The sequence below is a fragment of the Rhipicephalus sanguineus genome, chromosome 3 (assembly GCF_013339695.2).
Source record: "Rhipicephalus sanguineus isolate Rsan-2018 chromosome 3, BIME_Rsan_1.4, whole genome shotgun sequence".
NCBI lineage: Eukaryota > Metazoa > Arthropoda > Arachnida > Ixodida > Ixodidae > Rhipicephalus > Rhipicephalus sanguineus.
This window is the reverse complement of record NC_051178.1, coordinates 177,465,169-177,537,257: the sequence shown is the minus strand read 5'-3', so window position 1 is coordinate 177,537,257 and position 72,089 is coordinate 177,465,169. Positions and strand designations below refer to the sequence as shown.

At 44.2% G+C, this 72,089-nt stretch overlaps 2 protein-coding genes across 3 annotated transcripts in view; both read right to left on the bottom strand.

Moving 5' to 3' along the window:
• Nucleotides 1-15,569: 15,569 nt before the first annotated feature.
• Nucleotides 15,570-56,242, bottom strand: LOC119387729 (DNA-directed RNA polymerase I subunit RPA2-like). The gene is made up of 26 exons (XM_037655212.2): nucleotides 56,045-56,242; nucleotides 55,775-55,852; nucleotides 55,637-55,696; nucleotides 52,521-52,595; nucleotides 50,877-50,996; nucleotides 48,889-48,954; nucleotides 48,293-48,367; nucleotides 45,651-45,749; nucleotides 44,005-44,177; nucleotides 42,129-42,275; nucleotides 37,800-37,853; nucleotides 35,736-35,853; nucleotides 35,548-35,635; nucleotides 34,408-34,650; nucleotides 34,266-34,339; nucleotides 33,533-33,736; nucleotides 33,028-33,225; nucleotides 31,315-31,422; nucleotides 29,975-30,151; nucleotides 27,513-27,751; nucleotides 27,149-27,290; nucleotides 23,017-23,173; nucleotides 17,760-17,885; nucleotides 16,722-16,849; nucleotides 16,314-16,478; nucleotides 15,570-15,770 (listed from the first exon to the last, which is right to left on the bottom strand). The coding sequence occupies exons 1-26, from the start codon at nucleotides 56,132-56,134 to the stop codon at nucleotides 15,573-15,575; spliced, it is 3,402 nt and encodes a 1,133-aa protein (XP_037511140.1). The 5' UTR covers nucleotides 56,135-56,242; the 3' UTR covers nucleotides 15,570-15,572.
• Nucleotides 56,243-59,698: 3,456 nt separating this feature from the next.
• LOC119387728 (ankyrin repeat and zinc finger domain-containing protein 1) overlaps nucleotides 59,699-72,089 on the bottom strand; it is a 63,090-nt gene continuing 50,699 nt past the window's right edge. For both annotated transcript variants that reach the window (XM_037655210.2, XM_049413621.1), the window contains exons 12-17: nucleotides 70,673-71,168; nucleotides 69,532-69,643; nucleotides 67,967-68,065; nucleotides 66,767-66,847; nucleotides 63,972-64,042; nucleotides 59,699-60,006 (exon numbers count right to left, since the gene is read on the bottom strand). In XM_037655210.2, the coding sequence (XP_037511138.1) occupies nucleotides 59,883-60,006; nucleotides 63,972-64,042; nucleotides 66,767-66,847; nucleotides 67,967-68,065; nucleotides 69,532-69,643; nucleotides 70,673-71,168 (983 nt within the window). In that variant the 3' untranslated portion in view covers nucleotides 59,699-59,882. The remainder of the gene's footprint in view (nucleotides 60,007-63,971; nucleotides 64,043-66,766; nucleotides 66,848-67,966; nucleotides 68,066-69,531; nucleotides 69,644-70,672; nucleotides 71,169-72,089) is intronic.

The following is a 72,089-nucleotide window of genomic DNA, read 5'->3' as shown; positions in this document are numbered from 1 at the left end:
TGGGTAACTACTCTACGTTGACCTGTGCATAGGAACGTAGCGTCTTAGTAGTAGTGAAGTTAGCAGCACTTGCAGCAACCATGAATCTGAAGGCACTGAAAAAACCGCTTTTGCTAGAGTTAGCTAAAAGTCTGGGTTTGGATGTTCGAGAACAAATGAGAAAGCCAGAGATTATCGAGGCTATTGAGAACCTTGAGGCAGACGACGACGAGCTCTCAGAGTGTCTAGAGCTAATTGAGGAAAAAAGAAAAGAGAGGCGCGAGGCTGAAGAAAGAAATGAGAGGCGCGAGGCTGAAGAAAGAAAAGAAAAGCGCGAAAAGCGAGAGGCAGAGGAACGCGAAAGGCGTGAAAAGCGAGAGGCGGAGGAACGCGAGAGGCAGGCTCGGGAGCGAGAACATGCTCTCAAAATGAAAACACTTGATCGTGAAATTCAGGCGATTAAGTGGCAACTGGCACAATGTCAACTCAAGATTTTCGAGATAGACGAGGACATTGTGTCTTTTCTCGTTAAGTTTGAAAAGGTCTGCGAAGATGTTGGTGTTAAGGCCGAACCATATAGAGCGTTTTTGCCGGCGTTTTCCCGGCGTTTCGTACGCCGGCGTCCCTCGACGTCGACGCTACCGGTGACGGTGGCCGAAACGTCCACCTCTGGACGGTCCAGACATCACGGGCGGCAGCGTCGACGCCGGAAGCAGTTCGATGGACGCAGAACCAATCAGCGTGCGGCTGGCAGCGACTTCCGCTACGTAACGGCGTCATCGCTGCTGCCAAGATGGCTGCCGCCCGCCTCGGATCTAATAAGTCGTCGCCGTGCACTGTGTGGCCCTTAAGTTCTCAACTGATGCTTGTATTTGACTTAGCTTGTTCCCTAGAAGCTTCGACAGCAAAGCGATCGTGATATCTTTGAAGTCTTTCCTAGTGCCGTACTCAAGTTCATCGGTAGGCTTAGCAGGAATGAGTGTATTGGCCGAATACGTGGCCTCAAAGATGTACGGCAGCTTCAAGCTCAGAGGCCATATATTACAAGTTTGTGCTTCTTCTTAATGCCAATAGCTGGCGCTACAAGTCAAATAAAAAAAAAATAGACTTTTCGGTGGCGTTGTGTCACTGTGACTCGTTTTCTGCACCACAGAACTGCTAATGAGACATAAAAGCTATAATCAGGAATATATCTTGTTGGTCCATTGACGGAAACTGTACACTGCTTTACGAGGTGTCAGGTTCATTCCCTCTGGTCACACTGTGTGACGCTGAGCTAACGCTCTTCATATGGTTTGCCGCCCTCTCTGACGGCGTTGATGCGACGACGCCGAGGGACGCAACGCCAGGAAACGCCGGCAAAAACGCTCACGTTGCTGCCGCGCGAAATTACATGCGCTTTGGAGCGCTTATCCACGGAGGAAGCGCAAGACTTTGATAAGGCCAAAGATGCCTTGTTGCGCCACTTAGGTGTTTCAGGTCCGACTGCGAAAAGCCGAAGCAACAAAGACAGCGCTGAAGCGCTTGAGGATGACGCGCGCCGTAAAGCACTTGAAGCTGAGACCCGTCGCGAGGCGCTAGAGGCCGAGGCCCGTCGTGAGGCGCTTGAGGACGCCAGGGCGATAGAGGAGGAAGCGCGTCACAGAGCGCGAGAGCAAGAAGCCCTTCGCGTGGCGCGAGAGACTGAGGTGCTACGCAAAGCGCGTGAGAAAGAAGCGCGTAGCAAGGTGCTAGAAATTGAGGCCCGTCTCAAAGCACGTGAGGACGAGGCGCTTCGCAAGACGAAAGAGGAAGAGGCACTTCGCGTGGCGCAAGAGGCCGAGGCGCTCCGCAAGGCGCGTGAGGATGAAGCGCGTCGAAAAGCGCTAGATGAGGAAGCGCGAGAACAAGAAGCACTTCGTGTGGCGCGAGAGACAGAGGCGCTACGCAAAGCGCGTGAGATTGAAGAGTGTCAAAGGCGCGAAGAGCAGCAGGCCGACTTCGAAGGCCAGAGAAAAGGGGCTATCCACGAAAGCGATAGAACGCCCGAAGCTGAAGAGACATCTCAGGGCGAGCTGGCTGACTTAGAGGGTGTCGGGACTACCGTTAGGTCAGACTCAGAGATACCTAGTAACGGCCCAGAGGACAAGTCAGTTCAGCCGCTTAAAGTATTAGCAGCGAAGGTCGAAGGCAGCGCACTTGAGAGTACTAGTGCCGAGACTATGAGCGCTGCGAGCCGTTCGGTGAAAAAAAGGCGCCGACGCAAACGAAAGGCGAACGCAAAAGAGACCAGTGGCGGTAAGCGTGCTAAAGCGCTAGCCAAATGCGACGACCGCATTCTTCGAGACGCCAAGATAAAGGCTAGGCCTGAAATCCCAAAAGGGCGTGCTAGGACAAGTTCCAAATTGAGAGTCCCGCGGAAATCTAGATCGGACGTGAGGCGCGTCGCGAAGAAAAGAATTTCAGTGAAATTCAGATGCCGAAATCTTCGCCTGGTCTCATCCTTTTCACGGCCTAGTCGAGGCAGGAGCGCAGCGAGATGTCGCGTACGCCGGAATCGTTACAAAGGCTGTCCCCCACCGTGGCAAAAGGCTGACGGCTTAACCCGGAGGGGCACAATGGGCAAGCGATGCCCTTTGTCAGAATCGAGAGGCCGCGGGTCAAAAGTCGCCGCTACTGAGCGCGTCGGACAGGTTTGTTCTTTGTTCATTTGTCGAGACCAGACCCCTCGAAATCTGTGGATTGCGCGTCTCCCCAGAGCTCGTCTGAAAGGGCGCCGCATGCAGATAAGCAAAGTGTAACGTTGAATACCAAGAATTTATTTTGTATTAAATTTTGGAAATGATTTTTTTTTTGCTAATGTTTGGTCGCCGGCTGATGAAGAAGGAATGCCGCTATGTTTTGTAAAATGTTCTTATAACTGTTAGAGCTCATGTAGAGAGCTGCGAAGTGTTTTAAAAGAGATGTAGGCTGATTTAAAAGCCTTCGTTTTAGATACCCTTGTGGCAGCTAGAAACATAGCTGGTAGGGCTCGAGTAGAGGAGAGCTGTTCGTAGTGGTTACAGAGATAATGTTAAATGCCTCTGTTTAACGTGCTACTGATTTGTTTTGGCGTTACGTGCTAGTAAGCGCGTCAGTATGGTTTTAACTTTTCACTTTGTATAATGGTATACGTGGGAGTTTGATTTTAAGTTCTATTTAGTATTAAGTTTGAAGCACTTTGTTTTCATAATGTCGTACTCATTTGCCAAGTTTAATGAGTGAAAGGGTTTTAGCCAAAGGCTAGCGTTGTTTGCGATTCAGGGAACTTGATGGCGTCGGGTACTCTGGCTTGTGTATTTAGGTTCATTTTTTTTGTGACAGGTTTACAATTGCCTTTTTTTTTTGTTGATGTGGTCGTGCTTCATCACGACATGTGTTTGTGGATTTGAGCAGCCTATTTCAGGTTTGGTTGTTAGAATTGCTGCTGCTTTCGAGAAGGAATGTTAGCCAGCAGAGCAAGAAGTTTTTCTCCCAATTTGGACGACGCTACCAGATGTTCGAGATCACCGGAGGTGGCAGAGGAATGCAGCAGAGCAGCATCGGGGTGTGCACGACTTCGGCATACCAGCATTGTTTTCATCGACCTCTCCCCACAAAGGTGGTTGACCTTTGTACGTCGAGGTCTCGGCCTGCCGCCGCGGAAGCTGTTACAAAGCAAATGCGAGGGTCCTGGGCCAGCTGTCTCCAAACGAGTTTTCCTGCTACTTGGACTCCCCCCCCCCCCTCATTTCGGAGAACGGATTTACCTACACCTGCTGTCTTTTCCCTGAACTGAGCGCTTCGGCGGGAAGCTGGCTGCTACACGCGGGTCCCCTCCGTGGGACGCGTATTTGCATCGAGTGTGCTTTTGGCTAAGGCTGGTGCCTTTGTTCGTAAAAGGATTATCAGTTCCCCGAGGTGGCATTGTCTCCCCCCCCCTTTTTCTTCCGAACTGGTCGGACGTAGAGAGTGAGAGTGTAGTGGTCCCTGGCGTGCCATCCTGGGGGCGGTGACTATGTGTCGAAGAGACGGACTCTCCAAAGGCGTGCATGCTTGTGATTGGACGTTTGCTAGTTATGCAGCTTCAAAGGCATGCTCATTTGTGATTGGACATTCGCTGATTAAGGAGTTTCCCTATCTTGGGAATGAAGCGTATTTAAGGAGCAGCAGAGCGTCTGCTCGGGACGGATCGATCGGACTAGATGTCGTTCTGACGATCCTGTCCTCTGTGATGTTGTAAATAAACTTCTGTTAAGTTTCCTCAACGCCGGTCTCTCTGCCTCGGCTTCCTGCTGTTCTGGACATCCCTGGGCCTGCGGTACGACTCCCGCCACTCAGGACCACGCTACCCCCTGAGTCCGCGTCGGCCAACGTCGCCGCTCGTAACAACTGGTTGCAGCGGTGGGATGGATCCGAATACCCGGTCGTAACAGCACTAAGCACTACGCCGCGCAGGCCTTGAAACAACGAAACTGGACGATTCTGAAGACTAATCTGGTTGCTTCTAGGTGTCGTGTCTGTTACACACAGTCATGACACGACACGGATATCCAATCTCCAGAGACAGAAATTCGCGCTGAACCCAAGCGTTTGCACCTCTCATATAGTGTTGGGCTAACTGTTGCCGTCTTGCTTTTCAGTGGACCAGTGGTGAGTGGTGGGATTTACCCATTTTCTGTGGCACATACCCGTTTATGATGATGACAGTTTTCTGATAGGCCACACAAATTTCTATGGCACAACCCGTTTATTTTTCGAGATAGGGTCGGACACATTACGGCTAGCTTGAACAGCTTCGCTCTTAAAAACTATGTAATTTTATGTAAATTATGGGACTCATATTGACCACGTCAGGTCTGTGTATCCAACGCACGCAGTGTACTTCAAACGTGTATCAATGGAAGCATATGCGTACCTAATGCACAGCACACGTGCATTTCCACATTTTGCCCCCACCGGAATGCGGCCGCCGTTACCGCCATTGGATCCCGTAGCCTCCGGTTTAGCAGCGCTAAGGCCCCCACCATAGGCGTATCTAACGGGGGGGGGAGGGGGGGCAAGGGGGGTGCCAGCCCCCCCATTGAGAAATGTTGGGGGGGCCGAACCCCCCCCCCCCCCACTTTCGACAGTGGTTATTGTCGGCTGCAGACTGGGAAACTAACAAGTCAGACAAAGTTTTACTTGAACGCAGCAATAACGTAATTTTCCAATAAAATTTGTCCTACGATTCTGCTGTGACGACTGTCCTCCGTTTGCCATGACCACGCACTGTAGGCTACCTGCGGTGCGTCCTGGCGTAGCAAACATTGCGTCCATCGATGGCGATGGGATATGACGTCATTGCCTTCCGCGTGAACGCAACCAGCGCCGATTTCTCAGGAGAAATCTCGAGGCCTTGTTCTCTAAGGTACGCCGATACTGAATTCGCTGCTTTTTGGAGCCTCGCACGTACCTGAGGGCGTGTTACACCTGACGTCCAAGCACAAATATCATCTGCATAGAGAGATATCTGCACGGAATCTGGTATGCGTCCCTCGGAGGAAAAACGTGGGGCACATCAGTGCACGCGATGCTGCAGCTATACAAAACGCTGTTTTTGGGATACCTGCGGTATAGCTTGCCGGTTCTGACGAACGCTTGCAAAAGCAGTATACGCACGATCGAAAACGCCCAGGGCCAGGCACTCAGAGTTTGTCTTGGATTACCATGCTGCACATCAACAGCCGCAACCATCGCAATTGCCAAAGATCATCCGGCCACGGTGCACATTACACTGGAGGTGCTTAGAGCTCACATTAGGCACCTTGCTCGCGCCCCTGCCCACCATCTTGCTTCGCTTCCAGAAGATCGACCGAGTACCTCCTTCTGTAAGAGAATATTGACTTACCGAGAGTGCCTTCCAACAGCCTACACGCCTCCGGAACGGATTCTAACACCCCCTTGGTGCTTGGACCGACCAAAACTGCTCTTGACAGTGCCGGGGATTCGCAAGAAGGCGGAGCTCTCGTCGCCAGCTTTGAAGCAGATGACTCTACTCATGTTGCACGAAGATTACAAAGATCATATTAAACTTTACACGGATGGCTCGACAACTGTTGGAGGATCTGCAGGAGCTGTGATCTTCCCAGCAAGAGCCGAAAACATACAGTTTCGAACGTCACACAAGACAACATCGACAGCCGTGGAGCTTGCGGCACTCCGCAGCGCACTCCGCAGGATTTATCGAGAAGCGCCACAAAAATGGGGCATTTTTACTGATTCGAAACCAGCTCTGCAATGTCTTCGAACTGCTCTACGTCGTGGGGCTCAAGACCAATTGGTGCTGGAAATACGACAACTGTACCATCAACTAATAGACGAAGGACATGCTTACAGTAACACTGTAGACATGCTATAAATTTTCAGTGGTTGCCAGGCCACTGCGGCATCATCGGTAACGAGCATGCCGACGATGCAGCTAAGAATGCTCACGAAAATGGCGTGATAGAACCTATCCCACTGTCAAGAAGCGACGCAGCAGCAAAGATTAATACGCTTGCGCATGATGTCGCAAGGTCTATGTGGAACACGCCCGGTTTTCTCCACACCCGTCTTCACCGCCTGGATCCATGCCTACGACTCAGCATTCCATCTGGCCTGCCCCGATCCGAGACGACCCTTCTCTGCCGCATGTAGCTTGGGGTGTCTTTTACGAACGCCTTTGCGTGCCGCATCGGAACGAGAGACAGCGCTGCATGTGAATATTGTGGCAATGACGAAACCATTGAACACATTTTATGTCAGTGCCCTCAATACAGCTCTGAGAGACAATCCCTCGCAGCAGTGTTTGCTCGCCTCGACGACCAGCCGCTCTCTGAACAGTCAATCTTGGAATGTCGGAACGATCGAGCTTCACGCCAGAAAGCAACGAAGGCGCTGATGAAGTTTCTGCGAGCGACCCGCCTCGTTGAACGATTGTGACACTCCTGTGTGTGTGTGTTTGTGCTTCCCTCCCTCCCTATGCCATCCCTCTCTTTCTAACTTTTCTGTCTCCCCTTCCCCAGTGCAGGGTAGCAAACCAGATATGTTTTCTGGTTAACCTCCCTGCCTTTCCGCATTACATTTTTCTCTCTCTCTCTCTCTACCTGCGGTGCGGCCTGCATAATCCAGGCTTGTGCGTCTTGCGCTCGAGCATTGCAGAGGAGGCTATCGCTCAGCAGGAGCTCTATAACATTACAGCAATCTGTCATGATTTTATTTTGTCCTGCCTGGCCTGAATTTTAAGTAATCCACGACGCAAATATGGGGGGGAACCAGTAAACGTTTTATAGCCAGATCAAACGCTCTCCTTTTTCAGGAAATTCAGTTTCTTTGAAAACGAATAGCATCGCCACTGCTCCATATTCAAGCTGCTGTGAGTTGATGAGCGTGCAGAAGTATTTTAGTTGTGCCTAGCCAGGACAGCTAAAATAGATACCCACTGTAGTCTCCGATTAGCCTGCTTCACTTGGCTTATATGGTAAACTGCAGCGATCGTAGCGGCTTGTAACAAGGCAGTGGACTCGAGTACATTGAGAAGCCCGGCTTTCAAGTTTGCCCCGTTATTTAATCTACCTCACCAGGGAGATGATCAGCGTCCACGGTTTTCTGGACTAGGAAGGCTGCTTACCTGCAAAGGATTGTGTCTGTTCCTAATAATGTTTATTTCTCTCTCTACCTCTTTGTCAGCAACGATGAGTACACAAAGAGTTGCACACGCGCAAAAACAGCTCAGCATCTTTATACTACAACTGAAAGTATCTATCATACACATATGACTCTATCTCGCCCGCTGCTATAAGCAGCCGCTGCCAATGTGATTGGCGGGCAGCCTTCTTATTACGTTCAGAAAGGGACACTGTCTGGCTATTCCAAAAAAAAAATGAGTTATTGTTCAGCAAAGTAACATGTTGCTTATTGTGTACACTTCACTTTAACGCCGCGAGTTTTCGCAGACTTGAGATGTCGCGTAACAATTAGAGGCGATCTTATGGCACAATCAAAATTTTTGACGAATAGTGAAGAATCAATGACAAACAATACGCCGTATTGAAGATAGTTTATTATTACTACTTTTTACGCAGTCATGCGTAAGTGATCCACCGCGTAATTACCGCGTCCGTGGCAATTACGCGGTGGATCACTTACGCGTCATTTGTTGCGTCGTTTTACGAGCAGGCGCTGTGAGCATAACCCAAAAAATTTCGACCAATCATTAACAGCTAACGACCTATACGGAAGGAAACAATGCGGGGTAGTTTAACGTTATAATGGCCCACATTTTTTCAAGGAAAATTTGAGCTTACACAGTTTATGTAGGCTATTTACTTGGAGGAACCGGAGGGGAGGAGTAAAGAACCACTTCACCGCTTTTCCGTCCACCCCCCACCCAAGCTGGGAAAAGTAGGAGGGCAAGGAATGACACCTAGTATATAAATTCGTAGTCATTTATAATCTTATAACTATACAAAACCAGCTCAATGTGGTTTGCTTAAGTACTAATCGACCTAACTTGGTCTTCTTCTGAAGAAAGACTTTATATTAGAGGGCTCTAACAGTAAATAAATTGGCACTCGGGTTATTCTGAAGACTTTTGCGAAGTACCATGCTTTGTTTAAAAATTTGCAGGACGCTTGAGCTTCGCCTTCAAGAGTAGAACGCGGTAGCGTAATCGGGCCTCGTGCGCATCGCCTTCTCAACTGCTAGCCTGGCTTCGGCTCTTGGTGTATGCCTCAACCACGTCGTGAGGAAACGAACGAGTGTGCGCGTAACATTGGCCGTTTCAAAGCATCCTATAATGCCTACTGCAAGTACAGTTGTTGAAGTGCCCACTACGCCATAATTATTCATTTTGCTAATCAGTGAAGGGCCCACTATGCGTCCGTAAACCAACACGCGAACTTACGCAGCTGTTCACTTTGTTGATGTTTTTGCTGCTGATGATGACTATTACAAATATCTAAGTGCTTTGTGATGAGAGGGCCTTTAAAAACCCACTCGTTGCGCGATTCACATGTTTTGACGCCTGGCGCGATTCTTGGTGGTTCAGGAGGAAAAGGAAAAAGGCACCTAATTTCTGTATGCCTTTAGGCGACACGGCGCAGTGCCTTATAGGGGTGGGGGAAGGGGGGAATAAAAGAAAAGCAGAAAGAAATAGGAAAGGAAGTGATCGGAAGTCGACAGGCGCGACGAAGAGAGAAGAGGACAGGAAATATTGGGGAGCCGGTCACAGGAGTTCACGGACGGGACCACGATTCAGCCAGGGGCACGATGCACGTCGGTGACGAGGCGGCGAAGGCGCCTCGATGAGAGGCGCACGGCATGGCGGTCGAGGCAGCCGTCACAGAGCGTCGACAGCGAGAGGCACGAGCGCGTCCTGAACGGGCGAGCGGGGCATCGCGGCCGACACGTCCGTCTCGCGTGAAATCCTCCGAGCGACCGCGCGATTCCACGCTTCTGCCACGCATTATTGCATGCGTTAGACTCACCTTCCACTACGTGACATCCATATAGCGTTTTTTTGCGAAGCAGTTTCAAGAAAAAGCGTGGCTCTGCGGTGGAACACCTGCTTGCCACGCAGACGGCGTAAGTTCGATTCTCACATGGACCCAAAAATGTTTATTTTATTTGCGTCTTTCTCGATTTTTCGGTCACGGACAAGATGATTTTTTCGCTCACAACCAACGACGTCGTCACCAACGCCGACACCGCAATTTCTGCGAAACGAGCTCTTTAACGCTGTCGCGTGAATAAGTGAGAATTTAAGGTACTAGAGTCGTAGCAGGTTCTTCATACTCATCGTATCTACAACGCCAAACTAAGACTGGGAAGTTTGCTGATGGAATGCTCACATGGTCAGGTTAAATTTGGGTGTACTTTTTAATGGTATTATTTCCAAAATGTCAATAAACACTGCTGTGTTGTCGCTGCATAGGGTGGCCCAGCCTGCACAATCTGCTTTTGCAGATTCTCCCTTGATTTAAAACAAACAGTTTTGAAAAGCAAGTCATCTGATCAGCTCTATGCATAAGCGTGCGCAGGGTTCCTCTTCAGGGGGGGGCGAAGGTTCGTCGCAGCGCCCCCCTCCCTATATGTCAATGTATGCGGTTGCCTTTGCGCCCCTCTTCTCGCCCCCCCTACAATGTATAGGGCTGACTTTGCGCCCCCTTGCCCCTCCCCTGCGCACGCCTATGGCTCTATGAATATAAAAACCGCCTCAAATAATATATATATATATATATATATATATATACGGCGGACAGAGTGAGTTGGTACGCCACTGCCACGACGGGTCATAAGTGAAGTCGATGAACAGAATTAAGTATGTTATTCAGTATTCAAGTATTGGAGCCACAACTTTATACTCAGAAAAATTGCAGTAAACGATACGTTGCACCAATCGCGGTGCCGAACTTGGAAAAGCTTTGGAACAGCATGTTCGTACTAGTACGAACTTCAAACCGAAGCACCTTTCCCTAATATTACGCAGTTCCGCCCTATTTCTTTTACGTTCTGACCGTGTTGTAAAAAGCAGTGGAAGTTACTGCCTTATTGCGTCTAGAATGTCCGTACAACTCCAAACGAAAGCACAGTAGCTCTACGGAGGGTCTTGCTGTACTTCTCGAAACAGGCATTATTCTTTTTTACGTGCATACTGCCCGTCAGAGCACAGAATTTTTTTACATTACACAACAGGGTGCTTCAAGGAATGTGTCCAAAGTCCAAGATTTGTTCCATGCTTTCACAATTACTTCTGTAGCCGCGGGCATTTTGAGATGGCTAAACACATCATTTGGCGCACCGTAATTAAGAAAGTTAAATTAATTAAATTTTTAATAAGTGGTGCTAAGCGGTTATGTCAATTGGGAGAATATAAGTCCTTTATGCGAAGAACCCATTGCAGCTTTGAGATTTCAAAAATGCGGCCTCTAGTAAGAACTGAGAAGCAATGAAATTCACCCAAATTCAGTGGCAAAACCAAAACCGAAACGCGGAAGAGCACAACTGCCGTATTCTTCTGAGACGTCCAGAACATCCGTGTGTCCAGAATGAGTGAGCGTCGCTATATTATCCGACTTCGTGGTGTGGGTGTGCGGGTTGCGCTTGCAAATATAGCACGCATGGTGCACATATGTTAACGAACGCGAAAGAAATACACCCGTATAATAGTTGTCTTGAACAGTGACGTCATTCTGGTTGCCTGCTTGTTGCACCCATCGATGCTTTGGTTTCGGTTTCGCCGTTGGATTTGGTTGAATTTCATTACGCCACAATAATTATTAGAGGCGGTTCTTTCTATATCTCAAAGCTGTGATGGATTCTTCGCATGGAGGACTTCAATTGTCCCATTTGACTAAACCGCCTAACTCTGTCCCAAATAATGTCTGTAACCATATTAGAGGAGCCCTGCAATGCAAATTAAGCACGTCATTTTCAATGCTTGTTCTGGCACTGAGGATTGTGCCAACATCGTTGCGCAAGTGGCAACGCTGAAAACGAACCTGTTATAATTTTATTTCACGGGATAAACTACCTTGATTTCGGACTACAGTGACACACATCGGCTATTTTTGTTATGGGAAATGACGTTTCGTCATGTGGCAGTGAGTGACGACAAAGGCCATGCGTTTTGATTGGCTTGACACGACAAGTACCATGTAATATACACATGGTGGTCCTAAAAAGAATAAAACCCCTTTTTATGTTTTCTCAGAAACAAATCATTTCTGTTTCTAACTGATGTATTTTCAAAACGACGGGCACGATGACGCTAGGTGTGCTGTGCAACTGGTGGGAATTAAGGTGCCTCGATGCGCGCGCCACCGCAGTGGGCATCGAGGCACTCTAGGTGTGAATGGTAATCAAACTATACTCTTCCACGTTTTTAAAAAATCCGTAAACAGGGGGTGGGTGCTCGAGTCGACGTTTCGACAAGGGGACTTCTCTTCTTCAAGGCTGAAACTTGAAGAAGAAGACAAGTCTACTAGTCGAAACGTCGGCTCGAGCACCCACCCCTAGCTGTTTGCGGATTTTTTCATCGCAAGCTTCCATCTTCCACTTCCTGCCGTTTTTTATGGTCTTCCACGTTTTGCCTTTTGTGGCCTCTGGCGACATCGGCCACAACGGAGTGATTTTCTTGAGTGACTGATTTTCTCATCTATTATTAAACCATGGTGGTGAATATAACGATACTAACAGAGTAAAATTTATCAGTCTTATCTAATTTATTGCTCCACTTTAGTGTCCCTTTAAACTAAAAGTGCAAGGGTTATACAGTGTCCACATTAAGTAGAGAACACAGTGACATGCGTGCAGCCTGCATAGCAAAGAACCACACAAGCACAACATAGCGGTACCGCTGATTAGGGTACATTAATTAGGGTACAGCAGCTCTCTGTAGGAAAACTAAAAGGGAACAGTTTCGCCGCAACGGTGAAGCAAATAGGAATGTTATACAAATGTTAAGGCTAGCAGCCAACTCTAGGATCTGATCCAGCATAACTACAAAACGCTGGCATAAGAGAATACGGCCGCTCCAATGAGCGAAGCGGTTTTTGCGCTCTCTTGACACTTCAAAGCGAAGCAAGCGGTGAGCGCACACCACGGATAGATACGAGCCGTGTACTGATACCCTCAAGATACACTCAAACCTCGATATAAAGAACATGGATATAACGAATGATCGGTTATAACGAAGTAAATGAAGAATAGTCTTGTAATAGATAGTGTTGCAAATAAACGTTTATAACAAATTTTCGGATATAACGAAGTTATTTTCGTGGCAGATGTGACTTTGTTATAATGAGGTTTGAGTGTACAGTAGACTCCTGTTAGTCGAAAGCTGAAGGAACCATGAAAATATGTTTCATTTAACAGGAGTTTCGTTTACTGAGAGATGAAAAGGGTTGCAGAATTCAAGCACAAAACCAATCATGTTAGAGGCAGTTGTTCCATTTAAGCAGCAATTTCATTTAAGAGATTTTCGTTTATTGAGAGTCTACAGTATATACAGCGTGCACGGCCGCGGGCAATCCTGCTCTGTATGTCAAAGTCTGCATTTCCTCCCAGAGGCACCCGGGAGCACCTTTCACGCGATCGAGATGGCCAGCTTGTTTCATCTCTGCTTCAGGTGCATTCATCGAGAGCGCTTTGAGCTGCACGCAGAACATACAGCGCGCGGGACACTGTTATTGCTTTGGACATATACGGAACATGACGGTGACGACAGAAACCCACAGAGTGTGTCCATATAATTGTTATCGCATTATTAGATTAAATTATGTAACAGATGCATACCTGCCAAGTTTGCAGAAACGGAATCCGGGAGATCTACTCAACGGGGGGGGGGGGGGGGGGGGGGGGGAGTGGGGTACTGCGATAGTAGGTATATGGACACTGTCAGCGGGATTTTGTGGTCACCGCTGATCTGTACAGAGTCCAAACCGATAACATCGCTTACGCATCGTCTGTTTCACGTGCGAGTAAATGCGCGCTAGCGCTAGGGATGAACGCGGTTGAAGCAGAGATGAAACGACCCGGCCGTCATCGTCGCGCGAAGGGCACATGCGATAACATCGCTCCGCGTGCGAGGCCTGTCGTCGCTTGCTTACAGGTTATTTCGTCGGGCAACGTACCATAACGAGCGCCGTTGAGACGGGGACGGTCGCGAGCACTGGCGAACACGCTATCTCGACAAGTACTGCAAGTACTGCGGCAAGTACTGCAGTTGGTGCATTATGACAACGTATTGGTATAGCGCAGTTTTGCAGGACAAAGCAAGCGATTATCCCTGGCGGGCTATCCAGTGTTGGTGCAGGTGTCAGTGGCTGAGGGCTTGTTGCAAGGTTCACGTAAGCGGGGACGTCTGCAGAACAATGGTGTGCCAGATGCTGGAAAAACCAGTGTCATACCCTATGTGCATAAAGTTTCACACCATTTGAAGAAGATAGCCCTGAGAGAAAACGTCCGCGTAGTGTTCTCTGCCCCAGTGAAACTAAATCGACTATGCAAGCTGACGAATCCTATGAAGGAGTCGCAACCCGCCTGTGGAAAGAAGCATGTGACTAGGTTTGTGGAATGTTCCCTAGCTGTCGTGTATATGTTCCCTCTGTCGTGCGATGCGGTTTACATAGGACAGACGGGTAGGTGTATCAATGACCGCCTACGCGAACATTGTTGCAATGTAAAAAACAAGGTTTCCTCAGGCAGTTTCCTGGCTATGCATTGCAAGACGTGTGCATGCACTCCATTGTTTGACCGTTGTGTCGTTTTGGGCCGCAGTCGTAATCAGTTGACACGTGAGATCATCGAGGCGAATTCTATTGCGAAATGTGTGAAGCTGTGTGTGAGTACGCCATCTACAGCCTTATCTGAAAAAGAGATCGATTTTCTTGAGCGTGTGCAGTGAGGTGTAGTTAATGTGATATTTGTGTAAACTGCGTTTTCTGGTCACGTGTGCTGCGCCACATGTTTGGTTTTTGGTCAGGTAGCGGCGTCACGTGTGCTGTGAGGTGAGCCATATAATGTGCTGTAGGGTCATGCAATAAACAAAAAGTTGGAAGTTTAGCACTCATCCTGTTGCCTCTGTTTCCTTCTTCGCTGAAGCCTCTTTTCTTTATGCTCAAACTGAGCTGCGCTATACCAATACGTTGTCATAACGCTATCTCGACAGACATCGGTAACGGTTACCCTTTTAAGTGCTGGGCTCTCCACTTAAAGCAGTAGTGACACAAAATTTTGAAGGCGAGATAACTTGTGGGATAGATTTGTGTGTACGCAAACGCATCATATACGAAATATTAACGGCTGATATAACCTATAAGACATTTAGGATCAATTTGTAAATTGCGTGTAGCGCATCTGTATGCGAAACGTCCCACCTCACGTCACCGTGACGCACGGGGCGCGCAATGCACTGGACGCGCGGGGCAAAACTGGATTGCCGGGAGATTTTCCTATGACCCGTACAACCGGGAGAAACGTTCAAAATCCGGGAGTCTCCCGGGTAATCCGGGAGACTTGGCAGGTATGAAGATGTCACATGTTGTAGTTTGAAATCGGATAGCTAACAGCATGGCATGCAATGTATTACCAGTATAATTTTACCACGCCAAAATATTACCCTGGATGTGATCTATATTGCATATGCCCTTACTTTTGTTCCCGAAACTGTTTGGTCACCTTCAATGCAGAATTCTGTTCATAAATGTCGACTGACAAGGTGCTGTTCATCACGACTTTTCCGAAAAATGTGAAGTAATATTTAGTGCTAGAACATAGAAAACAAAACCTAACCAAGTTTAGAACATTTTTATTGCACATGCAGCTGTGCTATAATCGAGGTTCATTCATATTCACATTTCAAGTGCAACCGGGTTATGCCATTATGTTATTTGTGCTTTGTCACCCCAAGCACAAAAATGACAGGCCATACAAGACTCATTTAGTAATTAACAATATGTACATCATTTATTTACACACCTTGAAGCATCTTCCCCTCATACATGATATATACAGCCCCTAGACCTCATATGTACAACTTGCAAATGCAATGACTTGTAGCTATGCTATCGTAATCACTTCACTTGGAGCTTGACACCAATGTTCATGGCAGCCAGTTCTGCAACGAGGTACCTGAAAACATAAGGTATGCTTATGATCTCAATGAAATCGCTAGTCTGACAGGTAGGGCACTTCCACTTGCGAACCACATCACTCTCCGCTTTGTCAACGACGGGCGACAGCATGCTCTGGCACTTGCTGCACACGTAAGCCTGCAGAAGTGAAACAAAATTTCCATTAGTTAGCAGCAAGAGGCAAAATCTTCGCAACGCCTTATAAGACAGGCATGAATACTATTGCCAGATATAACTGAAGCGCAGATATTTAATGGTTCATCTAGTCAATGTTCTCATATCCTGTAGTACTTACGAATTATGCTTTCCATGCACTGCACAAATAAAGCCTTCATAGATCTTTTTTTTTTATCTGAGGTTTAACAGTTTGAGCCACCTTAATGTGCTCTCATGCCTTGCTGCATTCCACCCTCATCACAATGCAGTTGCCTCAGAAATAAACTGAACCTGGATGTTTATGCTCTGCAACAAAATGTCATCGTCGATAAGCCACAGATGCAGGTTAAGTCGGAACCTGATGACAGCTATTCCTAGACTAAGCAATTCTACTTTTTGAATAAGCAGCTGCGTTTTTTAACCAGGTAATCCCATTTCGTTCAACTAGTATGACTAATAGAACTTCTTGAATTATGCGCAATGCAGCACGTGTAAGCAAGCACAGCATCTTTGACTTCAGCATACCAAGGACTTGTCGGAGCAGTTGAACAGCCTGTCTTGCAGCAAGAACGATGCACCGTGAGCCAGGAGAGAGTCACGCTCCATCTCCCCGAAACGAATGCCTCCTGCCCTCTTGCGTCCTTTGACCGGTTGGTGTGTCAACGTGTCAACGGGACCCGTTGTTCGCACCTGCGAAAATGTCAGCCACCGGAATGACACAAGATAACCCCAGTCACCCTGCATATGTTTGTTCCATGGAAAGACCTGTTATGACATTAAGGGTACTGTCATAACCCAAAAGTGTGGCTGCAACTAAGCCTAATGCCAAGCAAGTTAAACATTCTAATTAGAATGTTTTCTCCAAAGAATCTAAGAGGACTTCAGGATTAGGTACGAAATCAGTGAATGACAAAATAAAAAAAAAATTCTTGCCTGGTACTTGTCAGCCACCATGTGCCTCAGCCTCTGGTAGTAGACAACTCCAAAAAAGATGTCGGCCTCCAGTTCACGGCCATCCACACCCGAGTACATCCGTTCAGTCCCATAGTAGTTGTAACCAGCTGTGAAAGGCATAAAAATGCAGAACATCCATAAAGAGCAATTATGTCTGCACATACTGTACACGTGTTCAAATTACTCCTGAAGCAAAATGCATTGTATAACTTGCACTGTTTGATAAACTTTGGTTATCTCACTGCATTATGATAATATGATGTATCATCACACAAAGAATGTCAACATATTTAATTTAATACTTGCTGATGCTTGGAGATACTACTACCACTTAGGCCAGGGGTCTCAATAGACGCGACCCGCGGCTTCACAAGGAATAAAATGTTTCAGACTTTGCTAAATGGTACTTACATTATTTACTCACTTATCGATTATCACGATTAATAACACTTTGTTCAGGTAAGCTACAGACACGGGACTGGCATCGAGTATATTTTCGTGAGGCACCCCATGCCATCACCATGTGTTCAAACATATCCACAAAACAAAATCTTAATATTTCACAATTGGCATCCAGATCCAAGTAATTCTGGAGATAAGTATCGATATGTTTCTCAAATCCTGACACCAAATACCCTTTAGAAATGATCCGTGGGAAATGCGTTCTTTCAAATGGCAGCGTTAGGTGACATTTTGTTCAAACATGCCCCCTTCCACCCTGTCCGAGCCCTTGCAAGACTAAATTTCATGACTGCAGCCCGCTAGTTGAGGTCCATTTGAGACTGAGGCTCTGGGCGATGGCAGAGTGCTCAGACAGCTCACTGCCAACCACACTAACACATGTGGTGCACATCTACTGTATTTACTCGCATAATTTGTGATTTAACATAATTTGTGCACTCCTAATACACCACCGCGATTTAACTTATGCAAGCCCAATTGAAAACATGGCATAGCATAGCAAGTGTTCACGCGTATACAGAATTCCCATTTTAGTCGCATGGGAAAGCATTGCACCTTTTTGAAGAAGTTCTCCAAAGTACTCGGATGCTGGCTGATCTTCAGAAAACTTGAAAGGTGTGGCATCATGTGCAACACCATGAAGCATGGAGGACTTCCCAGCCATGCTTTCGATCATCATGCCTAGATAAAAAAGAAATAAAAAAATTCACGAAGCAGACATGTCAAAAACAATGAACTACATTTCTCCATGTTCCTCTAGCTAGTATAGACCTTTCTACTGGAGGGAGAGCACTCTGGGCTGCAGAGGATAAATACAAAGGCAAACAGTGCACCTCTCGAATGCTTTTGTGAGGGGTAAAGGGCAACCACACGTGTTCACAAGAGTAAGTGTTCATGACGGTGCTCGAGGAGTCGGGAGCTTTTGTTGAAAGGGTAATATATTCAGACAAAGCAGGACAGTGGGCACAAAGCAATGGGACTTGAATGCGCATTATTCTTGAAAGGCTCTCTGCATAATGGCCGAAGTGGGCTGGCTATGACAACCTAGAATGTCTTGGTCCCAGTTCTCAAGGAAGTCCAATGAACGCATTTATTTTTAAGTAGTACTAAAAGCCCTTGAAATTACTTCACCACATTACCCATGATTAAATACAGTGGCGTACCAACGCGTTTGCGAGTGGGGGGGGGGGGGGGGGCTGGCGTCGCTGACACTGTCCGCCGTGTGCGTGTGTATATATATATATATCAGGCCCGCAGATGGGGGGGGGGGGGGGGGAGCAGCCCCCCCCCCCCCCCAGATTTTGAAGACAAATGGTGTTTTATTGAAAATAAATCTTGAAAATAGGCGTTTTTCTCAAAATGTCAAGGCTTTCAGCAAGTGGGCCCCCCCGAAAAATATTCTTGGCTACGGGCCTGATATATATATATATATATATATATATATATATATATAACCATTCTACCTGTTTATAAACTCAATAGCGTACCATTGGAATCTGTTTCATCGTACAAATACCTTGGTGTTCATATAGCGTTTAATCTAACCTGGAATGATCACATCACATACATTACAAATAAAGCAAATAGTATGCTCGGGTACATTCGTCGAAATTTTTCAAGATCCCCTTCTTCCTTAAAGCTTCTCTTATACAAATCACTAATTAGGTCTAAACTTGAATATGCCGCATCAGTATGGGACCCCTCACAGGAAAATCTGTCGCACACACTCGAAATGATTCAAAACAATTCCATTCGTTTTATTTGTTCTCAGTATAGCCGCAACGCCAGCATAACAACAATGAGGAGTAATCTTAGTTTACCCTCCCTCGCCTCTCGTCGTAAAATGCATCGTTTAGTTCTTTTTCATAAGCTCTACTACCATCCACACTTGCATAGTGAACTAATTACTCCTCCACAGTATGTCTCCAATAGACTAGACCATACACATAAAGTCGGAATTCCATCATGTAGAACTCACGCATTTCTCAATTCATTCATACCGCGTACATCAAAAGAGTGGAATTGCCTTCCCGCGCTAACGGTTGAAATAAAAGACAGTGAATTGTTCATGCGTGCTTTGCCTGTGACTACATAACTGCTATGTAACTGCTATGTTTGATTTTACACTGTGTACGGCGTTATTTTACAATTCACTGTTTTCTTGTAATACTTGGTCTTCAAATGTTATTGTAAAACATTATTAGTTTACCTATTGTATTGTTTTTATTAATAATGTATGTATGTTTTGCAATGCCATATTAATTATTATTGTATAAATAGGAATGATCTTTTGTTTTGTACATATAACCACTCCCCTCTGTAATGTCCTCGGACCCTGAGGGTAAATAAATAAATAAATAAATAAATAAATAAATAAATATATTTGATTTCAGGCGATTTTTTAGATTCACAGAGCTGATCAGATGACTTGTTTTCAAAAGTTTGTTTGCTTTAAATCAAGGAAGAATCTGTACAAACAGCAGATTCTGCAGGCTGGCCCGCTCTATACCGCGACAACACAGCAGTGTTTAATAACATTTTGGAAATATTACTGTGAAGTTCAAAAAGTACACACAAGTTTAACCTGATCATCTGAGCATTCCATCAGCAAACTTGCCAGTCTTAGTTTGGCGTTGTAGATACGATGAGTATGATGAACCTGCTATGACTCTAGTACCTTAAGTTCTCACTTATTAAACAAAGCATGTGGCTGACAAAGCAAGGTACTTCGCAGAAGTCTTCAGGATAAGCCGAGTGCCAATTTCTTTACTGTTAGAGCCCTCTAATATAAAGTCTTTCTTAAGAAGAAGACCAAGTTCACTCGATTAATACACATTGAGCTGGTTGTTCCTGACAAAGAGGTAGAGAGAGAAATAAACATTATTAGGAACAGGCACAATCCTTTGCAGGTAGGCAGCCTTCTTAGTCCAGAAAACCATGGACGCTGATCATCTCCCTGGTGAGGTATACAGTCGATCCCGGATATATCGAACTCGGATATATCGAATTATTGGCTATATCGAACAGTTGAGAAATCCCCTTGAATTTCCCATGCAAAAGTATGGGGCTGGTGCGCACATGTATTGAACTCCTGCACAGCGAAAAATCCGCTATATCGAACGCTGCGCCGCGCCAAAGCCCAGAGAGTGCATTTTCTTACCAAATATTGATCATTTTTCGGCCACGTTCTAACAAGTTCCGATCCCTTGTCACGCGCAGGTGATGAAAACGCGGTATTATACCATTGTGTTGACCTAGTTCGTTGCACAGCGCTTGTCACTGCACTGGTACATTTGATGCGCGATCCGCAGGTTTTAACGCGCGGGCATAGTGTTCTTCAAAATGGGAACGTGAAGTGACTCGGCATCCTCGTAGTAATGTTTGCATTCCCTTCCTTGTTTGTTCGCACACAATGGCATGCAGGCCCGAAAAGCATGGCCTTCGAGATCCGCAACCTCTTGACGTATTTTTTGGTGTTTTTGGTTTTAAAACGCACATCTCCGAGGCTACGCTTTTTTTCGTATTTCTCGTCAAAGCAACGGCTGCCTTCAACAAAGCCAGAAGTGTCATCGCTATCGCCAACATGTCAACGGTGGAGAAATGTTTCTTTGTGCAGCGTTGCCGTTGTCTCTTGCGGCATGTGGACTTGAGTACTTCTCGCTTCGTTCTTGATAAATCGTCATTCGGTAGTCGAACTAAACATTGTCCCGCTCGTAGCAATAAAAATGATGACCGGTGCTTGGAGCGACGTCAAGCAGAGCACAGTCGTGCACCGTTTCCTTGCGAGCCTTGGTGCCAGGTGACGACTTTGGGTGCGTCATCACTGCTGACTACGGCGCACGGTGCATCAGTGAATTTTGCGACATATCGGACGGGAGCACAGCGAGCGACTCCATCGGTGCAGATAACGACGTAGCTGTTTGCATCGATGCCGAGATCACAGCTGACGTTGCCAGTGCTGAGGAAATGGACCCGTGCAGTTTGAAGATGCCAATGCCGCCGCTGCCACCGCTAAACCCTTTATCGCGCTACAGAGGTTGCATCGGCGTTCAGCGTCGATCATCACTGTTGTGGCCGAAGGTGCCGAATTTGCTTATTTGGAAAGCTTCAATGATATTGACGATAACTTGATGAATCCATGGCGCGCAACAGGAAGACAAGTTTGCCGACTATTTTCATGCCAAATAAAGTGCGGTAACTTGCAAAAGAAGAAGTTGTCACCTTGTTCTTGAGCAAATGTGAGCGAATCATCCTGTTCGCGCTTTTTACGATTTCCGAAAAATGTGTCGAGGCCTGCAGTGCGTTAATTTAAGCCTTAAACACGCATATTTTGTATTTCGAATTCTCAATATATCGAACTATTTCGCGGTCCCCTTCGAGTTGGATATATCCAGGATCGACTGTATCAAGTAACGGGGCAAACTTGAAAGCTGGGCTTCTCAATGTGCTCGAGTCCACTGACTTGTTACAAGCCGCCACGATCGCTGCACGCTACCATATGATAAACCAAGTGAAGCAGGCTAATCGGAGACTAAATTGGGAATCTATTTTAGCTGCCCTGGCTAGGCACAACTGAAATACCGGACACTTCTGCACACTCATCAACTCACAGCAGCTTGAATATGGAGCAGTGGCGATGCTATTCGTTTTCAAGGAAATTGAATTTCCTGAAAAAGGAGAGCGTTTGATCAGGCTATAAAACGTTTACTGGTTCCCCCCCATATTTGTGTCATGGATTACTTAAAATTTCAGGCCAGGCAGGACAAAATAAAATCATGACAGATTGCTGTAATGTTATAGAGCCCCTGCTGAGCGATAGCCTCCTCTGCAATGCTCGAGCGCAAGACGCAAAAGCCTGGATTATGCAGGCCGCACCGCAGGTAGCCTACAGTGCGTGGTCATGACACACGGAGGACAGTCGTCATCGCAGAATCGTAGGACAAATTTTATTACAAAATTACGTTATTGCTGCGTTCAAGTAAAACTCTGCCTGACTTGTTAGTTTCCCAGTCTGCAGCCGACAATAACCACTGTCGAAAGTGGCGGGGGGGGGGAGCCCCCCCAACATTTTTTAGAGGGGGGGCTAGCGCCCCCCTTGCCCCCCCGGTAGATACGCCTAAGCCAAATATCATTCTGGACTGACACTTTAGTTCAGCATAAGCAGAAGTTTACAATATATATGAAGAGCCACAGCAAACTTTTGCTGAACGACATTGAACATAAAAGAGTTCAGCAACATAAATAGTACCTTGGTATGATTTTCACAAGTGATCTTCACTGGAATCATCACACAGATTATGTGTGTGCTAAAGCCAATAACTCACTCGGATGTCTGAGGTGCCATTTGCCATTTAAAACACAAGAAACAAAGTGCTTAGCCTATAAAACGCTAATTAGACCAATAATAGAATATGCGAAAGTTGTTTGGGATCCTTTCTCAGTTACAAACATATTAAAAATTAGGGGTGTGCGAATATTCGAAATTTCGAATATTTTTCGAATAGTGTTTCCTATGCGATTCGATTCGCACTGGTATTTTACTATTCGAACTTCCCAAAAACAAATACAGTCTATGCCCGATTGAAAGTGACCCCTTCAAATTAGGAATCCTTTCTAACTTTTTTTCTGCAGTTTCGCTTCGATGTATTCGAAAAATATTCTAGAAATATTCGAGAAATATTCGAAAAATATTCGATTCGATTCGCACTCGCACTTCAATATTCGAATTTGCTTCGCACTCAAAATTTTGCTATTCGCACAGCTCTAATAAATACTTTGCAGCAGGAAATTTCATTCCAGGAGCGCTTCTCACCGATGGTCATTCGGGATGGAAAACCATGAGGGTTGAAGATGATATCGGGAGTCATGCCACTTTCAGTGAATGGCATGTTCTCCACTGGCAACAGCAGGCTGCACACACCTTTCTGGCCGTGACGACTGGCAAATTTGTCCCCAATCATTGGGTTTCTCTACACAAGATAAAGCAGAAGCAAAAATAAAATATTCATGCATTAATCAATAATGCATTGCTCAGGAATGACATGAGTGAAACACATCCAACCAAGCATTAAGTAGAGCCAGGGCATCAAATTGATGAGCACAGTGCCAGAACCACCACTGAGCTACACTGACTAATTGATTGCTGTATGCATAAAGGAGAAAAAAAAGACACGGAGGGAGCATCTTGTGACGATCTTGAAGCCCAGTCAAGAAATTTAAAAAGTAAATAGGCCCTGGTCATATGATAGGCAAGTGGTAGTATTGGCCAGTAATAATGATTTAGGTTACAGAAAGCGGGACAAGCAGTGTAAAAGTAAACTGGCTTGCCAAGGCTAGCATAATCTAGTGACACTCTTTCCTAGCCTTTTTCCTTCCTCCATGACTGTGTGCTAGTTAAAGGAGCACTGACATCAAATTTACGCATGTCAAGATTTTTGCATCCACGAGTAGTTATAGACTCCCAAGTAGCGATTCGCGACCCAAAATGCCACTGAGGGACGAATAACTATCCGTTTTTTATTGATTTAGATCACCGGTATCTAGCATGATTCAGAACGGCCGGCAAAGCCCGCCATTTTTTAGTGCCGGCAGCACTTTCTCGCGGCCACCTCCAGACCGCACCCCAGCTGACCACTTTTCTACAAAAAGGAGTGACGTGAGGCTCAGCTGCTCAGCTAACATTTCATGGCACACGTTCAGTCGTGCCTTGTCACCAGCATCGCCGTCGCCGCCGTCAAAAGTGTCGACTAGTGTTGAAGACGACATTCTGGAACTTGGAATTGCCACGATTTGCGACGTCTCGAATCATTTTCGCTTCGACCCTTTGCAAAACAGCGATTCAAAAATGAACGCCATTCCAAGCAGCAACAAGGAGGTGCCCGGGGACGCACGCTTGGGCCATGATCGCTGGTGTGTCTCAATTAGCTATATTAGAGAATTTTAGCGTGCACAGCATTCCGGTATAGGAAAGGGGTCTATGGAATATCGGAATGCACACCAGCAGAGAAATAGAATACGTTAGGTTTCTACAATAACAATTCTGTGCTTGCAAAGTTCTTTGCACCGCCAGATGGCCCCGCCTATCAGGCCTCTCACAGTTATGGCTGCAGTAACCCGGTATTAAGCTAGTGCAAGGAAGTCTACGGACAAACTAAAATTCACTACTAACGGTACCTGCGTGTTACTTGTCAGCGATGATATTTATCTATACGCTACTCTACGTTGATAGCTTGTGGTTGTGTCAGCGAGTACCTCACGTGTAATGAAGCAACACACTCATTCCGCTTTTTCCGCACTTCCAACAACACAATTTTAACAAAAGCTGACAACAGTTCCCCAACATGCTGACTGACGAACACATGTCGAATCATGCTCCTTCCTTTCGCCTATCTTTCCTTGGTGGTTTGTGGCTTGTAATTTCATGAAATCATTCAAAGCGGCGCGACGAAGATCAGGCATGAAGAGTGAGAGCATTTCCAGGCGTCGGCACCACGATAAAAACACTCGAATCGTCGACGTCATCGCTACTAGTGCGTCGTCACTCAGGATGGTATGCGCCACACCGACCACGTCACAGTAGTGTCGATGTCGCAGGGTGCTGAAAGCCCCCTGGAGCTTTCGTACGCTCTTTGCCCTCGAAATAAAATTCCTTCCAGGTGACAGACGCCATTCAAACTTGGTCAAAAATACTTACCACACCGAGCAATCGAATGAAGGACACATCTCGACATTGAAATATTATGTCAGTGCCCCTCTAAAGACGAGCTGCCGCAGTTTGTCAACACAGTATGCAATCAAAGGCAGGTAAGCAACTTTAGCTTGCTTCCTTCGGTAGATAAAGGGGCAAGAAACAAAAGAAGCTCTGGAATAAGTAGCATATTGAAATTGCTAAAAATGAACAATGGAACAAATGGTTATTATTAATGAATGTAAAGTATACATTAGCTTTACCTTTTTACAATAGGCTATTGAAACACTATACACTGACTAAAGACAAAGATGTGGCATGAGAGGAGGTCTAGTACATGGTGCTGATTATGGAGCGTCCCAAAAGATGGATTCAAATTAACATCTCTCGGACGAATAACTGAGCGCTTTCTACTTCACTATGGTGGCAAAGAATAATTTATTCCACGTGGGCCTGCTTCATTGACACACGACGTGTAGTCAACATACCGTATTTACAAGACTGTAAGTCGACTCAAATGTAGGTCAACCTCCTAAAATTGCACGGCAAAAAAGAAAGAAAAACACGAGTGCATTTAATAAAGGAAATTTATTTACATGTCGCTGAAGAAAGCATGAATTCTGGTGTGCAAAGGTGGCTTCACGGCAGTACTTCAAAGCTACGCAGAAAAGCTAGCTTTGCTTCAATACGCGGTGATATTTTTTAGAAAATTTTCCTCGAATCGTTGCTGAGGGTGCAGGTTATACAAGAGAAAATACGGCATATACTACAGGTAGAGCCGGAACGTAAACATAATGTTGTAACGTGCCACAGCATGCACAATTTCATGTTTGTTTCTGTTGTAAGTTGACATTACAACAGAAACTAGTTTCGGTTTCTATTAGGGGTGCGCGAATATTCGAAATATCGAATATTTTTCGAATAGCGTTTGCTATTCGATTCGATTCGCACTGGAATTTTACTATTCAAATTTCCCAAAAGCAAATACAGTCAACGTCCGATTGAAAGTGACCCCTTCAAATTTTCAATATGCTTCACCTCACTACAGTCTCGTATTGCGGCAAAGCTGCCTTTCAAGCTCCGTTACGGTCGAACTTTGCCAAGACAGTCAACGTCAGATTAGAAGTGGTCCCTAGATTTTCAATATGCTTCACCTCATCGCACCCCGGTATCGCGGCAAAGCTGCCTTTCAAGCTCCGTTACGGTCGAACTTTGCTAAGAGACAGTCAACGTCCGATTGGAAGTGGTCCCTAGAGTTTCAATATGCTTCACCTCATCACACCCCGGTATTGCGGCAAAGCTGCCTTTCAAGCTCTGCTACGGTCGCAAATGTACTAACTCAAGAAAACGCTGGTTCCAACAGGGAGAGGAAAGATGTGGCAGAGTTGGGGGCTCAATTAATGCTGTTTTGGACCTGAAACTTGGGCAGGAAGTCCGAAAAATCGGAAGCCGAAGCTTTTTAGCATTTAAAATTTCAGATGTTCTTATATATCGACGTCTACGAGGCAGATTTGGAACTCCGGACTTGAAGGGAGCACACTCCTGTCCGCTACATCAGTTGGGCTTCCACAGAAGTTGAAAGAGGAAGAGAGGCTGAGGAAATGGCATCTTTGCCTATCACGTGTGAAGTGTTGTCAGCAACACTTTGGTTGCACCAAATCATGTACATAAAGAGAATTCGGCTCTACATTGCCTCATTCTTGACACGACAACTATGACACACCACCCCGCCAGTGCTTCATCAACCTAGCGAAAAGAAACACTTTCATGTTGCTATCTCATAAGAATATACTTAGGAATCCTCTCTAACTTTTTTTTCTGCAATTTCGCTTCGAAGTATTCGAAAAATATTCTGAAAATATTCGAAAAATATTCGATTCGATTCGCACTCACACTTCAATATTCGAATTCGCTTCGCACCCAAAATAATGCTATTCGCACAGCTTTAGTTTCTATTGCAAGTCGACTCCCCCAACTTCGGATTACAAATTCAGATAAAATGGGTCGACCTACAATCGCGTAAATACAGTAACTTAAGTGGCTCCACTTACTACAGACTTTCCAAGATTCAGGCCAGGGACCTGAGCAGTTGCATCTAAAGTTTCTTCGTGCCTCGACACTGCATCCACCATTTAATGTCCCCAAATAATGCTGACATAGTAGAATAACGAGACTCATAACTCAGCTACTGGGCCAAAGCTCAATGAAACTGTGGTATGATTCGGACAAATGTTGCCTCAAAGCAGCTTATTTTTACCTGGATCCAGTAGGTGATGCAGACGGCCTGCAGAACATCTGTGCCAGTGTCATTGCCCAAAAGCTTCACTTCATGAATGTAGCCAGCCTCCATGTTCTTGTACTTATGCACTTTCGTCTCGCCGGTTACGATGTTAATGAAGCTGAAATGAAAAAATAAATGCTCTAAGTGGCATCAGGGTATGGCAACACAATGATGAGGTACAAGTCTAAGTAGAGTTCCCTCCCGTCTGAAGGGTACTGGGGCACGGCAACAAAATACCGAGGTGATGAAACCAATAGTTTGTATTTCATTTAGAGAATGCTCTTCAATCTGTTCTTCAACATTCCTACCATAACTTACGATCAGTGGTGCATAGCCTTACCTGCAAACTGGCTGGTTGTGTTCCACCTTGGTGCCTATGTAAGGCAAACCATCGAGGTCTATGTGGCCTTCAAGGTGCCGGTCAGTCATCTTGCGACCGAAGACAAGGGACACCTGCCTGCCCACATCACCAGCTAGCACGCGCAAGTTCACCACCTCGCTCTTGTAGATGGAGCCATGCTTGAAACCCCTCTCCACTGATGACTTGTTTAGCACCATGGCATCTTCCATGTCATAGCCCTGTGAGAGAGAGCAGGTCAAAATGGATCCGTCACTGGAACCAGAAGTAAGCTTGTAAAGCAGCATAAAATTTCATCACCTCACGCTTGATTCTAAAAACTTTGCTCACTAATGATCAGACAACAAACAAGGAATAGGACAAAGAAGGCGACATGTATTGTCAGCACCAACTGAAATGAACTTGAAATAGCTGTAATGCATCAATAAATGAACGTGTGATGCATAATTTCTCTGCAGCTGGTTTCTAACCCTGGAGTATTCCAAAACATAGGTTTTAGAGTGTGTATTGATTTACAAATGTTTGATTGATAGCACAACTACTTGTATTACAAACGTTATACGTAACAATACCAAAATTTCCAGCACCTTACAGTGCACAATCCAATGTGCTAGATTATGCTCATGATAACATACCGTATTTACTCGAATCTAACGCGCATCTTTTTTCCGGTAAAACGAGTCCAAAAATCGCATGCGCGTTAGAATCGAGTACCGAAAAAAAAAAAAGAAACTCGGTTATCATATTGCCATCGGCATTTCAAAATGGCCGCCTCCTACGCGCCTTGGCCATTTCTGGTGTGCTGAGGAGATTTTCATCCCGTTCTGCTTTCGCATCGACGGCATGGAAGTGCAGACCCCAAATACTGGACAAGTGCACCACGATGCCGTATTTAAAAGAATAGTTATTACATGTGCAGAGACGGACGGAAATCGGGCCGCATCGTGGTCGTTCGGAGTTCCCGAAACGTGCGTGCGAGACTGGCGCAAACAGAAGCAGAAGATTTTTTTACAGCAAAGCTTCACGAAAAGGTTTCAGTCGACCAAAGCAGGGCCAGTTTCCCGAAATCGAAGAGCGTTGACAGCGACGAGGACTGATCCATTACGCAACTCGTATCGCCGCCGTAGTGGTCACAGCTTTAGCAGCAAGGCCCACTTTTTGACTCTGTGTTTTACTTTTTTGAAACTTTAGTTCTTTAAAACCCAAATACTTGTTCTTCTGAATGTGCGAAGTTTGACTCCTACGGGCTTTCTTTGTTTTTTTTCTCTCACGAAAAATGGGTGCGCGTTACAATCGATGTATTACTTTTTTTTTTTGGTCGCGGAAAACGGGTGCGCGTTACAATCGAGGGCGCGGTAGAATCGAGTAAATACGGTAATTCAACCCCCAAGGCAAGCCAGAATAAGGTTTTGTTTCAGTTTGTTTGTCAGAAACTTTTTGATAGTGAAAGTAGTCAAAGGGCAGATATGTAATGCTTCATTCAGCCTAGCCAATCCTGTAGTCGCCGAGTATACACAAATGACAGAAAAAGCCATGTGCCTGCTGTACATGCAGCAATTGCAACCTAATGCTCCGAAGCAGTCTCAGGTAACTTCACCATCAGCAAGCTTCACTAAACTTTCTGCACCTCACCTGGTTTTGCACTGCCTTCACGATCCGCCCACCTTTGACCAAGCAATGATGTCATGTGATGACATCATCATGTGACTTATGCAATGGCATCAACATGACATCATGACGACGTCATAACTTTTGAGGGATCTGTGACGTCATGACTCGGACAAGGTTTGTGCAAGTCTTGCGGACGGGAGCACCAACATAGCCACTTAAAGGGGCCCTGTAACATTTTTTCAAGTGGCCATGGAATGGCTTCACTAAAAGAACTTATTGCCTCACAAATCGAGTGCCGCAAAAATTTTTAGAATCTGTCCAGTATGAGCAGAGTTACAAGGACTTGTCGCATGCTGTAATTGCTTTCTCTCTTCTCTCGCTCTGACCAAAGCGCTGGATGCTAAGCAGGGGGGGGGATGGCACGGGGGAAGAGGTACGTGACGCACACCTCCTGACCTTGAGCACATTTTCTTTCTTTCTTTTTTTTTTTTTGAACGTGTGGCGTACTTTCAGAGCTATCACGCACAGGCGAGTGGCGGCCTCTCGCGGCGGCCGCAGTAATTACCGAGCGCGCCATGTTCAAATCAGCCAATGGTGTGGAACCTGCCTGTGACGCCATAAGCATAATTTTTTGTCGAGAGAAGAGGAAGCACTTTTTAGCTGACTTTGCGAATTTATTGTAGATCCCAGGCGGTGTGCTGCGCTCTAATCTTTGGCTTGCATGTTCTCGGGAGCCTCAACTACCGATTGGCAGCGCTTTCTGACCATGCTGAAAAAGTGTTGCAGGGCCCCTTTAAGACTTTCGTCTTAAAAACGAATCACAAGGCACTCACGGTGTACGAGATGACTGCCACAATAGCATTGGTGCCCGTAGGGTATTCGTCCATGTCGTAGTGATCATAGGCAGTGGGTCGAACAAGAGGGGTTTGTGGTGTCTGGATGCGGTAGAGCTTGTTGTCCGAGCGGTAACGCAGTGCTTGGCAAGGTGTGCCCATTGTTTGCTTGCCCATCTATGAGTGAAAGATATGCCAGTTGCTTCTTATGGCACTGATTAAATATAGAACAAGCAATCAACAGGAATAGCTGGGGAAAAAAAGAAACAAGAAATGTACGCAAAATAATAAACCACGATATGATTATGAGGGAAACCATAGTGGAGGGCTCCGGATGTTTTGACCACCTGGAGTTCTTTAACATGCAACCAGCCCTCAAGCATTTTCGCCTCCATTGAAAATGCTGCCGCTGTGGCCGGGATTAAACCCCGTGACCTTCGGGTCAGCAGTTGAGCACAAATTAACCACTAGACCACCATGGCGGTTATGGACACAACAGAAACATAACATTAACCTGCACAAGAACGATATTGCATGTTTTATAAAGGATCAATTTAGTAGGGTAATTCTTTGAGCAAGTTGGTGGTTCGTTTAAAGGCTTACAGTGCAGAAAAACATGGACACAACAAGAATGACAACAGCACTTGGTCTGTCACCATCACTCCTCATTTGTTCATGCTTTTTTTTTTCTGCAATGTAAGCCTTTAACTCATAATGCCATAACAGGGTTCTCCTATGAAATTTTTTAGGGGTGGACATTTTTAAGAGTAGGTTGAAGGCAAGAAGTTTTAAGAACTTCAAATTTTCAAACAGCTTCTCATTTTCAACCCCCATCCACATCTGCTAGGACATTTCTGGCAGCTATGATGCACATTTGTTGCTGGCAATGCATAACCATTGGCTCTAACATTTGCACATAGGAAATGGAAGCAAAGGTGGTTGTGAGCGCTCACAATGGATTTGGCTATCTCTTGAGGCCATTAGGACACCTAGTCAGACTCCTTTTTATGTAACTAGGTGGTGGGAGTCACGGACCACTGGCGTTGCACACGCACAGTTGCCATATTTTGGTTCCTATTAAATATTTCCTAAATAACAATTTCCGACGTGGAGAAATGACAACTGCTTGCCAGTAGCAATCGGCATTATTGAGATGTCTACCTACAAAAATTGTGTTAGACACAAACTTCACTTTTTTCACACAACAGAAGCAAATATAGCACAGCTGTACTGCCCAAAACACTGAAGCAAATCAATGGGCAAAATTTGCTGAAGAACTGGGTTATGTTACTTCGTAAAAAAAAGTTGCAAGCAAAAGTTGCTTGAAGAAGAATGCTTACCTGACACTGGTACATGTTCCTAGGACTCTGGTTGAAATCGGAGTAAGGAATCATGTTTGCTAGAAGACTCAGCATGCTGGTCTGCCTCAACTCCTGATGAGTGGTGATCTGAAGAAGAGTACCAGCATAAAAGGGAAGCAGCAATATACATTAGCACAGTAGTCCTCCCATAATAAAAGCAAAACATGAAACATAATAGCATGTTACATGCAAGAGAACAGGTTTAAACAAATGACATTTAATAATGTGATTAGAATGATATGCTTATGTATGTCTACGAGTTACCGTATTTTCTGGTGTATAAGTCGCACCTTTGTATAAGACGCACACCCTACTTTTTACGACTTTCGAAAGAAAAAATGATATATAAGACGCACCTTTGTATAAGACGCATCTATTTTTAACTCAGTCGACATGATAAAACACAATGACCCACGCAGAGTACATTGATTGCGAAATGCGTAGTCACGCACGGCACTGAATATCTGTAAGCAACAGTTTTATTAAGGCGCAGAAAACCACTATTTATTCTACTGGATTTGAAGCCACATCCTCCGGCGCACTGTCAAAAGTTCTTCCGCCTCGGTTGGCAGCATCGCTGGGTTGCCGTCGTCAGCCTCTGAGTAACTTTTACGCAGCATTGTAAGCACCTTGAAGCACATCGTTGGCACTGCCTGTACTATGGTGGCTACCATACCTTTAGGGCATTAGCAGACTTGGCGAGAACACATAAACAACGAACGCGCCGCACGGTTATCACACGATCGTCGGATACCACCTACACACGCATACAAAACGTAAATGGCGACCGGAAGCCGGAAGCTGCGACTACTACTGAACTGCAGCAACGTCTCACACGGAAACTGATGATGATGATAATGAAGTGATACTTTCGCTTTTGTAACTGATATTGTGGGCGCTACAACGTTACAATGGACCGTTGTGGTGCTCTTTTTTATTTATTGCCTCAGTTCTGTGGGTTTAATTCTTCGTTTAAGAACAAACAATTCAAACAGTACAATGGGGCACGCGACAGTGGTGGCTTTTATTGCGGCCGTAATCTCCGTGGTCACCGCGCTGCTTGAACAGCAAGTAGCTGACATCTAAGATAGCAGCCGCTTCATTGTTACAACAAAATTAGATATATTTTTACGAATGCTCTCGAGCTCTGTTTATCGTACTCATAAATTAAATATAAACAAATTGGTCTCGCAGAATCACGTGACTTTTTGCGTATATAAGACGCACCGTTGTATAAGACGCACCAGCGAAAATCTAGGAAAAAAGGTGCGTCTTATACACCGGAAAATATGGTACATACCATAGAATTTAGTGGCTCTTGTACAGAAAATGCCGGACATGGAACCTTTTAAATCAGAGACTAGCCACTTGACTTGCAAGTGTTGGACTAGCCAAGCTAGGCCAATAGCCAAAATGTGCATGCTGATCTAAAATTTGCCACCTTAAGTTGCTCTTACTGAACAACATTCTTGCTACCAGAATGCACACATTTTTGGCCACAAGCAAAAAAATATGTTTTGTTGTAAATGATGCTGCCTTGGATCTTAAAGTTTTAGTTCTCTTACAGTAGCAGAACACTTAATGAAGAAAAGAACTGGTAATCAAATGTTACAATTTACTTCATTACATCCATGCCCATCTTTTTGTGCATAGTAATCCAAATTAAAGATCCTTGCTGTTATGCACACTTACCCCTTCGTAGGCTTCATCGGGTACCACACAAATGCTGAGATGCACCTGCTCAAATGTACCAATCCACTCAATCGTATTTGTTTGCATGTTGAGAACAGGACGCATCATGCGTGCCACGCTAGTGAAGAGAAAGACGCCTGGGTACTGGGATGCCTGGCTTGTTTTGGGCACAAAACCAATCTCCAATGTTTGGGGCACCTGAAAGCAGCAGTGAAAAGCTCGTTGTTACTGCAGTTACGCAGACCCTATTCATGACTACCCATGGAGGTTCCAAAAGGGCATGTTTCGCCCCTTTGAAAGCATGACAAATTGTGCAGGTTGAAGGGAAGAACAAACGCAAATAGCATGCAAATGTGTAGGATCCTCTAAACGACACAAATTTCGTTGCAATATTAAAGTATCACTTAATAAATTAACTTTACTCTGAACTGCACGAAAGAGCTACACACATGATTACATTTATTATACTACTAGGTACATTCTTCAGCAAAGAAACCACACTTGCCTTTTCTAGTCCACAGGCCTTCATTGTGCGAAGGCTGGTCACCAGGTTTTCCACACTGCTGTCCTCAACGTAGCCCAAGACGCGACCATCAAGTACAACGACATAAGACTCTGCAACATTTGGTCTTATGCCGTCTAGCGGTGCCATGCCTAAACCTACCAACAGAGAAGGCAGGTGGCTTGTCGGGAACTGTTGGTTCACCACCTGCAAACAAGCATGCCACATAAGTAGAATGTATATTTGCGAAAAAAAAAAATCACATTGAGTTAAAAGGGAATGAAAACTCCAAGCAAAGTTTATTAAAAAATTGCCCGATGTTTCGAAGCCTAACTGGCTCCTTCTTCAGAGGTGAGAAGGCATGAGGTGAGCAGCACTTATATATTTATACGTCTTCGGCGTCCCCTTGGAACGTTTTTGCAGTGGTGCAAGAGTGAGATGTGATCAGTACGCATCCTCATTTCTGGAATTTGCATCATACACTCATCGTAATTTGCTTGCCCTGACGTACTTGTACCACCTGCTAACATTTTATTTGAGGTTCCATCCAAATCTGAAAACTTTAAAAATGCACGATTGCCTGCTTTGCAGCTCTCTGAAAGTTACTTGAATAGCATATGCTATTGTACTACACATTTATAGCCAAACCAGTCAACGTGAAAAAGAAAAATCTTATCCCAACCAATGCAAATGTCTATGCACACAGTAGCAGAGTGACAAGCAAGCAATATACTACCTCAGCCAGGGCTGTCATGTGATTGAGAAGACCACAGGGGGCCCCATCGGGCGTGTGCACAGGGCAGAGAAAGCCTGTTAATATAAACGTTTCTCGTCACACACACGACAGCATCAGCTAAAGCAGTAAAGCTTCGTCTCACCCCAGGCCTCAGGCAACAGCTTCCGCACGGTGGTGGTGCGCATCTCTGCAAAGAAGGCACCTCGGTGGACACAGCGGAAGTGTGACAGGTATCGCCAGTAGTTGAGCTTCTCGGCAATGACAGTCGTGCCTGTGAACTGCATCAGGCCCAAGCCCGTCTTGGTCACCACATTACCAGTAGCCAGAAAATAGTTCATGGCCGATGTAAGGTCCCATGATGTTGCCAGTGCTCGGCTAAAGTTGGCTGCAGGACGTTGGTACAATGACAGTGTGAATGCATGTGGTACCACAGTTTAAAAAAAAACTAGGCTCCTGCTTTCTTGCAGCAAAACTACAAAATGCTACCACAGCAGAATCTCGGTTATACGATCACGGCTTGCACAAATTTCGCCTACAATGTGCTAGAGTACGGTTGTTGCGAACCAATTTTTACCCTGCAAGGTATGATACAAATGCGCATTGCTCCACAGATACAAACTGGTGCTGCCAGTGCAGCCACAGAAGGCATGGCAATCATGAGCGGGCACGAGGAGCTTGAGCACGGGAATGTGCACTGCACCATTGGTTTGGTTGGTTGTCAGCATCGGCAATCAACTGCAGCCTTTGAGATGGTGAGCATGAATCTTGGGGGCCCGTGTGCCTTCACTTTTAGATTACAGATGGCATTGGCTTCACACTTTTTTTTTCTGTGAGGCACTGACGTATGCTGTTGAGCTTGATGCCACATTGTTCTCTGTTTATGCCCAGTGGTATAGCCAGAGGGGTCGTTTGGGTAGGTAACCACCATCCCCCAAAGTTTTGCATTGTGTATGTGTATGCACGCGCACACAAACACATGTACAAACATAATAAAGGAGGGTCATAGAAAACATAGCCCATTCAGTAACAGGAGAGAACAATGCCATGCTAACACTCCAGACATCTCACAAATCAAGTAAAACTGAACATGCATATATATAAATGCTCTTCTGCAATACTGCTTCAAAGCAACAAAGTACAGTACTCCAAATGTATGAAACCTCACCCGAATAACTCACTTCTATGATTGTTCTTATCAAGAATACACATTAAGTATCACCAGAAAAATTTATTCAAATCCAAATTATCAAAGCACTTTTCAAAAGCAGATTGACGTGCTCACCCATACTGAGCTTGAATGCAGATCCTGTAGACTTTGCTTTCTTTTCTATATTTTGCCTTATTGAATACAGAAATCCAGAAAGCTTTTCCTGTGAATTGATGAATGAAAAAAAAAGAAAAGAATTGAGCAATAAGTACATCAATGACATGCCACCAATGCCTGTAAAGTCAGCAGAACGAGATTCATACCTTGAGTACCATAAGGTACAAATGCCCAGCAAGCAGAATCTCATGGTTCATTGGATTGTCAGCTGACTCAATTGCACACTCACCCTTGGCAACAGCAAAGAGCTTTCGTATCATAAGCCTTGAGGAGAAAAAAAATCAAAGGCATATCATGGTCGGCACCACTTGCAATCCTGAAGGGCCAGTGACAATTTTGAAGTAAATAGCTCTTGTTGACTGCTTTACCCATTTTTATGGTCAGCAGTTGAAATTTCACCACCAATACAAATGCACAAATGGAAAGAGTTCATGCTTTCGTGCAACCAAGTTGCGGGGCACATTTGTTACCAAATACAGTAGAACCCCGCTGTTACGTTCCTCACTGCTGCGTTTTCCCGGCTGTTACGTCGCTTTCCGCCGGTCCCGGCATAGCTCCCATAGGATACAATGTATTGGGAACCCCGCTGTTACGTCGTAACTGTCGGACCGTTCCCGTATGATACGTTGCGAAGTGCGCTCGGAGCCGACCGAGTGACTACCAAAGAGAGCCGCCATGGTGCATTTTCACACAGCCTGGCCTCGTTTGACCGTAATATTAGCCGCATGAGAGGCGCAAGCAACAGAATCTTTCAATTGATGCAAGCAAAAGCATGGCCTTCGAGATTCAAATTGCAAAGATGGCGTCTATGACGTAACTGCTCGCGAAAGCAAGGCCTTCGAGATTGGCATTTACTATTAACAAAAGCATAGCCTTTGAGATTTGCATTGCACAAACATGGCGTGTATGACGTAACTGCTTGCAAAAGCAAGGCCTTCGAGATTGGCATTCACTTCTGCCATCGCGTTGGCGTAGACTCATCATCATCGTTATCTGTCGGAGAGCGGGAGGAGTTCGAGCTGGTTGGAGCTTGCATGGTCGTGCGTGCGGTTCGTGGTCGGACTCGCCGCGCCGGTCGTGATTGCGTGTGCTTAGTTCTTTCATGCATACAGCTGTCGGTTTTAAAAAAATCACATACGTTGATTACATTTCTGTGGATGAGGCCGTCGTAAGCTCCGCGTTTCTATCCATCGACTTGATCGCGGCTGAGCGCGCCAATTTTCGTGCTGCTCGTAAGAATTGAAATAAAATTCTGTACCACTAAATATTTTGCCGTTTTTCCTGTTTTTCGGCTCTTACGTTTCCCGTCTCTTACGTTTATTTCCTACGGTCCCTTCAAAAACGTATCAGCGGGGTTCTACTGTAGCAACTATTACATCTCTATGATACACATGCATTGCATGAGCGCTCGGCAGCACCTGAGGTTTAAAATGCGACAGCCCTTCCACATCGTTGCTCATATCCATTCAAACAATATACACGACAAATAGTCCCGTATGTGTAGCCATATGTAATATCCGTACATACATACTGGCTTTGCTCTTTTCAGAAGCATGCAATTGAACAACAAACAATACCTGAATATTCTCACGTCAACAAATGTATGCTTTCAGCAGCATCATTACCTATAATAAAGCAAATAACTTTCTCGAAGCATTCATCAGCACTCATGATCATTAAGTGTTTCTGCAAAGCTTTTTTCTTCTATCTTCTGCCCAGCCAATGAAAAGGGACTGTGTAAAAGCCATTGTCACACAAACGGCTAAATGCCATTCACTAAATTGTAATGTGAAATTTCTTTGCTAAAATGTTCAAACAAATTTTTTTAAGGATTGGTCTTGTACAGACTCTAGTAATAATTAGATAAGATTTTTTGCACCAAATATTATCTAATGTTTTTAAATTCTAATATTATTCTAATTATCTAAAGTTTTGCAAGTCAGCTTTTTACAAATTCAGTTGAGTAATTCAACTGAATTTGTAAAAAGCTGTCTTGCAAAACATTAGATAATTGAAACAAATTATTCGTAAGCAAAATATTGCAGTAAGATAATACCCACAGCTAAACACTTCAACAGCCATACAAATATTATCCTTAGTACTATATCTTTTGCAATCTAAGATCTCCTGCATGTTTCATGGATGCAGTTCATAGTGAGACACCTTTAACAAAGTTATCAAACCAGAGGCTGTTCAAACTGTGTACTTACAGTATTAGGTTGAACTTGTCAACATTTGACTCAGTGTGCACACAGATGCAATGTCTGAAAAAACAAATGCAGAAATTGCATACCGAGGCTAAACCATAAGAAACAAGACATAATACCTAAAGGTTTTTCAGACAGCATAATTTTGCAGAAAAGTTGTTACTGTAACTGTAAAGGCTGCCCAGAGTGTCTGCTTTGAATGCTAACAAAAAATTGAGTCATCACTTATTAGGCATCAGCAATTTTCAGTGCTAAAAATAAAATCTGGTGAGGATGTTGAGCATGCCAAAGGTGATGCACCGGAAAAGCTAGAAGTATCAAGAGCAATGATGCATATTGTGGGCAATTGTTAAAATTCAGTTAATTGCACACTAGAGGTCTATGGGCATTCAATAACACATAATTTCACACCTTTAATAGAAATGACACAGTTGTTTCTAGGGATAAGCACATTGGAGAGACCGCAAAATTTTACAAATCGCTATAGGAAATCATCGAAACACTGCTAACTGGGGTTGTCCTGAAATTTACCAGAGAATCAATGCACTTGCAATTTTTAAGTGCACACTAACTAATACAAAATGGTGTCATTAGCAGACGCAAATTCACAATGTCACCTGGTTTGTGCCTTTCAGCTTCCACTTACAAAGCCATTTATAAATGCGTAAAAGGTAGGGGTGTGCGAATATTCGAAATTTCGAATATTTTTCTAATAATGTTTGCTATTCGATTCGATTCGCACTGGAATTTTACTATTCGAACTATTCGAACTTCCCAAAAACAAATAGAGTTAACGTCTGATTGAAAGTGACCCCTTAATATTTTTAATATGCTTCACCTCATTACACACTCGTATTGCGGCAAAGCTGCCTCTCAAGCTCCGTTACGGTCTAACTTTGCCAAGAGACAGTCAACGTCCGATTGGAAGAGGTCCCTAGATTTTTCAATATGCTTCGCCTCATCACACCCCGGTATTGCGGCAAAGCTGCCTTTCAAGCTCCGCTACGGTCGCAAATGTATTAACTCAAGAAAACGCTGGTTCCAACGTAGAGATGAAAGATGTGGCAGAGGTGGGGGCTCAATTAATGCTGTTTTGGACCTGAAATTTGGGCAGGAAGTCCGAAAAATCGGAAGCTGAAGCTTTTTAGCATCCAAAATTTCAGTTGTTCTCATATATCGACTTCTACGAGGCAGATTTGGAACTCCGGACTTGAAGAGAGCACACCCTTGTCCGCCACATCAGTTGGGCTTCCACAGAAGTTGAAAGAGGAGGAGAGGCTGAGGAAATGGCATCTTTGCCTATCACGTGCAAAGTGTTGTTGGCAACACTTTGGTTGCACCAAATCATGTACATAAATACAATTCGGCCTCTACATTGCCTCATTCTTGATAAGACAACTACGAAACACCACCCCACCAATGCTTCATCAAACTAGCGAAAAGAAACACTTTCATGCTTCTATCTCATAAGAATATGCTTAGGAATCCTCTCCAACATTTTTTTCTGCAATTTCCCTTCGAAGTATTCGAAAATTACTCTAGAAATATTCGACAAATATTCGAAAAATATTTTATTCGATTCGCACTCACACTTCAATATTCGAATTCGCTTCGCACCCAAAATTTTGCTATTCGCACAGCGCGATACTGGTTATGGACACCGGAACCGGCGGATAACTACGGCGCCAAAAACGGCCCTTCTTGAGATCTCATAACAGCTTTCGCTGCAAAATTGGTCCCACATGGAACCAGCGACAGCTGTCCTCGTCATAGTTGTGTTTCTTGAAGCTAGGTGGCCAGACTTGTCCATGTTGTGCCATATGTGTGTCTCGGCTTTCATTGTATTGCCATCTTTCATTGTAATGCCATGTGATGAAGCCATCTTCGAGCTGTCTTTTTTACGCAATTAGTGAATTAAAGGAACCCTATTAAATTAAAATAATGGTGCAGTTTTATTCAGAAAAAAAAAAAGCTCCACAAAGTGAGTGAAAAAAAAATTTCCAGTAAATTCGATACAATTCTCCTCTTTTTTTCAAGGTAAAAACTAGGGATGGGCGAATATTCGGGCGTTTCAAATATTCGAACGAATATTACAGTACAGTCGAACCCGTTTATAATGAACTTGAAAGTGTCGCGAAAAGTGGTCATTATATCAGTAGTTCATTGTATATGGACTCGCCCTTAAAAACGTGCACTTTGCGGCCAAACCGTTTTGTTTTCCTTTGTGCACTTTGATTAAAGTGCTAACAACTCCTTCGGTGACAAGCTAAGCCTTTTCGTGTCATGAAGCGACGCCCGCTGCGTGCTCACGAGTGATCTGACCGCCTTTGCAATGAGCTGACACCGTTTCACCGAAGCGCGGTACCGCGACGTGGAGCCAATCGTCCCTGGCTAGTTGCGTGCAGCGCGTCGCCTACTCGGGTCGCGGAGTCACTGCCGGGCCGCTTGCTGTATGCCGTATGCGCGCGTTTGTACGTTCTTCGTGCTTGCTTCACTCCAGATCGTGCACGGATGCGGCGACTAGCCTCTTCGGTCAACGCGGCGAAAACAAGCATTTTCCAAGCAACGCGCACTACGTCTCCGCGATGCTCTCGCGGCCCTGCACGACGATGCGCAGCGCACTTCAGTTGTCACCTAGTCAAACACGCAGTATACGCTCGCTGTCAGTGCATCGACGTTTCTCGGTGCCCACGCCGCTCAAAAACAGCGAGCAACTTACGTTTCTACAAAGCGACGCGCACTTTAAAGCAGTCTCGCACGACGCGGAGGCGGCAAACTTGCGAACGGCAGCATGGCTAAGCATGGCGCGCTCGTACCGCCGTCAATTCGCAGTGTACGGTGTACGCCACACGCGCAGCCGAGCACATATCTACAGATGACTGTGATAAGGTGGTCGGCTATGAGGCATAACGGCACATTTATCGACGGCCGCCACTTCGCCTTCACTCTTTTCTGATGCTTATCCGCGAAGGCATCGCCGCAATCGCGCGGAAGTCGTAATCACCGATCGACCGGTCTCTGCCGTTACCGAAAAGACAGACGACTTTTTGCGGCACATTGTGGCGTCGACGAGTTTAAGAACGCAGTGAACCTTTTTGCGATGGAAAGTTATCGCGGTTATCACTTCTTGCATTTATGCCTTCTTGCGTTCCAAGGCATTGTCTGGTTCATCGCAGGCGGTCGTACACTATAGCTGCAGAGAACGGCGTCAGGAAAGGTCACAGTGCGAAAGCTGACCGCAAGGCTCCATGCTGCCTACTTTTTTTTTTTCCTCACTGCCATTCTACCACTGAAGAAACGCCTGGAAAGTGAGCGACCTCGCTCGCAGCGTCCGAAATCTGCGTGCGGTGCTCGCCGATCTGGGTATCTTAGTCTCAAGTAAACGGGAGCGGGGCACGCGCGAGCGCGCGCCCCTGTCACGCTTTAGAAGGCATGCTTTAACTTTTTTTCGCTTCGTATGCGCCATATTTTTACCGCGACCGCGTCTCAAGTGTTCGTTGTAAAAGTAGGAGGCTTTGAAAAATGTTCGCTATATCTGGACGCAGCTTCAATGGTTAGCATAGGAAAATCGTAAGTGCACCCAAATATGGTCGTTATAACCGATAGATCGTTATATGTGGGATCGTTATAAGTGGGTTCGACTGTATTCGAATTCGCTTCGATACGAATTTAGATTATTTGAAATTTCGAAGTATTCGAAATGAACGAATACATGTATACATTTGACCCCACGTAACCCCTGTAAAGGTGGTTTCACTGCAGCGTCTGGTTGCTGTGCTGTGAAACAACCCATCCAGGGAAAATCTGCACTGCCGCGAAGCCACACTTCAAGGTTAAATGTACATATTTCTTTAAGTTTAAAAGCGTGTTATATGGGCATATATGCGCTAAGTATAGTAATTTTTAAATTGTAATGTATTGCACCACTTATAACTTGCACCCTACTGCTGCTTCCACTTCATTTCAAACTAAAAAAGTGACGTTCGCTCATACCTAGTTCCAATCCTTAAAAATATTGTGCAAGGGTCATGACGAAAATGCTCATTTTTCTTAATAACATGTGGTGAGTACTATTCGAACTATTCGATTCGAAGCTATTCGACCAAATCACTATTCGCTTCGGATTCGCTTCGAACCTCAAAGTCACTATTCGCCCATCCCTAGTTAAAACTTAAAAGAGACCGGAGGAAAGAATGGAGGCAACGACATTGTATTATTGAAACAATGCACCATGCCGTTAGTTCTAGAACAAAAGCTCATCTTGGTACTAGCTCTATTCACATGTCTCTTGGATCAACAGCAATCAACACTGAATGCCTGCCAGTGACTCACCTGAGGAGGAAGGCGGCCACTTCCTCGTCACTGTACCACTCTGGAAGCCTCATACAGATGCGAAACTTCTCCCCAATGTAGGCTCGCACTTGGTCTCGAGTCAGAAGGCCTTCATTTTGCACCTGCCTCAACATGTTAATGATGCAACTACAAAAGAAAACAAGAACGCTCAGTAAGTTTCTCAGAGTACTGTCACTGAGACAATACACGCCAGGCAAACCTCTTCGCTACTGATTAAAGTATGTATACCTATCACCTACAGGGGTGTAGCGTAAACAAAGAAGTTGGCAAAGATTCTTTTGTGAAAGAACATGTAGAAGACAACAGATACAGAAAGACAACGGGGCGTCTCTTTGTCAGTTCCAGATCTTCCTACTTTATGCCCTAACACAAGGGCGTGAATTTCCGGTGTCCAAGTGGCGAACATCGATTGGTGGCCACATAGCACCTGGCATCCAAAATACGCACGTGCGCCACCAATCCTCCGGGAGGAGATATTTTCGCCTGCTGCCGGAAGCACCGAAGACGCGGTGACCTGTCCCAACCAATCAGAAGGCACCACTTCTGAAGACGGCGACATTGCCGCATTTGTTGTACGTTTGTGTACCACCGTGTGTTACTTCTTTTGTATTACTGCAACAGTTTTCCTGCATGACGTGAACACGCAAGAAGGGCTTGTCCACCAATGGGCGCTATGGCTGTGAGCGGTCTTTACATGCAACTGCTGCATAACGTTCACAGAGCAGGCTGCCCAAACTGACAGTGTCTCAATGGCGCTTGCTGTCAGATCGTCGCATGAGGGTGGTGCAGCAAAAACAAGGCGGTGCGTCTCAACACATTTGTCAACGTGCAAACTTTGTCGTAGAAATTCACTCCATGAGGGTCAGGCTTTATGGACAACCACCGAAAATGCTCGGAGGCGTGATGACAGCATGTGGCAAATGCACCACTGTGACCTGATCGCTGACAACTATATTATGATAAGCATCTTTAGCTAACTGCTCGGAAGTGCATGTGGCCTAGAACACTTGAAGCGACAGCCCAAACGTACTGCACAGTGCCACCATTCACTGCTGCCTCTTTGCATGTGACCACTAAGTGCACCGCAAAGACATGTTGGTTGCAGCAATGAAAGCAGCTTGCCATTGCCATGCCCATGTGCAGTTGGGAACATAGTGGGTACGACCAAAGTTGGCGCGACAAACACTCCCTTGCCAAATGCATGTGTACAGTACATCAAGAGCCCCACAGTGATGGCATGCGCTTAGTAGGGAACGTGCTGCACACACATGCATCGGGGACAGTTGAAAGAGTCGCCCGCTCTCCCGCCACAGTCTTAGTATTGCGCATCATTGTTTCGAAATGCTCTTTGGTATTGCAAGCGTATGCTACGGCACGGACGTGCAAGAGGGCCGTTACTTTTTCCGTGCTTATGCTGGTATTGGCGGTGCTCGTCACATACCTAAGCAGGTTTCCTGGCAGGTACAGAACATATTCACGAGAGCCTGTGTGAGCACTGAAGTGCCTGGTACTAGCAGGTCTTCAGAGCTATTTCAGACATGGCTATGGCGATTTGACCACTTGGGCACAGTAAAAAGGCATGGATTCGTTTTTTTGGACTGCCTGAATTTTCACACAATTTTGCGCTCCCTAGAGATTCTAAAAAATCAGATGCTGACTGTACTTAAATTGATCACAGTTGTAGGGCACCGAATGACAGAACACCCAACAAAACCCATGACACCTACAACACAATGTATGCATTTATAAAGCACATAAGTACAAGATAAAAAGCTCACGTATGAACACAGCAACAAATACAAACAAAGAGCTACACTGTGTCAGACGTTCTTAATACAGAAACAAACCTGCTCACCCCTTAAAGAATGAGTCCTCTTCTTTGCCTGCTATGAGCTCGCTGTAAATGTGGTGATCGCTGACATCGCACAGTGCTTTCAGAAGCATCATGACTGGCATGAAGAAGAGCTCCTTCATGTACGAGAACATCACTTGCACTGTACCATTAGTCAGGTAGTGAAGCACCATGTTCTGCACAAACATGAATGCAGTACAGTTAAACCTAAAAAATTCGTTATAAACAGGATTTTGTTATATCCAGTTTCAGCACGAAAATTTGGAAAATAAACACACAAATTAAACACAAGGGGAATTGAAGGCAGAGCTCACCCAAAACACTCATTTAGTGGCAAAAAACTGCGTTACTTTGCTCTATTGCATGTATGTGGGGGACGGCAATACTGAATGTTCATAGGACATCAGTACAACAATGCTCCGCCATCGTCTAGCCGTGGCCATCGAGTTAGCTCCAGCAACGCGACGACGTGTTGACACCTCCTGACATTTCCTCGGTAGTGACGGCACAGTTGTTGGCATTCAAAAAAATCGCAAAAGCTGCATGTCATCAGGGGTTGCTCCATGCGCGCACAGTGAAACCACGCACGCGGTCACGGTGTCGAAAACGAAGAGCGAACTCCATATGCAGCACCGCCCCACATATGCGGCGTGAACTCAAAGCATAACGACACAGAGCAAGGATTTTTTTTAGTGGCGTCACCTGGTGTCATGTTAACGAAGTGCAGCTCAGAGACTACTGCAACAATTGAAGAGTGGCACTGCCAATGCAAAAACTGATTCTTTTTTTTAAAAAAGCCGGTGCAGTTAGTGTGGTGGCACCCGCGAGCGGCTGGAGGAGGTCTGAAAGGAGGGGGAGGGCACACCTGCGCACGTGCCCACGGCGGTAAGAAAGCCGGATTGAGGAGCCGCCTGCCCACCTTGCGCTCGGTTGTCGTCGGGGCAACCGCAGAACATGCATGCGGCTCCTGCTTGTGCCAAATGACAAAATTCGGGGCAGAATCCCTAGGTTTTCGGTGGCGAAAATTAGTTATATCAAGGGTATCTCCCACTTGCAAATACATGTGTCGCAGATACATGTGTTCCTATGGAGTAACGGGAGCGAATAGAAAAACTTCATAATATCGAGAAATTCGTTGTATGGAGGTTCATTATAGGCAGGTTTATTCGCAATTTATTCACACAGCACCATCCACGAGCTCTCTCTGAACATGCAATGCACATTTTTAGGTAAATAGAAAAGTTGTTGTACCTTGCAGCAAAATATGTTACATCGCTATATCATATACTGCACTGTAAAATATTACTTAAGTGGCAATACGGGTATGAATACATAGGATAACGAAAGAGACCAGAACAACATTGTCTGCATGCATTTATGTAGAAGTCCCCAGTGGCGAACATATGCCACTGCATTCCTGACCTGTTATTCACCGTGTCATGGTTAAATACAGAATCAGGAGGTAAAGAACATACGAGAAGACCATGAACTTTAACAAAAAAACAAACAGAAGATTAAGAATAGTAAAACAAATAAAACATAACCTGCAGAAATGAAGGTGACCACATGTGCTTACTAAACTCATGCTTTTTTTTTTTCCATTGCGCCCCTGCAGTTCGACAATTTTCAAGACACCTTTATACACTCACTGTGCCTGTCTGGTCTGGTTTCACAGAGCGAAGTGAGACACCATATTCCGAGAACATTCTCCCTCTGTTCTTCCAAGAAGGTCGCACCATGGCTATGGGCTAAAATAAAAGCCATAGAGGCCATCGTTTATTATACCCAATACAGAAACAGAGCCCACCAATTATCAAAATGTGAACACAGCAAACAACACATGGAAAGAAATTATGATGACTAATCAAGACAGTGCTACAAGCAAGTCCACTGTAAACTGCCAACAGCTAACAACAGTTACACTACCCACTGGCGGCAAGTTCATTTTCGTCCACTTTCATTTCCTGTATCTCATAATTACTACACTTCAATGAAAAATTACTAATAACACCTCCTATACTTTCACTTGCTTCATACGGTTGAGTCTAACGAAAATGGGGCCCTCAATCTATTCCCCCTTTTTTGTTCACTATAATCACAAGCCGCACTAATCAGTAAATGTTGACCACTAAAATAAACAATCATTTTCGAAAAGGTTGGTAGGTCGTCAATACCAGCAAAGCTACATATGAAATACACTATAACCTCTTTATAACGAAGTCACATCTGAGACAAAAATAACTGTTATATCCAAAAATTCTTTATAAACATGCATTCATAACACTATGACAGAGCAATTTTTCATTTACATCGTTATAACCGATAATTCATTATACAGTAAAAGCTCGTTAATTCGACACCCGTTAATTCGGAAATTCAGATAATTCGGACGGCTCTATCGGTCCCGGCCGAACTTCATGTTAATCTATGGGACTAAACTTCGTTAATTCGTCAGAATTCGGCTACGCACCGCTTAATTCGGACAAATGCTGACGGCTGCCGCTACACAAAAGTGTGGTAAAGCAGCGCTGACACCCCTGTAGTGAAACTGAAACCTGAGTGGCGTCGCCTTCGTCATCAAGTAGTGGGGGCGATCGCAGCGTCACCAAACAACGGCGTCTTCTTTCCTCGCTCCACTGTGCCTCCGACGCCATTTTCCCTTGTGTTGTCGTGTCGGCGCCGTCTCTTCTTGCGGAGTTGTATTTTGTTCTTTTTTTTGTTTTTTCGTTGTGACCGTGTTTGCACGCCACCACCATCGTGCGCTACAGTGATGGCAACGCCGGAAAATCGGCAGAAGTATGAAGTGAAGAACTTGGAGACTAAAGTGGAAATTTTGGAAGCTGTGAAGAACGGCGAATTGCGACAGCACGTTATGACCAAGTACAACGTGAAGCGGAGCACGTTGGGAAGACGTTGGGAGGCGCTTTTGATATTAGAGGACGTTTGCCTGAGCACTTCCGACAGTTTACGTACTGTTGGCCATTTGGAAGAGTTAAGGAAAATTGTAATGTCAGTCGGAATCCGCGCGAAAACACAGACGACCATTACAAAATACTTCAGCAAATTTGAGCTTCTCCAACTTGATTTTAATGTTGTTTTTCCTGTTCATTCGTTAATTTGGCATTCGGTTAAAGCGGACATTTTTTCCGGTCCCGTGAAATCCGAATTAACGAGCTTTTACTGTATTCGTGTCCGTCATATCGTGGTCTGAGTGTAAATAAATTAAAGTTAGCCGTGGACCGCAGCAAATGCCAAGTACAGTCAAACTCTGATATATTATATTCACTACATCAAACAGTAGTAACATCCTTTGGGAACTCCCATGCAAAAGTATACTATGCTATGGACATATCAAAGTCTCATTCTGCTTTACATTCAGTATATCATATGCTGTGCAATGCTGCAACCCTGCAGGTGTGCTTCAGTGCCAACCTGGCCACAGCCACTTACATAATTGAAAACATCATTGCCAACAAAGCAGCACTGTTCTGACAGGTGCTATCAAACAGAGCATTGTATCTAAAGGGCAGTGCAAGTCAGGGGGAAAAAATGAGCCCTGTGCCTGTTTAAAAATATGAATGGCTTGCACAGCAGGAATTTTATTCGCCCTATATAACGATGGATTTGCTTTGGTAAGCATCACTGCAACACAGCCGTGCGACACCGTGAAGCATACTACCTGCAGCTGTTCGATATCAAAGGGAGAACGCCAATGCTGCTTTAATTAGGAACATGAAAGCCCTCCCAATCCAATACAAGTGTTCCATAATGAGTCGAAGATGAATAAAAATGTAAACCGTTACGTCCCCTCAACGGGGCCTTAGATGAGCAAACTGGTAAATTTCCACAATTCACAATCTACAGAGATGTGCAGTTCTTAGATAAGCTTCAGATAGGTTTATTTTGTACTTCAAATTATCAAATATATTGAACTTTATTACAATCCCTTTTGAGTCCAACGTATTCATGTTTAACTGAAGTAAATTTGTTGTTCCCAAAATAACATGGAATAAGAAAATAATTTGCATTAATACTGTTTACTAAACATATTCAAGCTTGACTGCACAATTGTCCCTCAAAGTAGCATATACTTTCTTGAAGAAATTGTGGCAATAGGAGCATGAGTAAAGCATTACTACATGACATTGCATGCATTATAATTATCTGTTCTCGATCAATTCTTACAAAAAAAAATGATAATGTACATGATTGTGTTGTAAAGAAGATATAGCCCATTTCAAGGAAATTCTTGAAGTTAGTAACAGCTAACATAACCATAACCAATACTCACATAATTCCTCCTGGTCATAATGAGCATCCTGATTATCTTCTCATTGCCGTTGACAACAAAATAACCTCCGAATTCCTGGAAAATAACACCATTATCAAAAACAGTTCTTCATTACTAGGCAGCTTTATAATTCCTGCATCAACATTAATTTTGTTTCAGTAAAAGATTGGCACTTTTATATGAAAGCAAAGGGCTGAAACTGCTGGCAAGGTTTTGCATTTTGCTGGAGGCATCGAGAAAGCTGACACAATGAAGAGCAGTGCCAGTGGCATTCCATTCATTGCATCTTGTGCACATGACAAGACCAAATAAAAAGTGTTGGCATTTGTCAGCATTACAACGAAGCGGTAATTTGTAGCACAAATAACACAGACAAAAAAAGAAGACATGAGACAACATTTAGAGTCATTTAAATATTGTCATGCAATATTTGAATTATGTTAAACTCTAGAAGAAGTAAAGCTCAACAGTTTAACAAAGGTGGAAGCAAATGAAAATGATTGTTTGCACTCTCCTGTTTTTGTACTGACTCTTGAATCACAGTGCACATGCTGCAAACAAACAAACAAACAAACAAAAAAGAGATTAATACTGACTCCTGCTTCCTCTCCCCTTTTCACGAGTTCTGCAGGTGACATCTTGGCAATGTTGCAAACCTGAGACTGTGCAAGAAAAAAAAATATATTTCTGTGAACACTTAAAACTGACACAATCAGACAAAAGGAACAGAGACAGTCAATTTCCGATCTTTCGGACTCCCTGGGGGCCACGAAATCATCCGAAAAAACGAATTCATGCTTTCCTACTTCACCCAAGTGGTAAATTAGCCACAGCTACGTCCGAAATAGCTTTCAAGTAGAGCTGTGCGAATAGCAAAATTTTGGGTGCGAAGCGAATTCGAATATTGAAGTGCGAGTGCGAATCGAATCGAATATTTTTCGAATATTTCTAGAATATTTTTCGAATACTTCGAAGCGAAATTGCAGAAAAAAAGGTTAGTGAGGATTCCTTAGCATATTCTTATGAGATAGCAACATGAAAGTGTTTCTTTTCGCTAGGTTAATGAAGCACTGGCGGGGTGGTGTTCATAGTTGTCTTATCAAGAATGAGGCAATGAAAAGGCCAAATTGTATTTATGTACGTGATTTGGTGCAACCAAAGTGTTGCCGACAACACTTTACATGTGATAAGCAAAGATGCCATTTCCTCAGCCTCTCCTCCTCTTTCAACTTCTGTGGAAGCCCAACTGATGTGGCGGACAAGGGTGCGATCCCTTCAAGTCCGGAGTTTGAAATCTGCCTCGTAGACGTCGATATATAAGAACATCTGTAATTTTGGATGCTAAAAAGCTTCGGTTTCCGATTTTTCGGACTTCCTGCCCAAATTCCAGGTCTAAAACAGCATTAATTGAGCCCCCACCTCTGCCACATCTTTCGTCTCGTTGGAACCAGCGTTTTCTTGAGTTAATACATTTGCGACCGTAGCAGAGCGTGAAAGGCAGCTTTGCTGCAATACCGGGGTGTGATGAGGTGAAGCATATTGAAACTCTAGCGACCACTTATAATTGGACGTTGACTGTCTTGGCAAAGTTCGACCGTAACGGAGCTTGAAAGGCAGCTTTGCCGCAATACCGGAGTGTCATGAGGTGAAGCATATTGAAAATCTGGGGCCCACTTCCAATCGGACGTTCTTGGCAAAGTTCGACCGTAACAGACCTCGAAAGGCAGCTTTGGCGAAAGGCAGCTTTGAGAGTGTAATGAAGTGAAGCATATTAAAAATCTGAAGGGGGCACTTTCAAACAGGCGTTGACTGTATTTGTTTTATAGTAAAATTTCAGTGCGAATCGAATCGAATAGCAAACACTATTCGAAAAATATTCGAAATTTCGAATATTCGCACACCCCTACTTTCAATGCCTGCAGTACACTTTTCAGGCATTGTGGTGCTCGCCCAGGCTCCCGTGAATGTATATGTTTGGTGCCTGCCATGAACCTCGCTTAACTAAGCGCTAACCACCAACGCAAATTTGTGTCTCCAAAAAAAAAGCAGGAAAGAAGTAGTTCATGGTCTGCCGCAATTAAATTCACAAATCAGGGTCACCAGTGACAGATCATGTGAAACAGCAGCGGATTGTTCTACGGTTGAAACATTTTGCAAACCACCAAGACAACAATTCTGTAAAAATAATATTATGCATGGAGGTAGACTCTCTTCGCTTACTTATATCAAGAAGCATGCAGCAGTGAAAAATGTAACCGTATTACAGAAGCAAGGAGGTTGTAGTAACTGAATAAAATAAGAAGCCCGCACATAACATTTGCATTCCAACAGAGCATGTAGTTTCCACAGCCAGCAAAGCTTGCAATTGCTGCAAAGCCTCACAGTACAAGTAAATGTTCTACAATGACAATATTGTGCCAGAAAACTGTATTTTCTAAAGGCACAATGCACAAGACTTTTGTTAAGTGTAAGAGCTTCAATGCTAGACTACGACAATTGCGTGGGATTTTAGGGGGTTTCCTTGCCATACAAAAGAACGAAAGTGGGTACGAGGCACAATGAAATGCCAAAAAATTTCACCTACCTTGACCATTATTGGAACTTCCCCAACCGTCTTTTTGACGGTGTCCTGGTGGACACCATTGAGACTCCACACAACCGTGACATCCAATTTGCCTCTGTATGTCGTGCCACGATTTCTGCACTGTACACAAAAGTATACAAAAAAATGTCATACGAGCTGTAAAATACATGCCATGAGACAGCAGTAATGCAGAATGCTATACTAGCTTGAAACTGTTTCTGTACATATGGCAAGCACCCTTTCTCAGTCAACAAAAATGACCCTTCCTAATATTTTTTTTCCCAGCCATAAACTTACACAATAATGGGAAGGTGCAATGAAAGTTTTATTCTGACCAATGCATATATGCTGTTAACTAAATATTGAAGGCAGTACTATTTAGTCGTAGAGCAAAACAGCCATTTGGGCTAGTTGGTAACTTTGTGCGCTTTGTGTCGTCAGTTCCTCCCTTCTTACGTCCTTGTTTCCATAGTGCACCTTTTTGCTTTAAGATATGAACTATTTAGTCGGAAAATGCTACTGGATATCTTACTGTAAGTCAGCACATGCTCCCTCCCAACATGCCCACTCCAGTCCACATCTATGTGTAAAAATTACTGTCTTCATGTGATGTGTCTGTTACCAACAACTATGCAGCAGCAGCGGCCTACGCTATGTTCACTGTAGGACAGAGTGCCTGACTATTTGCAATTCGCCTTGACTTGTGCGAACAGATTCCATTTTATGCCTGCAAACTTCTTTTCATCACCCCACCTAACTCTCTGCCACCCTCAGCTGTGTTTTCCAACACTTGGTATACACCCCATCGTCTTTCCTATGCACTAGAGTATACACAAATACTGCAAAAGCACCTCTTTCACTAAAATTTTATTGCTTTCTTTTCAGACGTGTTGACGGCTGGACAATCCAAATAATGATGTGGAAAAAGCTTTATTTGTAAGAGCAAAAAGGAATACAACAGAACTATAACTTATACGGTCCTGACCCAGCATTTTAAGGGAAGCCAGGCTTTCTATAACTGCAGTAAAACAGCTCAAGAGAACACAAGGGACTAGAAACAGGGCACCACCCTGTGTATGCGTTCCCCTTCTTCTACCGTAAAATTCCGAACAAGCGTCCCTCCTACGGTGAAAGATAATCGAACAAGATTTAGGGGGGAGGGACCTCGCTCGGTTGCGAACTAAAATTCAAGATGGTGGCAGAAGTGCTTCTAATGAAATGCTTTATTGAATACGCATGCATTTACTATTTTTACTGGACCGGAGGGAATCCTCGAATTAAATTTCATCTGTTATGACAGGGGGGGAAGATGTTCCGACAATTCAGAATGTAACCCCGAAGCACCACACTGTAAGAGTACTAAGAAATTGTGCACATATCTAAAGACTGTCAGAACTTGGGTTCCTGGGAATCACTGCTGCAGGAAGCCGTAGAGGAGAACAGGTTGAAAAAAATGGTGAAAGGGAAGGGGGGGGGGGCTTGCTTGGTCATTGGTGCATATTTCAAATCTCCCAAAAAGGGGGAGGGGGCGCTTGCGCTTGCTCGGGATTTTGCGGTAATCCCTTGTGTCTCTTGGTGCTCCTTTACTACGGTTATAAACCGACTAGCCGGAAAATATGTTTTGACCAGTTACATTTAACTCACCTCTGAAGGGTAGACCTGTGGTGTTACAACTCCAATGGTGTTCTTGCTTATCATGGGGCTTCCAATGTAGGGATCCTGCATAGAACACGTCACTCTGATGATGAGAAGTAATGACACAGAACAAGTGCAATAATTACAACTAATCAGTGCTGGCCATAGGTGATATACAACCTCACTATACTACCACAGTTGAGTCACAACATTGCCTTAAAGGACACTTTGCACTGAGACGAGGCAGTGCTAAATACAATACTGCAGTGAAACTTTCGACTTTGCATCCAACACGTTATTCTTGAATTTCGGTAAGTTTTATTACTGAAATGTGTTGGGGAGAATGGAGGCTCTAAATGTGTCAAATTACCCATTACCCAACACCCCACGGGCTCACTGACAGGTTGAAAGGAAGACATGTCAAAACAGCCTTTTCATGCACCGTACATAGAAACAAAAACTGGCCATTAGAAATGTACATGTCATAAAGAATATAAAAAGCATGGTACATTTTCAAGAATGCATTGCTTCATGACAGAGTCACCCTTGCCTTTACAGATCATGCTGGTGTGTAAAAAATGGTCCTGCTAGAATGTGCACTCTTTACAAGTGCAGCAGGTGAGGGCAATTCCTTATAATCAACAGCTTATGGCATAGGTCTTGCTTACAGGCTCTTCATTCCTGTGACATAATATTAGATGTGTGCCGCTGTTTATTTTTTTTTTTCTCTACTTTGAGCTGCTTGACACATCTGCCAACGTCTTAAGCTGACCAACATCCTACTACCAACGACAAAAGAAGAGCCAGCCAAAGCGCCAAAGGTTGTGTTCCAGTTTATAACCTTAGCCCTATTCCGCTCCAAAACAATGGCTCTGCTGAATAGACCAATTTCAATGCTACTGCACCGCCTCAGAACTAAGTGCCAAGTCAGAGGGAACAGAAGTAGATGTGTAATTTGCTTGATAGGAGTTTTAAAGTACCTGCAATACCCGCCACGGTGGTCTAGTGGCTACGGTGCTCAACTTCTGACCCGAAGGTCGAGGGATCGAATCCCGGCCGCAGCAGCCTCATTTTAATGGAGGCGAATTGCTAGAGGCCTGTGTACTTAGATTTAGGTGCACTTTAAAGAACACCAGATGGTCAAAATTTTCGGAGCCCTCAAATGATGATATTGTGGTTTCGGGATGTAAAACACCAGCAATTATTAATAGTAAAGGGGCCCTGCAACATTTTTTCAGAATGGTCAGAAAATGCTGCTGATCGGTAGCCAAGGCTCCCGAGAACATGCGAGCCAAACATATAGCACAGCACGCAGCCTGGAATTAACAATTAATTCTCTAAGTCAGCTAGAAATTTCTCGCTCTTCTCTTGACAAAAGATGCCATAAACCCAAATGACCGTGCCATTAGACCAAAGTCCACAGCCATTGGCTGATTTGAGCATTGTGAGCTGCATAGTTACCGCGGCCGTTGCAAGGTGCCGCCACGTGCCCGCGTGCACTATTACACTGAAAGTAAGCCACGCGTTCAAAGAAAAAGAAAGAAAAGGAAGTGCTTAAGGTCATGACATGTGCTGACGAACGGACGTAGCTTCTTGCCCCCTTGTCACCCCCCCTGCGTAGCTTTCAGCATGGTCGCTGGTAAGAAAGGAGAGAGAAAGTGCTTAAAGCATGCAACAATTCCCTGTAACTCTGCTTGTACTTGACGGATTCTAAAAATTTTTGTGGCAGTCTATTTGTGAGGCAATAAACTTCTTTAATGAATCCATTCGATGATCACTTGGAAAAGTGTTGCAGGGCTCCATTGAAATACCTGCAAGCGCCAAATTGGAAGGTGAAGCTCTTCGTGATGTTGTCATCAGCGTCGGCCCTGTTTGTAAACAACTTAAACCATGAGTTTTGGCAATTCATCTCAGTGACATCAGATAGCATTGGCATTCCGACGCCTTTGGTTATAATGACACAATTAGGTAAGCAGCAACATGCTCCCATGTTGTATGTACCACATTTACGTTTGTAAACATGACATTATCTTGACTTGTGGATTAGCAAAAACTGTATGTCTTGTGCTCAACATATTAAAGAACAGAGCAGTAAGGAGTAATCGCAACTGCATTTTTGTGCCTAAATCTAAGTCTATTGTATCAATAAAAAGGAAAAGCACTGAGTCCCGGACACACTATAATCCGCGCGTACTACGTTTCTTCAGTTGCATTCACAGGAAAGCAATCTTGCTGGCATAAACAGCCTATGTCATTTCCTCATTCAGAATGAGCACATGCTTAACACATGAAAATTTACCTAGGCTAAGTTTACCTAAGTGGAAAATTTACCTAAGTGGTGGTAATGCTTCCTTAGAAAGGCAAGTTTGTCAAGTTGGAGATTCGCATTTCGCCCAGCTTGCTTGAGTTTTTATATGGCACCGGCTTGGCGAGTTCTTAAACAATAAAAAAGTGCCCAGTGCCCTTTAGGATCAGAGAGGCTTTTTGGAAAGAATGTTGCGGAGGTCCCATAGTACCAAATACAGTATGTATTTGGTACTATACGACCGTGCCTCCAAAAGGAGAGTCCACTCAACACTCCATGGGACAAAATGAGGAGAGCAGGTCCCCCTGCACTTCTAAAGGAATGCATAATTGAAAGAGACAGTTTTGCAGCTTTTCGCAAAGCAGTCATTTATGGCAGCACTGCACTGTGCTGACTGAAACGCCTTTGAGTTGTTACCAGACACCATCTCTGCTTTAAGCGATAAACAAAGCCACCCTGCATTTCATGTGGGTCGCATTTGGTTCATGTGATAACTCTGATGTCATCAGTCCCGTAGAGGGGTTCCCTCTACGGGCCTGACGCATGGACTCTATCACACTAGAGCGGTAAAGCAACTGGCTTTACCATTACAGCACATGGATCTAACATGCGGCATGTCGATTCTTGGTATCAATGCGACGTCTGTCTCTACATATTGTTGCAAAAGACGGCGGCCGAGTCACCCGATTTGCCGCTCTCAGCAAGCGTGATTCAGAGTGCAAGTGTATCATTCTCGTACATACACCAGACATCACAGCACTACATGACTAGCTTTCAACATCGTGTTAAAGAGCAAAAGATAAATATTTGAACATCTCACTCTGATTTCCAGCTTCACTCGATCTCCGTTGGGCAACGCAAACTCGCATGGCGGAATGTCCTGCAACATAACAGGCGACACAAGATCACTTGTTGCTCAGATAAGATTCAACGTAAATTACTAGAGTTGTTCACTCACCGCTACGGCTCTCGAGAGGCCCTCCCTGAGCACGTAGTTAAATGATTCTACGTGCGCTTTACTCACATCTTGAATCACCTGAGGGAAAAGAACGAAAAAACATCCGATTCTTCCTCACTCCGTTCACAAGTGCACGCCGCGGAAATCTTAACTAGTTGAACGAAACATCACGTTCGATCGTACAACAATAGCCGATGATAGGCTGAATGCACTACATTAGAGATAAAAAGCGGAGATGAACAAGACCGCACGTTTTGCATGCACACTAACCTTGTGCTGCTTACTGCTCAGTTTTCCGAAATCACTTGACAACGTCTTTTTCAGAGAAGGCTTCTCTGGAAACTCGACGAACGCATCCATTGTGAAAGGGGCGTAACGCAGCTGAGCTGCTAAACAATTACAATGACACTGTTTCGCACATGCAGTAAAGTTCTAGCTCAAACACCACTGCACCGATTGCACCATGTGGCTAACCGGCGGCGGCGCGCAAACTTCACGTGGTGCCAAGTACAGAAAAAAACAAAACAAAAATATGACATCTCTAGGCAGCTAGGGACAAAGTCAGGCGGATCTAGGGATATTTTTGCAACTATGGCCTCCGAGATAGCGGGAGTGCCGTGCCGCATAGAGTTTGTATCTATTATAGGCGCTGAGCCGTGCTAAAGCGCCTTTTCCTTTCCTCAACCTCTCCTCCTCCTCACCTATCTGTTTGCACCACCCGAGGCCAATTTGACCAATTTGATATACATATATATGTGTGTGTGTATATATATATAACCAAGAAATCTGTGCCACATTACACATTGCATGGAAGTTGTCAAGCACCAATAGCAACTGCTGCTTCCAAGTCACTACGTTGCATAATTTTACATCTACTCCAGCAAACATAAAGCATTGATTTTCTTACACCTCAGTTCTCAAGATATTCTTCATCCCGCATGAACTGCTCCAAAAATCATATTTCAGGCGATTTTTCATATGAAATATGACCACCAACATCTGCAAATCATTTTCAAGGATGCCTACAAGACACAGCTGCAGCTGTGTTTCTTGTTCTGCAGCTGTGAGCATCGGATGTGTTGTTCGAAGGTCGCAGGTTCGGTCCCTGCCGGCGGCATGTTATCTTTTCGTCCACTTTACTTTCTTCACATTTATATCCCAATTATTACAAATAACACCCCCTATATTTTCCTTGGCATTATTGTCTGTTAGTTCTCATTAATATTGTGCGTAACAAAGAAAACAAGCCCTTAAAAGTAATCTTCTTTCCTTCATTCATAGCGAGGGTCTCGTTCTGGCAGAGGTAGTATGCTAGGGATTATTGGTCAGCTGCCAGCTCGTAAAAAGATCACGTACTACGCGACGCCAAAAGGCAGAAAAAAAGTGTTCCATACTCGCCGCCATGGCTGCGATTGGCGCCGACTAACACTCCTAGATTTAAATGCACATATATACCCTATAAAGTGGACGGGGGAACGACCGCCGCCGTAGCTCAGTGGTAGAGCATTGGACGCGTTATTCGAAGGTCGCAGGTTCGGTCCCTGCCGGCAGCATGTTATCTTTTCGTCCACTTTACTTTCTTCACATTTATATCCCAATTATTACAAATAACACCCCCTATACTTTCCTTGGCCTTATTGTCTGTTAGTTCTCATTAATATTGTGTTTAACAAAGAAAACAAGCCCTTAAAAGTAATCTTCTTTCCTTCATTCATAGCGAGGGTCTCGTTCTGGCAGAGGTAGTATGCGAGGGATTATTGGTCAGCTGCCAGCTCGTAAAAAGATCACGTACTACGCGACGCCAAAAGGCAGAAAAAAAGTGTTCCATACTCGCCGCCATGGCTGCGATTGGCGCCGACTAACACTCCTAGGTTTAAATGGACATATATACCCTATAAAGTGGACGGGGGAACGACCGCCGCCGTAGCTCAGTGGTAGAGCATTGGACGCGTTATTCGAAGGTCGCAGGTTCGGTCCCTGCCGGCAGCATGTTATCTTTTCGTCCACTTTACTTTCTTCACATTTATATCCCAATTATTACAAATAACACCCCCTATACTTTCCTTGGCATTCTTGTCTGTTAGTTCTCATTAATATTGTGTTTACTGCACAACAGACACAAGAAACAACCTTGCACCAAGTAGCATTTTGTTGATTACCTTTTCATTTTTTAACGGTGCTCATTCCATGTACACAGTATGTTGTATTTGTACCCCCATATAGAAGACTACAGTGCTGTAATTATTCCAGTGAACATAAAAAAATAAAACAAGTGCACACGTAGAGGTGGCTTGTACACGCCAAACAGCGAAAGTGTTATGACATCTTTTTTTGGCTATTGAACCAGTATCCTAAATGTACCCATGATGGAACGGGGGAACAGCCCAGTATTCAAGAGCCATTCCGGTGCTTGGATGCTATGCAAGGTCCTATACAGACTTCATGTCTCCACCTTTCTTCACATATATCCAATATATGGTAGAGAAAAATAAGCACCAAGCAACTTTCTGTAACAGGCGTACACATTAATTGCGCAATGAGTAGGTGTTGAATGCAACCCATTACAAAGGACTCTGCCATAACTTCATTGTACGTCAGGCACAGCATCAGTGCATAATTTACATGCGTTTAGCAGGTACCAATGACAAAAAAAAAAACATTACAATGATTTATAGCGTAGTAAGTGCACTTGTAGCCAAGGAAGCACATAAGCGCATGATCCATTTTCGGGGTCTCAGATAAATTACAGTGATTTAGAGCAGTTTTCTCGCAAGTGCACTTGTATTCGTTGCCAAGGAAGCCCATAAGATGTTCCAATACAATGATTTAGAGCGTCCTCGCAAGTGCACTTGTAAATGAAGCATCATGATCCGGGGTCTCCAATGATTTAGAGCGTAGTGGGTTCCTCTCAAGTGCATTTGTATTGGTTGCCAACTCATAAGCATGATCCATTTACTTGGGGTCTCAGTAAAGTTCTTCACCCCAGTCACGGCAACGTATGTTATACAGCATTAGCAACCACCCACTGCAAATTTCATGCTGGGCCGTTTAAAGATTTTTGAGCCATAATTCTTCATCGTCATCAGTCGCCGCGTCAACAAAGTGCACATAATGCCTTCCATGCGGCTGGTCCCTCGCTTCTCCGCAGAATGACAATAATGGCTTAGTAGGTGCTTCGTTCACAAAAATTGTGATTTATTGCGTAGTACCTTTCTAGTGTACTTGTATTGTAGCCCCAAGTGAGCTAGCTTACAACGGGCTCTAGCGCCGCTCTTCCAGCTGTGTGAACGCAGGCCTGGCGTTTTTCAGTTTTGCTTGCGTATATATACATGCACAGTATGGTTGATACTAAAGTGCAAGTACTTTTTCATTCAGTTAGTAATCTCCCATACCAGTGCAGGGTAGTGAACTGAAGAATGCTAATATCTGGTTAACCTTTCGGCCTTTCTCTTCATCTGTCCCTCTTTCTCTAGTACCACCTGTTCAATTTACCTGTTTGCTGTGTGGTTGGTGTATACTAGATTGTGTTTTATGTTTCGCGCCACCTTTGTCCTGTGAAGCATTCTTGTACAACTTTCTTGCCAAGGTTACCAGAATGCCTTGTATGTGTTGGAAAACAAATAATATGAAATATGGGAACTAATTCACCAAGGAAGAAAACTATGCAACACTTCACAGCTTTGCAGAGGGGCGTGGCTTTGCCAGTGTGCGCTGAATTATGCCTGTGAAAAATCACTTGGATGCTTTTCAACAAAACTGCCTGGCAACACTGGTATCAACTCACATGGTGGCTTATCATGTGAGTAATTGACAAAGGGAGGAAGTTTTATCGTGGTATGATGCCTACAGACCTTACCTGAAATAAATCCTTGGTATGAATATCACAGGCTCAGCAAACGTGATGGAAAAAAGAACAGACATATTTAAGTTAAAAAGAATGCAATTTATTCCTAGCACACAATTTTCACAAGCAGTCAATGGCACTTGCATAAGCAGTAGCATCCAGAAGCTGCTTATTCGACCTTCCTGAAAGCACAGAGTGAAGCCATCGATCAGCTGTCAATGAAGACATAGCAGGGCGGAGGCAGACGTCAATGACTGAGGCACGTCAGGCGCGGTTGGTCTGGGGCTTCTTTCGGTGCTCCTTGACACAATTCATTGTGCAAAATTTGTTTGCGCTGTATTCAAACGGAACTTTTCCGGTAATGTCGGTGCCGCACATAAAGCAACGCCTGGAAGGAGGCAGTACAGGATGAGACGATATAGTGAAACAAACCAATACAATAATGAAACTTCTAGTAAATTGCCCATAGGGGAAACTTCATGTATAGATAGTAAAGCCAAACTTTAAAGGAGTGGTGACAGAAAATTTGTGAACCTCTGTTTTTTTCTCTTAATCCGTGGCTACTGTCTCGTTAATAACAGCAACGAAACTCATTAGACCCAGTGCGAGACGAATGTTTAATTATACGCACGTATGTTACGACTGGAGGCAGTTTCGATTTCGAAGAGCACTCAAAGGTCCCATGACGTAGTCGGCCTACTCATTAACAAATACTATCAGGTGACCGCAAGAGCCAGTGACGTCACTGGCCAGTTTCTGCCATGTTGTCAGCGCTGCTGTTTCGTCTGCTGTGTTGAGTGCTGCGAGTGCTTATTTCCTCGATCTCAAACTACGTTGCTTATCTAGTGCGGCAACGGACGAAAGACCTTCGAGGAGTGCAAAAGTCAGTCAGAAAGGCTCGATTCATTTTGCAAATCTCGCCGGTGGCTGCGATTTAGTTCTTGTCGTCGTCCAACTGACGCGACGTTTTACGTGAGGCTTGAAGCAGACGCAGCATAGACATGCTGAAGCATTTTCGCTGCTATCATTTTAAAGTAGCAGGTTGAGAAGTGACGAAGAAAGCAGCGGAATCACAAGATTGGCGCTTTGTAGCAGTGTGTATGTGTAACATACAAATGGTGTGATGTATGCTTTATTGACTCGTATTTAGATCGGGCAACGCGGCGTTCTAAAGACCTACAGATCCCACATACGCACGTCGGAGCGCCCGAGTAGTTATCTATCCACTACGCAGTATGATCCCGGCGGTAGAGAGCTTTAGTTTGTAGACTTCCAAACGTTTGCGGATACCTACCGGTTGCCGTAGCCGTTCACGGCTGCAGCAGCAACCGCGGACTGGTAGCGACATCATGTGGCGTTTTGTTTAACTACAATAACTTTTTCTGTTTTCTCAATCGTGTTGCTGTTCTTGTCGAAAAAAAAAAAAAAAACAATGAGAATACTGTGAGTTGATAATTATCTCACTGCCAGTGCTTTACACAGTGTCAATAGGCGGATAAGTCGGTGCGATGTTTTGTTTGTAGGTCTCTGGTTAGGCTCTGCACCATCAGGTGTCGCTACCAGCACTGTCCATCTTGTACACGCCTCTGGTAACCCGGCCAGAACTCGCGACGTACGTTGTTTACAAACAGTCCCGCTCGATGACCTCATCGCTTTTTGCTTCAATTTCCAATTCGGCACTTTCACGAACTTCAAAACTCAATTAAAATACTTTTAAGGCTGTATTTGTGGCTGATATTGTACAGATGGCACCTCTATGTTCCCGTAAGTGTGATGTAACCGTCAAATTGTGTCCGAATTTTTGTGTCTCCACTCCTTCAAAGGGACACTAAAGGCAAATAAAAATTTACGTCAGAGTTTTGAAAGGTCAGCGTTTGAGAATGTCTAAAACGTCAATATTATCAATAGCAGTGCTATAGTAATCAAGATATTAAGGTAAACGTAGGACACTATATGCGCCACCAATGGGACGTTTTGGAACGAGCCCGATGAGGTCAAGAGTCTCGAGCACAAATTATCACTAGTATTCAAGCTACTTATGGTAAACATTCCGAGCATTGCAAGACGTAATAAAATGCTGCTGGTGCGTTTCTGTTTGATTCATGGAAAAAAAAATAATATGTAACTTGACGTTACAGTGGAGAATGACGTGGGTTGTGCGAAAGTTCTGTTTTCGCAAGACTGCGCTCCGCTCGCGCAGTCGCGTCTCAGTGGTAGTTTCGTTACTACAGTAGAACCCCGCTGATACGTTTTTGAAGGGACCGTAGGAAATAAACGTAAGAGACGGGAAACGTAAGAGACGAAAAACAGGAAAAACGGCAATATATTTAGTGGTACAGAATTTTATTTCAATTCTTACGAGCAGCACTAAAATTGGCGCGCTCAGCCGCGATCTAGTCGATGGATAGAAATGCGGAGCTAAGGACGGCCTCATCCACAGAAATTTAATCAACGTAGGTGATTTTTTTTAACACCAACCAGCTGTAGGCATGAAAGAACTAAGCACACGCAATCACGACCGGCGCGGCGAGTCCGACCGCGAACCGCCAGCCGCGACCATGCGAGCTACCAACCAGCTCGAACATCCTCCCGTTCTCTGCAAATAACGATGATGATGAGTCTACGCCAACGCGATGGCAGAAGTGAATGCCAATCTCGAAGGCCTTGCTTTCGCAAGCAATTACGTCATACACGCCAGGTTTGTGCAATACAAGCTCAAAGGCTATGCTTTTGGTCAATAGTAAATGCAATCTCGAAGGCCTTGCTTTCGCGAGCAGTTACGTCATAGACGCCATCTTTGCAATTTGAATCTCGAAGGCCATGCTTTGTTTGCATCAATTGAAAGATTCCTGTTGCTGCGCTCTCATGCGGCTAATAGTACGGTCAAACGAGGCCAAGCTGCGTGAAAATGCACCATGGCCGCTCTCTTTGGTAGTCACTCGGTCGGCTCGAGCGCACTTCGCGAACGTATCATACGGAACGGTCCGACCGTTACGACGTAACAGCGGGGTTACCAATACATTGTATCCTATGGGAGCTATGCCGGGACCGGCGGAAAACGACGTAACAGCCGGGAAAACGCAGCAGTGAGGAACACAACAGCGGGGTTCTACTGTATTCTGTACTGCTGCGTGTGCCTTGCATACTCATAAAAGTCATTCTAACGGAAAGTTCGACAAAATGCTGTGTACATGTGATGTGTAACGTGCCTTTCAGAGCGGAAACCATAGCGTCGACTGCCAGGCAGTAAAGGCAGGCAACGCTAGGCAAGGCAAATGCTATGTCAAGGGGCCTTTTCAAGTGCGCGATTTGAAGTGCACTAACGCTGAGTGGACCACTAAAACGTGATTTCATTCAAAATATGCATTTCCTTAGCCCGAAACAAGCATTACGAGGTTTCTGGAATGCTATTTCAACAATCAATGTCGACTTTACGTTTGCCTTTAGTGTTTCTTTAATAAAATTGGTTTCATCACTATATAACCACATATGCAGTCAAATTGTACTCTGAGTGTTGTGTTTCTAATGCATATTAACACACCCTACATGTAAATATTGTTTCATCCCCAACATTGTGCTCCTGGAAAACATTCATAAAAAGAATTTCATGATGCTCTGCCAATAATGTAAACTACTAATGCAGCCAAAGCAATCAGACAGGGTACCAAAGCGAGCATTTTTTAAATGATGGTCAATGCAACACATGGGAAAATTGAGAGTATCAAAAGGTATCCTCAAAAACCATTTCAGAGACATGATACCGATGAGCAGCGTCACCTAAAAAATGAGCGAGAAAAACATGCTCCGCAGGGCATTTACGATGACATACTTATTCTCTGTGTTCTTTGCATGAATACAAATCCACATACATAAAAAAAGGAAAACATTAATTTTATACCACAGTTCGGACCTGGCCTAGCCTCAACACATTTTTACACTGGCATCCTTGTTTCTGCTGGCACGTACTACCGCCTTTCTCATTAACAGTAGACTATGCATCAACACACAAAACACCTAATATGCAACGTGGTTAGTTGCTTGGAATGCAAGATGCTGGAATTTGGTGGAACAATCCCGGAGGAAGTTGTGAGCATGCCGAGTAGTTCATGTGAGTTCAGAGTTTGAGAACCACGAAAATATAGATTAATTTACTTTATTTGGTGCAGATGCAGTGACAACAAACAGACTGTAGTTTATTTAGATGCAAATTCTTCTTGGCATTTTTTTTTGGCAGCTTACAAGCCTGACTATACAATGAAAACATGTAAAACATGAAGCGCCTGCATTCAGATAAGAAATTGTGAACAACAGTGCCATACTGAATTCTTTAAAAATTCAAAAAAATTTACTTACATAAGCACAACATGAGCTCCATTAGTTTCCAGAATTTGCTTTGCAAACCTTCGCTCAGCTGCCAGTGCCCTCTGAAAAACATAATGAAAGGAGTGATGCACATTAAGTATGTACATATTTCCTCTTATCAAGTAAAAAAAACGAAAAGTTACACATGTCACAAAGGAAACTGCCAGTTTATGCCTAAATTTGACCCAGCAAGCATTGCCTGAGATTTGCCCTCAACTTAAAACACTTATAAGAAGCTGCCTTTCCATAAAATTCCATTGCTCGTTAACACTTTCGTGACCGCGCCTATTCCCATCGATAGTATGTTATCGACGACTTCAAGATCAAGTTTTGGCACTCTCTGAGCGGTTCTGAACAGCTAACGCAATACAGAGCATAAAATAACATGTTTTTTATCAGTTTTGTTTGCGAGTTTGTTTTTTCCACCGCGGGGAGATTTTTAAAGCTCGTTCGCAGTCGGGTAGGTGAGCGCTCGTTGTTTCAGACTTCGTGTCGACGCCGCTCGCGGGTGCTCCACAGAAACGGCGAATTTCGACGGATTCCGATTAACACGAGCGGGAATCTCTGGATGATGGTAGCAGCACAGACACGAAAGACGACTTCAATTCGCCAGGCGAAGTCGTACGGACGGCGAAAGTGCGTCAAACCTCCCCGGAACATCAGCAGCTATCCGCCGGTAAGTTTCGTCTTCTCCTCGGGTCGTTTTATCGCTGCCGCGCATCGATGTAAACGTATCCGGTGCGTTCTAAACATAACAGCTCTTATCTGCAAGGTGTTAACTTCATTCGGGCGGGAGCATTTGGCGCCGGCTGCAGAAAGAGCGCAGTTCTCTTCGCGAAGACGGCGCGGAGCGGACTTTGACCCAACGCTCCGGTGTGCTGCGCGGCATTGTCTTCATGTTGTTTTTTACCGCAGAAGTCGTCAGAGAGACATGCAACCACACAGATAAGTATGCGTAACGCATACTTTCGAAAAGCCAACATACAGTGAGAGGGAGGGATCCATGGAGGGAGGTTACTGAAGCGAAGATGAGCAAGTTCGTCTCACTCCATGTGTACATGGTAATAGTTGAAGTCCCGCGCTTGCATTGGTGTTAGGGTCGACGAGACGTATTTCCGGGCCTTCGTCTACCGTCAGTGATGCCACGGAAAAGGTTCAAGGCTTCTTGAGTGTCTCTGATCTGAAGAAGACGACCGTCGCATCCCACGAGAATGTTCACCACGTGTCTTCTCTATTGCAACACATGAACGATTTTTCTACGCTATCTTTTAACCCCGTCGGAACCTTTCAGTGAATGAGAAAATGGTGAAATGTGAAGGTCGGTATGGTATTCGGCAGTATATGAGCGAGAAAGAGGTCAAATGAGAGTACAATTATGGATTTTTGCAGATTTGGAACAGGCTACACTGTTCATTTCAACAAATACACAGGAAAATTGAAAAATACCAGAACTGCAAACTATGCTAGGAAAGCTGAACAGAAAAAAAATTTTTTTTCCCGAAACATGCGCAGCCAGCCTTTGTTTCACCGCGTCGAGAACCTGCATCGCGCGGAGGCATGATAGGCACTAGTGCCTATATTCTTGTATTTATGTAAATAATCTTTGTAGTTACAGAGCTTATATTTCCACTATTATTCTACGAGGGCTTTGCGTTCAAAACGTATATTTTGATTTTTTTTAATGTTTAACCTTTGCGGAGTAGCATTGATGTTTTTATGAATCTTTCTTTTTGATGCATTTTTCTTTGTTTTATAATTTTTTTACTTTATTAGAAATAAAACCGTTGTTTGAAATTAATACTGTTGGAAAGACCAATTCTTCCTCTATCATTTGATACTCTACACTTTAGCATCAATTATAATTCTTTGGCAGGGAAAAAATATTTCCTAGACTAGCCAAAAACAACCGATTTTGAAAGTGTTAAACTCTGCACAAATTGCAAAGAAGGAAACTTCTGCACAGTAATGCATCTTTGTTTCTTCCAACCCAAATGCAGGCAGTTAAAACACTTTTCACTTGACAAGACCTTTCTCACACAGGATGCCAGGAAAAACATGAACAACACATCTGTGCAATAACATTTTGGTTGGGTTGGCCTCTACAAACACTTATAAGCATGCATTGGTATAAAGTAAATCATATTTTTCTTTTCTTTTTGAAAGATATTCAGCGCTAAAGTTTAAACAGAAGCACACAGAAAGACATGATGGGACGGGCACTGTTTAAAAGTAAAATCACTACCACATAAACTTTGAACAAAAATGACTGTTTTAATTCCTGACACTCCAGTCATGTGGTGTTGACAAATGTGGCGCCATAATCAAGCAGGCATTACATGTGAGCAAGCAAACAAACTAGACAAATAGCTGCAGTAATAAGACTGGTCCCTTGTGCACCAGAAACCTTGCATATCCTTTCCTCACAGATATACCTGTTATAGGCATGGTGTACAATATAATTAATTACAATAATGTGCAAAGAAGTAGCACAATGTGCGAAATAGAAGCATCAGCAGTGCTGTTTCAGCCCTCGAAAATACATATTGTATGTGGCCAGCAACAGGTCTATTACACAAGTTTTAGAGAAAGCAATAAGTGCAAGCTAGTACAGAAACCAACCACAAAAATTAATAGAAGCAACTTCTTCCACATCATGGCTCCATCAAGACAGAATACAGCGCACATGATAAGGTGCTTGTTAATTTCGCTAATGTCGCAGCTTGCAAGTGCACCTGACAAAATCCTTGCCTCAAGTCATATCGCTAAGTCAGTGTGCCTCTACACACCTTTTCTCTGTCACTTAGGGACAGGAATCGCTTCTTCTCAAGCTCCTCCTGTTGTCTCTGCACTTCAGCAGCTTTTCTTTCCTGTGAAAAAAAAAAATTCAAAAAGAAATTATGAAGTTTTATGCAATGCAAGAGACATTGCACTTTGATAGCTGATAACATGCTTCTTCGGAACTACCTTTATGTGTGTATTTAGCTGCTACTGCTTTAGCCTCGGCATCCATGCCTGGTGCGGGCATGTTATGCGGAGCCATGCCAAAAGCACTCATGATAAAAGCTAAAGTGTCATAAAAGGAAAGTTTCCAGACACATGATTATAAAACAGAAAGCGAAGTTACGACAGAAGCACTAACATGTGAGCAATGTAAGCAATAAGTCACAGATGCTAATGCAAAGACCCACCCTTCACAAACATCTAAATTTAAATTGAGCATCAGTTTGCTTTTCAAGGCTGTGCCAACTAAAGAAAGTGAATGCGCTCACATCAAAAGCTCCACTTGCTGCACTGAAACCTTTCTGGCTCGTATACAGTCGACTCAGACCAAATCAATTCTTATGGGACTGGCAGACTTGCTCAAATTAAACGAAGGTCAGATGAACCAATGACAACAAAATGAAATAACTGAAAATCCTTTTTTTACTCCTTGTAGTGTTCAGTCAACGTCAACAGACTAGTTCAATACTACATCCCAACAACTAAACATGCTGTTGGTCGGTAGCAGATTGATTTCAATACTGTCTTTGGCACTGAAGGAGTACCAAACAGACATGCATCCCTGAAGGCACAGCGCAAGTTGTTATGATCAGCACTTGACAGGTTGCTGCCATCCCCATTGTCACCTAGGGAAGCATTAGTGACACCTGCTGAATTTCTCGTGTTCCCAAGCTTTCAGTAAATTACACACGCATGCAATGGTGCAAGTGGTGATTGAATCAACCAATTCAGTGTGCTTTCTCGTTTTCAACTAAATGAGCTTTCCTATCATAGCAATGCATGGTATCTAGCCAAAATTTTCGAAAATTTTCCTATAGAAAAGTCAAAGTAATTGAGTCGCCTTAATGGCAGTCAACTAGGAATATTTGCAGTATACGTTGGGCAGTACCTATGAGAGCTATTCGTAAACAAATGGAAAAAAAAAATTTGTTGCACAGCACATGAGAGGTACACCCCAAAATCAACACAGAAAAGCGAGACAGAACCTTCAGTTTCTCTCTGTGGAGCTTACGCTTCTCCCTCTGCTTTTCAGCCTGCCTTTGAGAACGTTCCTTTTCCATTTCTTCTGTTAGAGCATCTGGTATCTACACAAAATACAAAATACAAGGTTTTAAAGAATGAAACACTGCCCTAAGGCATCACAACACAGAACAAATCGTGATTTCTTTCTCATGGGAGTTATAGTAAGTGAATACAATGTAATTGGCAGTAAATGAATTGTTGTATGCCTCTACTAATTTTTTTATTGCCTTGGTGCTGACAAACACTGCCACCACATTTGCTGTGTGCCCTTTCTAACCGTATTAATATGCTGTTGGGTTTCAAATCGCCCACAAAACTATGGTAGAGTCTCAGGTTGAAAAACATATAGTGTTTGTGTCTTGACATCTACTGCAAGCTATGGCAGTTTTATTTCATTCACAATAACAATAGACAGGCAGCCAAAGTCCATATTGAAGGGTGTTACGCGATCACACAGCCATGCTGGCAAGACGCATTACATTCAAAGATAACACAAGTAATTGCAGAATAGCGTGCACACAATATATGAGAAACCCTCACTGTTAATTTTTATAATACTTACTGCATGTGCATGTGATGTACCAATAGGAGCGATGAAAAGGGAAATAAACTCGATGCTAATTCAAATCAGACTATATATTTTTAGGGATTAACATTTTAAAACAACATACAGAACATGACAGATGCAGTAAAGGGGCACTCATGATTAGTAGGCATGTGCGAATATTCGAGCAGTTTGAATATTCGAACAAATATTACAGTATTCGAATTCGCTTCGAAACGAATTCAAATAATTCTAAATTTCGAAGTATTCGAAATGAACAAATAGACATATAAACCGCACGTAACCCCCCTGTAAAGGTGGTTTCACTGCTGTGCACGGATGCTGTGCCGTCAATACACCTTTCCAGGGGAAAACTGTACTGCCACGAAGCCTCACTTCAAGGCTAAATGAACAAATTAGACTCACATCGACTCACCATTTTTTTAAGTTTAAAAGCTCGTTTACCGGCTTGTATGCTCTAAGTAAATTTTAAAACGTAGCATATTTTACAGGTCATCACTTGCATTCCACCGAAAGTCAAATCCTGCTACTATTCAAAGATGCACTTCCCTTTGAACCAAAAAGAATGACATTTGCACATGCCTTGTTTCAATTAAAAAAAAATATTGTGCAGGTTAGTTGGGTCATGACAAATACGCTCATTTTTTTTTTATATGTGATATAATCTATGTGAATTCATTTCGAAAATATTCAACCAAATCAATATTCGCTTTGAATTCGCTTCAAACCTAAAATTTACTATTTGCACAATCCTAATGATTAGCTTCAACCACATGAGTTGCTTTGAATGTGACCTAAACCTAAGCGCCCAAGTGTTAGTGTACTTCGCCTTCATCAAAATGTGGCTGGGAATTGAACCCACGACCTCATTCTCGGAAGAACAACCTCATACCCACCGAACGACCACAGTAGGATCCCTGAATGTTATAAAGAACAAAGGCAACCAATATTTAGGAAACCCACCTGAGCGGCAACGTAGTCATACTTCTCTGGGTGCAAACCTTTAAAGCGCCTGAATTCATTTCTTGTCTGCTTGTCTGAGCAAACAGCATAGGGCGTCAGTCCTTTAGCATTTCTGTAATGTGCAAAATAACAACAAAATATGTGCAAAAAGTCAACAGCGAGGTTGTAGTCATGATTCTGAAATGTTTTGCGAGAGGCAAAAACTGTGATAGTACTAAGAAGGACAAAGTAGTTGAATAATTATTATACAACAGGCTACCTAAAAAGTGAATGTGCTAAGCCTAACATTTAATGGAAGTGATAAACGATCTAAAACCCAATTTTTGTAGCCCCAGAGAAACGCTGTCATCCGCGTGCAATGCTTGCCTGAAGATCATGTGTAAAAGTTCTACACAACTACTATTTGATGCACAGTCTCGTGAATGAAGCATCATCAGGAAGTCGGCAAAACTGACGAACTCCAGTCATCCTGTTCTTCTACTCTTCTTTTGCATCTGCAATCCTAATGTGCTCCCCACATTTGTAGACACGTAAGAGAATAACTCAACTGACTTGTTGCTTGAGTTAATATTCGAACGTGATTACTGTTCAACCTACTCCTCCAGCAAAAGAATATTGTTTACTTGTGGAAACAATCAATGAAATATTTGTTACTTAAAATTCTATGAGTAAACTTCAGTGCTACATATGTTATTGACTTATTGTGATATCAAAAATTTCAATGCACTTCTTGTATACTATTTGTGCCCCTTCTGTGCCAACAGTTGCAATGCCGACTTGCATGGTAAGTTGCAAGGTTGAATCTTTTTTATCTTTTCAATGCTATTTTCTAATATGAGGCAAATGCTTTTCATCAGCAAATAATTAAGCAGTTTAAAGCTTAAGGTAGCCAGAATTTAAGACGTGAACAGGAGCTAGCACTGTTGTAATTCAAGCAGGCAGTGCCATCCACCCATTCCTGCTCCCAACCAGACATTAGTTTTCCTGTATGTACAATAGTACAACAGTAAGTGCATTCAGTCTTACCCCATTTAGCCTCAATACAAGTTTACATTGACCTTACAGTGAATGTTAACCAGGTCTAACTATGCTAGACTACAGCATTAATTTAGCCAGTACTGAAAAACAGAAAAGGACTTACTTCACAGCAGGATCCGCACCTGCTTCCAAGAGGCACTGGATGAGCTTGACAGCCGAATTCTTGGCACAGTAGTGAAGGAGTGTTGAGTCCGAAAAACCGATGGGCCCGTTGAGCAGACGGTGCTTCAATCCATGGCTATGCACAACCTCGCAACACGTTGTCAACGACGGAGACTCGGCCGAATTGCAGCGTTCCAGTCTGGCCGAAGCTTCCCACTCGACGGCCTTCTCAACGACAGGGGTAGCGTCCGGGTCAGAGCCAACTGGGCTCAGCAGACAGTACTGACCTACAGCTGAAGGCACAAAGGAGTCTGCGACCGTTGCGGATGATGCCGCACTATCCGGTATCGCAGTCTCTAGATTTTCCCGAGCTGCAGTTTCGTGCTCCTTTGTGCCAGTTCCCGAAATGGCTTCTAGGATGGACGTCAGAGCTTCCTTGTTGGCAGCCTTGCAGGCATCAAACAGAGCCGTCTTGAGTGCCCGGAACTCTCGAGGCACTGGACATCAAAAGAAAAATGGGCTGATCAGCGCTTGTTGCACGATGTTTTAAGTAATTTATCCAGAAAAAAGAGATAATGAAGATACACTGAAAAAAATCACTGAATTAGCTTATATTAGTAGAGTACTACTTCAAAGCTCATTTTTTGTAAGTTTCATGTAAAGAAGTTGATACTAGAAGAAAAAAATGAAGGCTAAACTTCAATTTCCTGAATTTCACATAAAATCTCCAACACCGCTATGTTAGTGTAACATCACAGATTTAAATGCAGCAGTGATCTCTCTCTTACTTGTAATTAGGTCATCGTCGTTCAATCAAAGTTTTAAAACTTCTTATATTCAATTTTGGCTTTTTCAGGGTACCAATACTACATTGTCATTTGCCTTGAGCGATGCAAAAATTATCTAAGCCTGAGCAGACACTTTGAAAATCCTTGATGTGCCGACAAAAGCTTATGTGAGAAAATCAAGGCACCGTTACCATCGGGCATTCGCTACTTTAAAAAAATTTTAATTTTAGTATTTTACACTTTCAGCATACTTCATTTGTTTAGAGGGCCCCTAAACCACCCAGAGGTCGAAATTTAGTTGAGGTGTTGCAGTTGTGCACGAGTCTACAATGAACACGTAGCCGTGAGAATTTTTTGAAATGGTGCAGTAATAGCGGAGTTTGATGATACAAATGATATGTGTTTGATGACAAAAAAAGGTTCTCGCTTGTTTCACTCTTTCCTTCGCTATGTTCCGTTCGTCAACTCATCACTCCTCCTGGCCGAGCACTCCTCCTCACTGTGCAATGAGCAAGAGTGACGAGCACATGTACCTGCATGCAGACAAACAGGTTCTTTTTGTGGGTGACATGAGCAGGCGACAATGTTGACGTCATGGTGAATGCTGAGGGGCTGAGGATTGCTGAAAGG

What these genes read in the sequence shown, in the direction of transcription:
- LOC119387729 (XM_037655212.2), bottom strand. Translation starts at nt 56,134, where the DNA reads ATGGATGCGTTCGTCGAGTTTCCAGAGAAGCCTTCTCTGAAAAAGACG. An exon ending in AAGTTCCAATAATGGTCAAG is followed by an intron (nt 48,955 to 50,876) that starts GTAGGTGAAATT and finishes TTTCTTGCACAG; the next exon opens with TCTCAGGTTTGCAACATTGC. An exon ending in AAAGGGGAGAGGAAGCAGGA is followed by an intron (nt 48,368 to 48,888) that starts GTCAGTATTAAT and finishes GTTATTTTCCAG; the next exon opens with GAATTCGGAGGTTATTTTGT.